The sequence below is a fragment of the Silene latifolia genome, chromosome 2 (genome assembly GCF_048544455.1).
Source record: "Silene latifolia isolate original U9 population chromosome 2, ASM4854445v1, whole genome shotgun sequence".
Classification (NCBI taxonomy): Eukaryota; Viridiplantae; Streptophyta; class Magnoliopsida; order Caryophyllales; family Caryophyllaceae; genus Silene; species Silene latifolia.
This window is the reverse complement of record NC_133527.1, coordinates 61,000,165-61,072,253: the sequence shown is the minus strand read 5'-3', so window position 1 is coordinate 61,072,253 and position 72,089 is coordinate 61,000,165. Positions and strand designations below refer to the sequence as shown.

Sequence of the window (72,089 nt, the reverse complement as noted above, 5' to 3'; positions counted from 1 at the left end):
CCAAAAGCACACGAAAACCCCTCGATCGAGGAGAATGATCACTCGATCGAACGCCAATCACTCGATCGAGCCAGGACAACCTCTCGATCGAGCACTGCTTGCTGAACTTCCTCGATCGACTCCTTAAACTGGTCGATCGACCAGTCTTGAGTGTATAAAGCATTCGATCGAGCAGTAAAACCACTCGATCGAGCTACATAGGCACGTCAGGACTTGAATTTCTTCCTTTACTCAGCTCATGCGTCCTCCAAGTGTAAGATTTCTAAGCTCCGGTTCCTTATTTCCCATGAATGCGTACAATTGGGACAATTAAGGCTCGATTTAGCTCCTCCTCGGTCAATTCCTGCAAATTACAATAAACGGACCAAAGTAGAATATTCGGGGGTATTTGTAGCCAGATGCTACATAAAAAGCACAGAAATGCGTGTAAAAATGAGGTGAAAACCTTATGTTAAAGACACGCATCAAATCTCCCCAAACCAAACCTTTGCTTGTCCCCAAGCAAATATGAATGCAACTAAGGGTGAACAATGGAACGGGACCAACGCATCAGCTACAAATCATCCACTAGAACCAATTTAATGCAACAAAATGACAAAGTGGCAACTGAAAAGTGCAAACGAGTTAAATTAATGTTCAAGCTTACTGAACCGTCGACCTTGCAAGACTCAAAGATGTCGGACTCTCACGGGTCGCTCGTCACTCAAAATCAGGTACAAGGTGAGTATATATGTGAAAGATAGGGAAGAATCAGATACTCACCTAACTCGACCTATAAGAACATGCATGCAGTTAACATGAATAAAGTCTCTACAACCGTACATATGCATTCCAACCATACTAATGACCAAGACACGTGCCGAGGACTTACATTTGGGTTAGTGGGGTAATGGGTGAGAAGGGGCTAAAATGAATTTGGATATGTGGGGTTAATAGCCAGGCTAGCAACAACGGATCCAAATATAGACTGCATCCCAGCTTCGTACTCATAACAGCAAGATGAAACGGTGCAAAATTATGCACTAATCTCACAAAACACCAAAAGTCGTCAACTCCCCATAAAATATAAATAAGGCGTGGGAGTGTGAAACGTTGTGCAATTCTCATTCTTTTTCATTCTTCTTTTTTTTTTCTTTTTGAATTTTTCTGTCTCTTTTTCGCTTTTTTTTTTTTTTTTTTTTTTTTTTTTTTTTTAAGCAACACATTTTTTCTTTCTTTCCCTTCAATTCTTCCACCATCTTCTGAAATCAGATGAAATAACCATATTGCAATAAACATTCCAAGAACTACTCGTTACTAGCTCAGCTAGGGTAGGAAGTATTATAGAAAGTAGTTGATAGGACAAAAAGGGCAATTTGGCTATGTGAGGCTCATGGGTAGAATGAAATAAGGGGGACTGCCTCTCCTAACGCGTGTCACCATCCACAGACCGAATGCATACAGGTATTAAGAAGACTAGACTCATGCTTATGCAAATTGATGTTACATGTCTTAAAGAGAGTACTACTCACATTCTAAATGAAACCGGTCATGAATGTCACCAGTTTAATAAGCTCTAATCTCAGAATGTATTGTAGCTTGCCGACATAAAGAATCAAGTCTATTCGTTCAGATAAGAGAGAAACAAAAACTCGTAGATTATGCACATAATCATGCCAGCTAAATGTCAAGAATATGCCAGGCTCAAGTAAAGATTCAAAGTAGCGTCAATGTTCAAACGTTCCGACTCAATTTAAACATGAAAATTTTGAAATTTTTTGAATTTTATGATTTTTATATGATTTTTTTTTCTTTTTTTTCCTTTTTTTTTGGAATTAATTAAAACAACAATGCGTGCGGAAATAAATAAACGTGCAAGCAAAAATGCAAGAAACATGCAGACACAGATATGGATGCATACCTCCCCAAACCAAACCGTACAATGCCCTCATTGTACCAAAAATAGGGAAAGAAATGCAAACTGAAAAGAAAAGGAGAAGTGGAGTCGGAAAACTTACAAAACGTCATATAGCGGGACCTCCCCAAACCGACCATGAACATGGGAGGTCAAAGAAAGTCAAACAGTGGCTTTGTAGACGTAAAACAGCAGCTGGAGGGCATAACTACTCGATCGAGCGCCTGGAACAGCTCGATCGAATGTTTTGCAGCATGAGTGGACTCGATCGAGTGAAAGACCATTCGATCGAGTAGACGTGGTATGGGTTTTGGTCGATCGAGGATTGTTATCTCTCGATCGAGTGGAGTCTCCCTCAAAAAGCGCTCGATCGAGCACACTATCTTTCGATCGAGTACTTTTACCTGCAAACACGCACTAGAAGCAAAGAAAATGCGGATGGAGTTCAAAATATAGCGTACAAAGTTCAACGTAAGCCTAAGGAAATTGAAATAGTTCAACAAAGGTATAATAAAACAGTCCGGGCTGCCTCCCGGAGAGCGCTGGTTTAAGAGGTCCCGCATGACCTTTCTGGTATCAAGTAACTGGCGCGTCGAGCTCGTCGAAGCGCAGGACTTCAACGCGGTTGTCCGCTTCACTCGCATCATAGTAATGCTTCACATATTGGCCATTCACCTTGAATCTGTGGCCCTCGGAATCTTCAAGCTCCACGGATCCAAATTTGGTAACACCTGTCACCGTGTATGGACCACTCCACCTGGACTTCAGCTTGCCAGGAAATAGTCTCAACCGGGCATTAAACAGCAACACCTTCTGCCCCACATGAAACTCCCGAGGTAGGATTCTCTTGTCATGCCATCTCTTCGTCTTTTCCTTGTAAATGCGCGAGCTGTCATAGGCATTGAGCCTAAACTCTTCCAATTCATCTAGCTGCAAAAGACGATTCTGACCACACAGTTTAGGATCATAATTAAGCTCACGAATTGCCCACCAGGCCTTGCATTCCAGCTCAACAGGTAAGTGACACGATTTCCCATAAACTAACCTATAAGGTGATGCACCAATCGGTGTCTTAAAGGCAGTTCTATAAGCCCATAATGTGTCATCTAGCTTAAGACTCCAGTCTTTCCGTGATTTAGAAACTACCTTAGACAAGATCTCTTTCAGCTCACGATTAGAGACCTCTACCTGACCACTAGTTTGGGGATGATACCCCAAACCACGCCGGTGTTGGACACCAACTCTAGACAGTATGGAAGTGAGTTTCTTTTCCTTAAAATGCATCCCCCCATCACTAATGACGACCCTAGGGACACCAAAACGGGGGAATATTATCTTTTTGAACATTTTTATCACGGTCTTACCATCACAATGGGGTGAAGCAATTGCTTCAACCCATTTTGACACATAGTCTACTGACTACTAAGATGTACTGTTACCTTTCTTCGGACGGGAACGGTCCTTGGAAATCAATGCCCCGGACATCGAAAACCTCAACCTCTAGGATGCCGTTTTGTGGCATCTCATGTCTCTTCGAAATATTCCCGGATCGTTGGCATGCATCACAAGCTGAAACAAAAGACTTGGCGTCCAAATAAATAAAGGGCCAGTAAAAACCAGATGAAGTACCTTAGCCCCGGTGCGCGATGGACCGTGGTGACCACCATATGAAGAGGAGTGACAGCCTTCCAGGACTATTTTAGTCTCCCACTGTGGAATACACCGTCGTAGAGACCGCCTCGCACATTCCTTAAACAAGTAAGGATCATCCGGAAATATCGCTTAGCGTTATACGTAAAACGCTTCTTTTCTTTGATGAGAAAGGTCAGGCGGCAGCTTGCCACTGACAACGAAGTTAGCTATATCTGCATACCAAGGTTCTTGGTCAACAATAGACGATATAAAAGCAATTAAAGTATCGTCAGGAAAAGAATCATCAATAGGTAGAGAATCTTCCCCTTCTTGTCGCATCAGTCGCGACAAGTGATCACCTGACGTTCTCAGCTCCTTTCTTATCCTTAATCTGCAGGTCAAACTCCTGAAGAAGGAGTATCCATCTCAGTAGCCGCGGTTTAGCCTCCTTCTTAGCAAGGAGATGCCTCAAAGCTGCATGGTCAGTAAAAACAGTGACTTCTGACCCAACTAAATAAGTACGAAACTTCTCTAAGGCATAAACTACAGCTAACAGCTCCTTCTCAGTGGTAGTGTACTTCACTTGAGCCTCATCCAGAGTTCGGCTCGCATAGTAAATAGCATTCAAGGCTTTGTCTTTCCTCTGGCCTAGCACCGCTCCTAGTGCATAGTCACTCGCGTCACACATGATCTCAAACGGCAAGTCCCAGTTGGGAGGTTGTATGATCGGCGCGGAGACTAAGGCCCGCTTTAACTGTTAAAAGCGAGAAAGACAAGCGTCGATAAACACAAAAGGGGCATCTTTAAGCAAACATTTGTGTAAGTGGTTTAGCAATTTTGGAGAAATCCTTGATAAACCGGCGATAAAAGTCGGCGTGACCAAGGAAGCTCCTCACCCCCTTAACATTAACGGGAGGTGGTAATTCTTTGAATCACTTCCACCTTTGCTTTGTCAACTTCTATTCCCCTATCGAAACTAAGTGCCCTAAGACAACTCCCTCGTTGACCATAAAGTGGCACTTCTCCCGATTCAAAGACAAGATTAACCTCAATACAAATACTGCAACACTTTCTCAAGGTTAGACAGACGAGTTAGAAAAATCACTTCCATAAACACTAAAGTCATCCATAAAAACTTCCATGATAGACTCAATATACTCTGAAAATATCCCCATCATACACCTTTGGAAGGTGGCAGGGGCATTGCACAAACCAAAAGGCATTCTGCGATACGCAAAAACGCCCTTAGGACAGGTAAATGTAGTCTTGGCTCGATCGTGCAGGTGGATAGGGATCCGAAAGAACCCCTGAATACCCATCTAAATAGCAGAAAAATTTATGAGAAGCTAACCTTTCTACCATTTGATCAATAAAAGGAAGGGGAAAGTGATCTTTCTTGGTGGCGGCATTCAGCTATCTGTAGTCTATGCACATCCGCCAACCAGTTACTACTCGGGTAGGTATTAATTCATTCTTCTCATTCTTAACTACAGTTGTCCCTCCTTTCTTCGGGACTACCTGTACTGGGCTTACCCATCTAGAATTACCTACAGAATAAATAATACCTGCATCCAGCAGCTTAATTACCTCAGCCATCACAACATCCTGCATCTTTCGGTTCGGCCGACGCCGACCCTCGTCGCAAGGTTTGTGATCCTCCTCCAGCTCTATCCTGTGCATACAAATATCGGGACTAATCCCCGTGATATCATCCAGTGAATAGCCCATTGCTTTCCTGTTTTTCTTAAGTACAGCTAACAGAGAGGTCAGCTGATCATCACTAAGCTTGGCACTAACAATGACTGGATACTGCTCTGTATCGTCTAAAAGGGCATATTTGAGATGAGAAGGGAGAGGCTTACGTTCCGGTACCTTTACCTCAATGGAGCAAAGTGTGCTAATCATTTGTTCCACCTGCTCTCCCTCATGCTCATCTAAATCATCAACAAGCAAATCCAACGCAGCGTCATCGTCCTCTGGGCTATCTGCACACTCATCAAAAAGCATGAGAGCTTCCAGTGGGTCCTTCATAAAAGAACCCGACCAGAAGTCATAAATAGACTCATCAATGATATCGACTGAATAACATGTGTCCTCTATCATTGGGTGGGATAAAGTACTAGGCAAACTAAATGTGATAGCGTCATCCCCTACTGCAAGAGTCAGACGCCCTTGTCTGACATCAATAACGGCCCCAGCTGTACAAAGGAACGGTCTTCCTAAAATAATTTGGGTCCGGGTATCCTCAGCTATATCCAAAACAATGAAATCTATTGGGATGTAAAGCTTGCCTATTTTCACAAGCACATCCTCCAAGACACCTAAAGGTCTCCTAACAGATCTATCAGCCATCTGTAGGGTAATGTTAGTCACCTTGAAGTGACTCATCTTCAATTTCTTGCAGACAAGAAGGGGCATGACACTGACACTGGCACCTAAATCGCAAAGGGCCTTATCAATAACCATATTACCTATGACACAGGTAATAGAAAAGCTGCCCGAATCTTTCATTTTTGGAGGGGCCTTATTTAACAGCAAGTTACTAGACTCTTCCATAAATGAAATCGTCTCAAATTCACTCAAATTTCTCTTACGCGTCACAATATCCTTCATAAACTTAGCGTAAGTGGGTACCTGAGTAACAAGTTCAGAAAAAGGGACAGTTACCTGGAGGTTCTTCACGATGTCCACAAACTTACCGTACTGTTGCTCGATCCTTGCGTCCTTCAGACGACTTGGGAAGGGTACTCTGGTAGCGATGAGCGGTCCTGCAACCTTTTCTTTACCCTTATCAATGCGTGACGTCTCCACAGCAGGGGAAGATGACACGGTGGCGGTATTGGATAATAAATTAGGATTCCTGCCACTTACAGCACTGGGTCGAATACTTTTACTGGTCGATCGACTAGTTTCTTCTTCAATTTCATTCGTTCGACCTGTCTTGACACTCGATCGAGTGTCTTCTTCAGCATAGTTACTCGATCGACCAACGTGAAGTTCTGTACTTCTCGATCGACTGTCATTGTCACTCGATCGAGTGACTGGATGATTAGAACCGCTCGATCGAGTAGATGAGTTGCTCGATCGAGTGGTTCCGCACACGCGCACAAGTATTTCCGCAAAAACTCGTCTAGATCATCATCCGAGTCACCATTAGCCGCCAAAACCTCGTCTTCTTCATGAGGAGGGTCATTTTGAAAGTTCATCGCGCTGACTGGATCGCAAATTGGAAGAAACTTGGCTTGATCCGTCGCGTGTGTCAACTGCGCGACTTGCTCTTTCAATTCCGATATAACCGTATCAGACTTCTGTGACATACTCATCATAATGGATTTCAACTCGGCAATTTCTGCTCGTGCAGAGGGAGAGACCGGTTGTGGTACGGGCGTAGAAGGGGTAGAAACGCTCTTTATCTCGTCGTATAGCTGGGAGAAAGGAACTCACTGCTTGAACTTCTTATATGCAAGGGCACGCTCTACACCTGCCGTGCATTCGTAAAGGTCATGCCCTTCCTCGCCGCATCTACCACATGGCTCTGTATGCTCTGTAATCGTAGGCATCTTGGCAAATAGGCTACTAACCTGCAAAACTAATCAAAGCTTCGCAAAAATGAGATCAGCCTCAAGGAATGAATTCCTTGAGACGAGAGACAAACTTAATTAAAGCAACAAATATGCGCCACCTCCCCGGCAACGGCGCCAAAATTTGACACGTCTGTCGCGACTGTCAAAAATAACCAACCGGTTCTAACTAATATAGCTAGGGAAGTCGGGTCGAGTCCACAGAGAGGTAGGAATTTGTTATTTGAATTTAAGTTCGTCTAAGTAACCAATTTGGGGGTTATAAAATGTGATTTCTAAACTAAGAGAGTAAGGAAAGAGAAATGAAAAGAAGGAGTTTAACAGATAAAAGAGAATAGCTAAGACAAACGGTTCACCATAATTATCCGGTCGAGTAATCTAGGTCCCTGTGTCAATGCAAAGACGATCTAAGGGCAAGCGAACGTCACCTTTCGGTCCTTAATTCACCCTAAAGTGTAAACAGTTTAACTTTCGCCCTCATTGCAATACTCTATTGTTCGCTACTAGTCTCGCCTCTTCCAACCTTTCGGTCCAGGTTAAGGTCCACGAGGATAAGGGTCTAATTGCGTCGACTCAATTAGGCAATTACAATTATATGTAGCACTTAAACAACAAACGGATCTGGTATTAACCTAGTGAATCGATTACTCTCCCTTCAAATCATGGATCCCCTATAGTCTTAGCATGGGAAATTAGCTACTCATAATCTTCGGATTAACAATTACAATAACCAAATAATTAAAACTAAGCATGATGAATAAACTATTAAGAGACTGATTGAACAATTATAAAGCAAGGAGAAAAAGGAATTAAAGCAGTAAATACGATTAAGAGATAAATTAGATTGATAATACCGAATCCGAGTGACAAATGTAGAGAATAGAAATCCAAAGAACCGTAACAGGAGTAGCAGTCAAAAATGTACGTAGTGAAGAGATAGGAGTAACGTGATGTTCCCCTCAGTCTTATACTGAGAAATTGTCTTAAACCTAATCTATGGACTGATTACAAAAGCCCATAAGAGATTAGGCGGAAATAAACCAAAAGCACACGAAAACCCCTCGATCGAGGAGAAAGATCACTCGATCGAACGCCAATCACTCGATCGAGCCAGGACAACCTCTCGATCGAGCACTGCTTGCTGAACTTCCTCGATCGACTCCTTAAACTGGTCGATCGACCAGTCTTGAGTGTATAAAGCATTCGATCGAGCAGTAAAACCACTCGATCGAGCTACATAGGCACGTCAGGACTTGAATTTCTTCCTTTACTCAGCTCATGCGTCCTCCAAGTGTAAGATTTCTAAGCTCCGGTTCCTTATTTCCCATGAATGCGTACAATTGGGACAATTAAGGCTCGATTTAGCTCCTCCTCGGTCAATTCCTGCAAATTACAATAAACGGACCAAAGTAGAATATTCGGGGGTATTTGTAGCCAGATGCTACATAAAAAGCACAGAAATGCGTGTAAAAATGAGGTGAAAACCTTATATTAAAGACACGCATCAGATTTCTTTTGTGCTTGTGACAGTAGTAATATATGGCCATAATGTTTTTTATAGGTGGTTGCTTGTTGTCTTACGGTCGTGTGCGGAATCACTGCGGTTTGCTAAAGGTAGGTTCTCTTACTCAGTACTGTTGGTTGTCTAGTATGTCGGTTGTAGTGCTTGATTGTATTTGGTGTTCTGATTGGTTGAGTCGATTGGTTATGTTTGGTTGTTGTTGTTTGTCTGTGGTTCGTAAGGCGTGTCCTCGGCTTAGTGGAGTCACTTGCGGAAGTGGCTTCACGCCCTTGATTCGCCCTCTGTGGAACCCGCCACAGGACGGGATGTGCACATTAAGGAACATGGGTTATCGCTCGGAATAGATGAGCGGGGATTTGGTGGGTACGGCTGCGGTCCCCCACTGGCGGTGTGGATTGCTGGTTGTGATTGGTAATCTGGCAGGACTGGACCTTCGGGCAGCTAGAGGTGTGTGGGTGACTGGAGAAGGGGGTGTGTGCATGTTTGTTGTGTCTGGTTTTGTGTGTTCCTTCAGTTACTGACCTTGTGTGGTGTTGTTTTGTTTTCTTCTTGTCACTACAAGAAAAAGGCCTATTTGCAACGGACCAATCCGTTGCGAAATAACCCTAATCCGTTGCTTATGTACAGTTTGCAACGGATAGCCGTTGCAAACTGGTGCGTTGCTTATATGGCGTTGCAAATGAAAAAATATGCAACGGATCGGCGTTGCTAATTTTTATGCAACGGACGTATATTTTTTGCAACGAATGATCCGTTGCTTAAATGAGGTCCACGTGGCACCTGTTTGGTCAATTATGAGACGGATTTCCGTTGCATAAAAAATGTTTTCCGTTGCATAGTAGAGGGAAAAGTCAACAAATTGACTTTTTAAATTAATGGATAGCCGTCACAAAACCTGTAATTTCCGTTGCAAACACAAATGCATTGACTTTTTCAATTAATGGATAGCAGTCACAAAACCTGTAATTTCCGTTGCAAACATAAATGGGAGATTCAAGCAATCCTGCATCCATTTTCCTCCATTTCGTTACGATATCAAACAATTAAACAATAAACTTTAAAGAAGCCAACAATATAGAAACTTGGAATTGTTCATTTAGCAAATTTAAAAGAGTACATACATTGAAAACATCCTCAAAAAAAATCCATACGTAATTTGCTAAGCAATTTCGTTGTCTAGCTATTATGGAGTAATCTAGCTAATTAGTTGGGATTGATGTCGAGTTGACACTTCCACCATCATCATTGAAGTCTTCTCGATTTTGGAACTGGTTGCTATCACAATTTGGGTCAAAGTCAGACCCAAACTTTGCTTGTAGAAACGCCTCCATTCTTTGTACTTTGTCTTCGAGCACTTTGTTGCGGAGCTCAGTTTCAACATTCTTGCTCACAAGTCGAGGTAGTATTCCGGGCGAATAATCCTGGTCGATATTGTTGGACTCTCTACTTCCAAAGAGTCGAGCGTTCAAAGTAATGCTCGCGTGCGGCTCCAGTACCCAAAACTAACCCCTTCTTATTAAAGCCGCATTTTTCAAGGTAGATTTTATCTTTATTGATATCCGTTTCACCTTGAGATTGAAGGTCACTAATTTCTGCCTCAATAGATACCTGAAACATAACGGATAACTGAATCAGTTAAGACAATCCGGGGCTCTATATCCTAGTCAAGTCACCGGATTCATATGCTTCAACTAACAGGATTCATAAAATGGTAGCTCTAAATGCTCTATGTCCTATGCTACTACTATTTCTACCTTCTTTTGTCTACTACTATACACACACAAATATAAAAACAAAACTCAAATATCAAAAGCTGTCAACAGCAGACTGCTCAACGAAGTTGTGACATTTTAGAATACTTGTCTAGAAATGTATCATTAACCTGGTATCTAACAATTTGTATGCATAAATCCGCAACTAAGGCAAGGCAAGGTATTTACAATATAGACCATGTCATAGATTTATGTATTCTGTAAAAGAAAGAATAGCCTCCTCTGCCACAGAAGCCTTGGTACTACAACAACTAACCAGTAACCACTACCTAGCTGGCCCTAATATTAATTAACTGGTCCTTGTAACTCTTCAAGACTAAACCATTTTCAACAAATTTAGAATGTCTAATCACTTATACTTTCAGACTTGCAACAACTAACCAGTAACCACTACCTAGCTGGCCCTAATATGTATAACTAAAAGAAATGAGCAAAAGAATATGAGCATTGATATATTTGTATAAAGTAAATATATTGAATTCAATGAAATGGAGCAAGTACTTTATTTTTAATCGCGGCTTAGTAAGAAAGAACTTATCGCTCCATGAATAAGCTTGCTTGTTCTAATTAAACAAGAAACCATTTATTAAACAAGAAACCAATTAATGGTGATTTGGGGAAGGAGGAACAAAAAAATTAAGAAATGGAGCTTTGAAAATGAAGAAATAAAAAAAGATGGTGGAATTAAGAACAATTAAAATGGAGGAAGGAGATCTGGGAACTGGGAAGTATGATAGACCTAGTAAGAAAAAGAAAAAAAAAAAAGGACCCACAACATTATCACCTGAAACAATATACGCCCAACAATCCACCATACTTGCTTCAGAAACAAAAGAGCTTACTGCATTCACCTCTGCTCATTATAAGAGGTCTCTCACTCTCCCCAACCAGGCATGAAAAAAAGCAGACACGGAAACACATATACTCGGCTTTACACCAAAACCACAAGCCTCACACATCCCTCCATTATATTTCAATACTCGGGTTGGAATCAAAGACAACCAGCAAGACGAAGTTTCAAAAACATTTAAAAAAATCAAAACTTACAACGTAATCTTCAGCTTTCTTTGAAACGTATCCTCCCGTCTTCTTCGTTTTTGTTGCTTTCAATAACTCAATTGCAGGTGGGTAATCTCCTCCATTAGCCTAAACATGGTAACAAATTTAGTTTAACACACAAACACTGAAGGAAATCCCATAATTGAACTTATAATGATAAATTTGTTACTTACTAATTTCTCCATCACTAGTAGAGAATTCATTCGGCCCATGGTTTGCGTTCCTAAAGCTTTTCCACCTTCTGCATTTGATTTGCGATTGGCCTCTGCTTGAGCTGATTTTTTTTTTCCTTCTTGATTGTCTATCAAATAGCAATTCAAAGCATGGAGTGCATCACCCATCCATTTCGGCTGCTTCTTTACGGCCCGACAAACCATGGTCCTTAGCCGTGTTTTGAAGAGTTTGGTAAAAGCAGCTCTAACTTGGTCTTCCTCATCTTTAGGATAATCCACTTTGCTCTGTTTATTCAAAAATAGAGAACTTACCATCATCGAAAAGTAATGTAAAAAATGCACCATAGCAATATCACAATCAAAAGTTTTATACTGAACTACTAACCATAACCTTTAGTGTCATCAGTTAAGTAGATGTACCTTAAACCACTTCCAATACTGTTCTCGCCGGGCAGGTTTAGTTTCACTCCAATTTGGGCCATGTTCATGATAATTACCTTTCACTGTCTTGGTCACTAACTTCGATACCTCCGGATGTTCAAACCTGTAGGTTATTACAATCACACTAAATGTTTATATTTAATAAGCAAATCAGTTGTACATGTAATTCAAATGCATATTCCAAAAGGCAGTGCGTTTCATTCTACAATAATACATATTTACATGAAATTTCCCCCATTTCACTCACCACTTATACTCGATGGATATTCTCAACTTTTGAGGGGGTGATTCACGGAGCTCATCATCGTCTTCGCCAGATCTTCGTCGGTTGCTTCGTCTTGAATCTGTCATTATTGATCAACTAAAAACCATACAAATGTTTAAAGAAATCATTAAATATCATTAAAAAAACCAGGAAGGCTAGTGGAACACTCATGCAAAGCTTAAAACTAATATAAAGAAGAAAAGAATGAAATTAGTATAAAGTTCAAAAGCATGATCAGCATTTAGGTGCTGTTAATACCATTACTTTTGTTGATGATAATCGTCGTTTCATTACTTCCAGTGACGATAAGAGTCTTCGAATTTGGGAGTTCGGGATCCCTATTGTTATAAGTATATTAGTGAGCCTCATATGCATTTGATTTCGTCTAATCTGGTTGGTCGCTCGTAAATGCGAGACCATATTTTGATTGGTCGCTTTCGTAAATGCGGACCTAACACACTAAACTGGTTGGTTGCTCGAGTATATGGATAACCAGATTTTGATATATAGTACTAGGGATAGATTTCAACTTAATAATAAGAAGAGGTTTCTTTGGGCATATTACGTGGTTGGGATGGTTTAATCAAATTCGGGTAGATGGATTATTATCTTAGTGTTTGCTCTTGTAACTTTTACATATAATCCTACACCATTTTACTCATACCAACTAATAGTAGCAGTTAAAAAAAATACTAGCACATCCTTATACAAATAGGTTGATATGAATGACATTAACACACATTTCTATTTGTTTGATTCATGTTGGTGTCACTTAACTACGATAATTTGCCTCACAATAAGCCTTCAAAGACTGTCACAATTTAATGCAATGTTGTTTTTGAAATTGACCTGTCTGTGTTCCAACTTGAATAACTCAAAACATGCGGATATTTTAGGGTAATTCTTTTTGGAGATGAAATCTAACATCATTGGCTTTCATTTGATGTATGTTGGGTATTTTTAGCCTTCCTGAACTAAGAGTTATGGATTTTCAAAGTTACAGCAGTTGTGCAGGAAGGATGCTGTCATTTCAGAAATGACCTGTCAGTGTTTAAAATTCAATAGCTGAAGATTTGCTCAATAATTTTGATTTATTATTCTTGGAGAGGGAAGCTGAAATCCTTAGCTTTGTTTTAAGCTATCACTAGCAATTTATTTCAACCTAGAGCAAGAGATATGAATTTCTGAAGGAACAGCTTAAAACCTGAATTGCATTTCAGAACCAGTTCTGATTCACCAAGGGGAAATGATCCAAGTTATTAAGGAAACTGTTCAGATTATTTATCCAGCTTACCTTCCATAATCCTTAAGGTACTAAGCTACAAGAAATACCAGGGAAGATTATGCAAGCAAGTTCAGAAGGTCCTCTAACAATTGCAGAAGTTCAAATCAGACTGAAATCAAGCAACATTGTCTTTGCCTAGTTGATTCAGTTTCTTGCTTTGAGTAATTAGGTCCTAACCTCTAAAATAAAGACGTTGAGGAGGTCCTGAAGGTCCTTAATAAAGCAAATACAAGACTCAAGGAGAGCCACACACTTTGATAAACTATGATTTATTGCATACCCCTGGGTTTGACACTGCAGAAACTAAACAAAATGAGATATGCTAGAGGACATATATGAAAAAACAAAAACTATAGAAACTACAGAATTCTTTAAACGATACTAAACATCATCATCATCATCATCGTCGTCGTCCATATCATTATTAATGTCAGCATTTTCATCTCTATCACTATCGGGGAAAAGCTCCTCATCTTCTTCTTCCTCTGCCCACTCCTTTTCTTTATCCTTCTCATCCCCCTATCCTCCTCCTCCTCCTCGTTGTCCTCTTCGCCCTCCACCACCACCACCACCACCTCCTCCTCCTCCACCACCACCACCTCCTCCTCCTCCTCCTCCTCCTCCTCCTCCTCCTCCTCTTCTTCTTCATCCTCTATTATTGATAATGCTGGCAGTTGAGTGACTACATTTTCTTGAAAGATTCGCTCATCCACGGGAGCGTCGATATGTGATCTAGCTTTAGTTTTAAATACAGCTGACCATTGAACTTGGTCTTTTTTTGTGTTTGGATAAGAAATATAGCAAACTTGCTCCACTTGATATGCCAACACGAATGGTTCATATTTCGTATATTTTCTCTTACGATTGACATCTACAAGCTTATATTGTTCATGAATCACCATACCTCTAGCATAATTATCTAACCAATCACATTTAAACAATATAGCCACATAACTGCCGTGATCACCGGTATAAGTCAACTCAATAACTTCATCAAGGGTTCCATAATAGTCGGCTCCTTCAGGGGAACTAACACATACCCCATTGTTTAACGTTGCTTTAGATACATCTTTCCCATCTTTAAAAGCTCTAAAGTTATAACCATTGATGGAATAGCGTTTCCAAGTTCTTACTTCTCTTGACGGGCCCATTGCTAGAGATATTATTAGATCATCGGTCATGGTATCATCATTCACCTAACAAGATTTTAAAATTTTATGTTTACTAAATTATTAAGGCTATTGTAAAATAACCCATGGTTGGAGGATTCACTTACTTGATTTCGTAACCATTGTGCAAATTTCGATTGAATTTATTCCCCAAATCGGATGAAAGATGAGGATGTTGTTTACTTAGAAATTCCTTAAACACCCTGATCATCACATAATGAATTTATAATTTTAATCACTATACAAATAGTAAGTTTAGTTTTAACATGAAAATTAAAAGTTTGAAATCAATTATTTTACTTACGTTTCATAAGGATTCATTTTCTCACAATTACTTAAAATGTACATGTGAGCAGATTGGTATTCTTTGTCATCAAGATATCTCAGATGGCACTTCCCCGAGGGTTTTCCCATATGATCTTGAAAAAGTTCAGGTAAATTTGATTCGTGCTCAACTTCGTCACAAACATCGAGTTGTTTGGCTTTTGTGTCTATATGCTTCTCATAGTAGAGTGAACAGAAATTTGAGATTTCTTCAAGTAAATAAGCGTTGCATATGGAGCCTTCGACCCGTGCTTTGTTACCAATTTTTCGTTTCAAATGATTAAGAAACCTACGTGTTAAGTAATCGTATATAAGATTTCAAATTATTGGTGCATTTATCTAATATAAATAAATAAAAATCAAGGTGTCAATGATTACCTTTCAAAAGGGTACATCCATCTATATTGTACTGGTCCCCCAACTTTGGCTTCGTAAGGCAAGTGAACCGGTAAATGTTCCATGGAATTGAAAAAAGACGGTGGAAATATTTTCTCTAATTTACACATGATCTCAGCAATATTATTTTCTAGACGTGTCATGTCATCAATTTGAAGAGTTGATGCACACACGTCTCGAAAAAATTGGCTAATCTCAGTTATCGCACACCATTCATTCTTCGGAAGCAAATGCTTTAGAGCAACAGGTAGTAGACGCTCCATAAATACATGACAATCATGACTTTTCATGCCATGTAGTCTTAAGTCCTTTAGGTCTACACACCTACTCAAATCAGAAGCATATCCATCCGGAAACTTCAAACTGCATATCCAGTTACAGAGTACCCGCTTCTCTTCCTTTTTAAGAACAATCATATCTCCTTTCCGTCGGGCCTTACAAATTAATTTAAAGTCTTTTTGTGCATTCGGTTTAAAACTTGTTTTATTTTTCTCATCCATAATCGTGTGAATCATTTGTTCAAAGAAATTCTTTTCAATATGCATCACATCTAAATTATGTCGAATTAACAAAGTCTTCCAATATGGAAGATCCCAAAATATACTTCTCTTCCACCACCCTTCCCTTTTCTTTTTCAACTTCAACAACTCTTCATCAGTTGCATCAACAATAGAAGGTAGATCTTGAACATGCTCCCAAACTTCTTCACCGGTTAGTCTCTAGTAGAAGCAAAATCGGCCTCCACGGGTCTATCCTTTCGGAAATGTTTGTTATCTTTCCGAAAAACATGGTCAGGCAATAAGAATTGTCTATGACAATCAAACCAACTCCACTTTTTACTATGTTTAAGCCAAAAAGACTTACATTCATTAACCAAACAATATGGACATGCATGCCGACCCATTTGTAGTCCACCCGGATAACATGCCATATCGGGAAATCGTTGATTGTCCACAAAAGTGCAGCTCTCATATCAAAATTTTGCTTCCTCGACACATCGTACGTTAGCAGCCCATTTTTCCACAAATCCTTCAACTCTTGAACTAATGGTTGCAAATATATGTCTAAGTTTTTCTTGGGATTCTTGGGACCGGATATAATCAAAGACAAAAAGATGAATTGTCTCTTCATACACAACCAAGGAGGCAAGTTATATGGGGTCAACATCACCGGCCAACATGAGTATTGCTTTCCAAATCTATTAAACGGTGAGAACCCGTCGATTGCACTGCCCCCAATCGCACATTTCGAGGGTCATTCGCAAAATCGGGTGTTGTTTATCAAAGTGCTTCCAAGCCTCTCCGTCACTTGGATGAGACATTATCCCATTGGCACGAGGGTTCTCGTAGTGCCATCTTATTTGTGCCGCAATATCTTTATTTGCATAAAGTCTTTGGAGCCTAGGTCCTATCGGGAAATAAAATAATGGGTTTTCGGGTACTCGTTTTCCATTTAAATTAGATTTAGATTTGTATCTATCGGCCCCACACTTCTTGCATTGCTCAAGTTGATGATCATCATTCCAAAAAGCATACAACCAAAGTGGGACATGCATGAATCTTCCGATGGGGTAGCTGGAGAGCTTTAAGCACTTTTTTGGTCTCATAGAAATTCCGAGTCATACAATTATTGTTAGGAATCATATCCCGCATATATGACGCGAAACCATCTACACACTTATGCGGCATATTAAACTCACATTTCAAAGTTAATAACCGCGCCGCAGATTGCAACAAAGACATCTTATCGCCTTCATACACGGGTTGTTCGCTTTTTTAACATCTCAAAAAAAAGTCACATTAGGGTTAGGAGATTCGTCGACTTCTTCAAAGATTAAGGGCCTCCTCCATTATTTGTTCAATGTTATCACGTAACGCATTATTAACCATCTCTTGATAGGGGTTGTTAGGCTCAGTGATTGGTTCTTCTAGTGGATACTCTTCTCCATGACACACCCAATAATAGTAATTATCGCAAAATCCCTTTAACGAAAGATGTTTCTTCACCTCCAATTCACTTAATAGTACGAAATTGGTGCATTTTTTACAAGGACAGCGAATTTTTTTGTTGGTTATATATTCATTTTGTTGCTTAGCGTAATTAATAAATTCGATTACGCCATTTACATATTCACCCCTAATTTTTTTATTAGCATCCACTCTCTCGTACATCCACTCACGCTCTACTCTCTTCATTTGAAATCTACAAATGGTTACACAAAATAAATTTATAAATGTATATATATACAGTGAATATATTGAAAATAACAAGAGAAAAAAAAAATTATTACATACGAACCGTTGAAAATATCAAAAAGAATTGGAATTAAATTATTTAATCTTATTATTAATACTTTTTTAAAAAAACAATTATTACATACAAATATTCTCAGCCTCTACCTGCAACACGTATACTCCGTAAATTATTTGTAATTTTAGTTTATATTTTGCTAGACTCATTCCTTTAGTAATTGAGGATTAGTTTATCTGAATCCGAGTGTAACTTTAACATTAACAATAATTCATTTTGGATGTTTATTTTAGTTGATTTAGTAGATAGTTGTATTATTTTAGATATAAACCAGTTCAATCAAAATAAATAAAAACAACAAAACTAATGTATTCAACCTAAATAATCTATATATAAGTATAATAGAAGAACCACTATACATCATAATAACCCGTTTTAAGATATGATATTCCATTGCACTATATGATTGAAATGATTTTGCTAACTGCCTTAAAAAATAATATTTAATTCAATTCGTTTTGATATTCTAATTTCTATGTCGCCTGTATAGTGTTAGTTTCTTCTGAGTTCTGACAACAAGAAGCTCAACGCTGATTTATTTAGGCAATTCAAATTTTGCTGCTCTTTTTTTATCTTTACATTTGTAATTTTCCCCAATTATGTTATTCTAGCCCACGTTTCCAAGTTACAAAGTTTACAAACAATCAGCCACTTAAGAATGTGAAAAGTTGACTCCTATATGTAATTCGTGACGGGTGTCTTTGAGTTATTTTTGCCCAATTATCAGAAATTCGGACGGCTTTAACTGGAAAAGCAATGGTTGATCATTTTAAATAGTCTATGTCGCCTGTATACTGTATTAATTTGGCAAAACTTATTTATTGGTGCCATGGTCATATTTATTTGATAGTTAAAGGGTAGTTTATATTGTGAGATACACAGTACTGTAAATTTTAATGCCTGATTTGTTTTTTTCTGTTAATTATTACCTCCAAATGTCTAACACGAAATCATAAGAAACAACGTCACTAATCACCTTCGGATACATGTCAACCCACACTCAAAGTCGAGAAGCCTAGGGCTGCGTAATGAGCCTTAACATTGGCATCTTCATTATCACACCTTACAAAACTAAAAGAAATAGAATTAAAGCTATTACCTAGGTTAACAATTTTCGATGTCACCTTACCAAGATAACTATCATAGTACTATTGAGTATAATTGTCGAGTATGTTATTATTTTGGATAAAGTATTTTTATTAGCTACCTTAGTTGGCAATGACAATATCACTCCGTACAAATTACTCCCTCCGTTTTAATCATTTGTTTACCATCTTTATTCTTTATGAAAGGTATTTTAATTAAAGGTAAACAAATGATTAAGATGAAGGGAGTGATAAGCTTTTGCCGATAATCAACTTTATCAAGTTCATTGTTTGGAGTCAGTGTGTTTATTTGATAGAAATGGCGCTCCTTTCCCCCTAATCATTGAATAATTTCCATTAAATTCTTCCTGTCAATGCAGGTTCAAAATCTATGCCTTCAATAGATATCAATTAGTGTTAGGCTGACTCATGTTTGGAGAGGCATGTGATGGTTGCCTTTGATGGTACTTGGAAGTTGGAAACATGCCGAGGAAATGATGACTGCAAGTCTTCCATTTATATCAAAGTTTGCAACAACTGTGCATGTTAATTGGGATTATGAGGTTAGTGGAGAGAGCATATATGATTCGGACCTCGGTCGAAGAAGAAACCGTCTACACTTCGAGGGTGCATAAGTGCCATGGAAGCCACTACACCGGTTTTGAGAATGGGCTTTGATAATACTTGAACCTGATGGAACTTATTGAAGCTACATTAATTGAGGTTATGAAGTCAATGGTTCGCTTGCCAAAAAAAGAGTCAATGGTTCGCCTATAGGCTGCCTACTATCCAAAGATGGAAATCAGAAAATACAAGCACGGCTAAAATTTCACATTCACATTAATAAAGCATTCTTAATTTTTTATCATTCGGGTTTAATTTTCGATATTCATGCCCAACATTCAAGATGGTAAAACAACGATTCACAGATAATTACATGCTATGAATTATTCAAATAATATACATACTAAACAAATTAACAAAAATATATTAGGGACAAATAATTATCAACACATATTTCAAATAATGAATTACTCAAATTATTACTATGAATTATTTACAGAAATCCCATAATATATACAACAAATTAACAAAAATAAACATACTTTTGACAGCACGATGTTGGTGTTGAAAGACGGCGACGGCTGAAGGAGCAGCGACGACAGGAAGGAGCAGCAGCGACGACAGGACAATAACGCAAATTAAAGACACGATAAGGCAAATTAAAGACACGATGGTGATGGTGGAGTGACAGTAGCACGGTGGCGATGGTGGTGGTTATCGGTGGAGAAAATTGGTGGAGGAAGAGTAAGGGTTTTGGTGATCGGTGGAATAATTGTGAATTGAAAGGGATTTTTTTTTGTAATAGGTAAGTATGTGAATGGCGGTTGGGGTTTTTTTATTTAATTAAGCTTTTTTTTTTTTTTTTCGGAAAAGGAAACCCGCGCATGACGCATATGCAACGGATAGGCATTACAAAATCCGTTGCATAAATTAACCAGCTATAAATTTATTAGGCGGGTAAATAGATATGACGCATATCCGTTGCAAATTTTCATTAGGCCGTTACATAATTTAATATCCGTTGCAAATTTTCATTTAGCCGTTGCATAATTTAATATCCGTTGCAAATATAATAATATCTGTTGCACGTAATACTTAGCAACGGCTTATACAGTTCGTTGCAATTAGTCCGTTGCAAATCAGCATTTTTCTTGTAGTGTGTGTTGTGTCTGCCGTGATCCATTATGGTGAGTAGTCGGTCTTAGTAGGTTGATATCTGGATCATAGTGGGGTGCTTGGAGGGACGAGGCTACGGCGAGTCATGGCAGAGATAATATCATGTAGTTGGTAGTTGTCACAAGTTGTATATTTCCTTTTTGTTAATCACTTGTAAATAAACATAATTGTTCTTTTATCGACATTTGATTATTACTCTTTCTCGGGCAACCGAGATGGTAACGCCCTTATCTGCTCGGGAAGGTGTTGTTAAGGCTCCTTGGTAGATGGGGGTGTTACAAAGTGGTATTTGAGCGATGATTTTGGAACCTGTAACTAATGAGCCTTATGAACGTAGTGAGTCCAATAAAATGAACCTGGTGTATGTATGTTGGGAGCCCCGGCAGTTGCTTGATTTTTGGTTAGAAGGCGCCCTCATTTCAAAATCCTGGCCCCAATATGCTTAAGCTAGCCACTTCGTATGGGAAATTGAGTCGGGAATTGTCTGTGTATAGTTGTGTGTAATTTATAGAATAGAGATAGTGTGTTTGAGTCTGTGGTAATGTCTGGTGCGTGCAAGTAGTAGCGATAGATCGTGTAAGTGTTGTGAATCGTTGGAAGTGTGTGTGTGTGTGTGTGTCTACGGTGGGAGTAGGGGATGTGTTGATAGTTGCATACGAGTATCTGATAATGTGACGGTGAGAATGGGTTGAGAACCTTCACATGTGCCTTAGTTAGTATTAATTGACATGTAATGCTGTGGAATTTAATGAATGAATGTTGTTGCGTACTCTTATGAATAGGCATAGTATGTGAGTTATCTTGTGGTCGTCGGAATGTTGTGATATGTTGTGATGTGTTAAAACTTTGAGCAAACATGAGTAGTAATTGGTAGCTATATTGCCAAATGGAATGCTTAATACAGTGCAATCACATGTTGAACGATTGAGTTTGAATATGCGCAGATGAAAGTAGAGTAATGTGTTGCTATATATATATATATATATATATATATATATATATATATATATATATATATATATATATATATATATATATATAGTGAGCATCCCATGAGTCTAGCATCTTAGATGAGTCTAGCATCTTAGATGAGTCTAGCATATCAATAAGAACCGTTGGATCTTATTGATCCAACCGTCCTGATTATGACACGTGTGTTAATTTAAAAAAAAAAAAAAAAAAAAAAAAAAAAAAAAAAAAAACTAGGCGCGCTGATATATTAAGAACGACACATTCATTATTCATCATAAATTCACTTCCTTTTCTCTCTCTAAAACGCTTGTATCTCCCTGTAAAAACCGCTTCACGTTCTTTTTCTTTGGCAGTTAATTCACTAAACAATAAATTTTTTCCGTAAGTTTTATTACATCAAGCAAAATCGCACTAATCAAGTGAAGATCATTATTATATTTACTCAGAACAATCGTTTGAAGATGACGAAGAGGTATAAAATCGCTCTATTTCATTATATTGTTTTTAAACTTATTTCGCCACATTTGCATGTTGTTCTTTGTTGCTATTGTTGTTGTTATTGTTGTTGTTTTTAGTGTTGATTATACTCTTTTTTCTTCAAATAATCATCGACTTAGGGTTCCTATTTTGCTCAAAGCAGGAAATTGATTTTTCCGCGAAAAATTAGGTTATTATTGTTGTTGTTGTTATTCTTGTTGTTGTTAGTCTTGATTATAGTGATTTGAAGCGTTTATTAATTGATCGAAGAAAGAAATTGAGTTTTCAGTAAAAAATTAGGTTATTACTGTTGTTGTTGTTATTGTTGTTGTTGTTAGTCTCGATTATAGTGATTTGAAGCATTTATTAATTGATCGAAGAAAGAAATTGAGTTTTCAGTAAAAAAAATTAGGTTATTACAGTTCTTGTTGTTAATGTTGTTGTTGTAATTGATTTAGGCTAACTGTTTTGCTCGAAGAGAGTAACTGATTTTCTGCGTTCTAGTTTTTCGCTTCAAAATTAGGGTTAATGATTTGTAATAAATGAGCAATTAATGTGTATTACCGTTCTGCTTTCGATTGATTTATTTATTCGTCGTGTTGAGTTATTTGTGATTTGCAGGGAATGTTCATTTTCCTGAAGTTAATAATATTTCTGAACAAATCTACAGTAACAATATTACTGTAAAACTGTCATAGTAAAAGTGTATCCCCTATCGTTTTAAAGAGCAAAGAATTGCTTTCGAATGTTGTTATTCTTGTAGTTTTATATTAAAACAATTGTTTGACAATACTGTAACACTGTCTCATTCTGTGAGGATACTATCATTCTTATTCCATTCCACATTCTTTCTAAGACTCGTCCACCATTATTCCTCTTCAGTTTAATAGTTGTAATTGTTTTAGTTTTAATGTTATTCTGTTTTGGTTTTTTGATAAACAATCTCAGGAAAGCAGAGGTAGCACCTGAAAAATTTGACGTCAGTAAGAAGGCCAAAGTGGAAGCATCGGAAAAGACAACGAGCAAAAAGCGCCGACACATAAGCCTTCCAAACCGTCGCCAGAGAAAAACGTTGAAGCATCTCATCGATCAAGTATGTCCCTATAACTCTTCGTCGTCTTTGAGTGATTTGCATGAAATGTCCCTTTTTCTGAAATTAATAATATTTCTCAACAGATCTACATTAACAATGTTACTGTAACACTATCAGAGTAAAAGTGTATCCCCTATCCTTTTCAAGAGCAAAGAATTGCTTCATCAGAATAAAGCGGTGTTCTTGTAGTTTTATATCAAAACAATTGTTTGACAATATCTTTGTAACACTGTCTCATTCTATGAGGATACTATCATTCTTGTTCCATTCCACATTCTTTGTCAGACTCGTCCACCATCATTCTGCTTCAGTTTAATAGCTGTAATTGTTTTAGTTTTAATGTTATTCTGTTTTGGTTTTTTGATAAACAATGTCGAAAGCAGGACGTAGTAACCGAGAAATCTTTGTCGATAAGAAGGCTAAAGTGGAAGCTTCGGAAAAGACAACGAGCAAAAAGCGCCGACACGAAGCCTTCCAAAATGCCAAAGAACGAAAAACGTTGAAACATCTCATGCGGATCAAGTATGTCCCTATGACTCTTCGTTGTGTTGAGTTGTTAGTGATTTGCATGAAATGTCCCTTTTCCTGAAGTTTATAATATTTCTCAACATATATACATTAACAATGTTACTGTAACACTGATACAGTAACAGCGTATACTACCCCCTATCCTTTTAAAGAGCAGCATCATTACCTATCAGTGTAGTAGCTGTAATTGATTTACTTTTAATCTTATTCTAATTTTGATTTTTTGGAAAAACAATGTCAGGAAAGCGGAGGTGCCCGAGAAATCGGCTGCGACGAAGAAGGCAAAAGTAGCAGCATCAGAGAAGACACCTAGCAAAAAGGTGCCGACACGTGAAGCCATCAAAACCAACAAAGGAAGGAAGTCGAAGCATCTCATGCATCTGAGTATGTGTCTACAAATCTTTGCTCGACCGCAAGTCACTACTATTAGGGTTTATGATATATTGTCTCATTGTTACAGTAAAACAAAATCAATTGATCTTTAAAATATTATTCGACCGCCATTATTCGTATTCCATTTGTCATTTCTTCAATGACTTGACTACCATCATTCCTTTTCAATTAAATTGTTGTCTGTTATATTGTTATTGTAAACTTCTGATTTTAATTTTTGAAAATAACAATGTTAGGAAAGAAGAGGTACCTGAGAAATCAGCTCCCACTAAGAAGGCTAAAGTGGCCGCATCAGAAAAGCCACAGAGCAAAAAGGTGCCGACAGAGAACTTGCCAAAGCCGACTAAGAAGATGCAGACCGAAAAGCTTTCAAATCCTACGGTGAAAAGGCGACGAAGGTGCCTACAGAGAGTCTACGCTGTGCAACACCGCTCCTTCAAAAAAGGTGCCGGTGAAGGAAAGTAAGGTGCCTACGAAAAGGTGCTTAAGCCACCAGAAGAAGTACCAAAGGAGCAGTGCGAATGTTCCGATCCAAAGCAAAGTAAAAAAAAAGAAATCAATGTGCCGAGGAAGAAGGCAGCGTGAGAAAAGCCGTCGCATGATGTACCGGTGTTGTCGAAGGAGCAATCGGTGCCCATTGAGAAGCAAGCAAGTGCACCTCCTCAAAAGGCAAAGAATCGTGCCAACGTCAAAGGCGCGACTAAGCAATCAAAATCGGTTGCAAAGGAGACAAAAGAAGAGGTGTCCAAAAAAGTTATCAGTAACAAAGGGTCGGACCGAAAAAAAAGAACGGCCAAATCTGCAGAGTTGGTGACGAGAAGAGGTGGCAAAGAAGGTGGCCAAACAAAAGATGGCGGAGAAGGTTGTACCAAAAAAGAAAGTTTTGTGGCAAAAGAACCAATAGCGAGAAAAGCTAGTAAGCAAGAAAGAGAGCGTGAAGGTCGTAAAAAATAAACCGACAAACGCGAGTGCCACAAAAAAGGTGGCGAGAAACAAAGAAACCAGACGAGTAACAAAAAAGAGACCTAGAGATAAGCCCATGTCATCTGAAGATGAAAGTGATAGAGATTATGAGGTTTCGGATGACTCGAGCGTCAGCTCCAAAATGTCGAAGAGGGCTAAAACAGAGAAGAGACCAGCCAAGACGGTGGTGAAGGCTGAAAAAGAAGAGGTCTTAAAAAAGTATGTGTCTTTCTAGTGGCCAAAACTTGTATGTTTAAAGTTTCAGTTTCAGTTTCATTGTTACAGTAACACCTATACTGTAACATTTTTATGCTGTTTAAGTGCTACTGTAACATTGTCGATTATACTTGTTTGTTAATTGATCTTAGAAGGAAATTAATTTTCCATTAAAAAATTAGGTTGTTGCTGTTCTTGTTGTTATTGTTGTTGTTTGTGTCGATTATACTGATTCGTAATAAATTTAGCCTAACTGTTTTGCTCGAAGTGAGTAATTGATTTTCTGCGTTCTAGTTTTTCGATTCAAAATTAGGGTTAATAATTTGTAATAAATGAGCAATTAATGTGTGTTACCGTTCTCCTTTCTCGATTTATTTGTTCGTCGTGTTGAGTTGTTTAAAGTTTCGAGTGTTACAAGTAATACCTTTCCGTATCCTTGTTTTGTTGCTTTCTTACCGCTGGTTTGTTGGCATAAAATAGTGTCACACTGCTTTTGTTTAAGCGGTGGTGCTAATTTACACTTCCTTAATACAGGCCGGGTAAATACCCAACTAAGTGCGGGGCCCGGTCGTTGGTCGATGTTATGAGCAAGTTTACCGTAAAGAAAAAGAAAGCCATTAAAGAAATTGGTTTTGGAGGACTATTGAAGATGAATATATCAGTAGTCCCTTCCGGGTTAATGAGACTTGCTTGTTGAGGCTTTTGATTGCGGCAGTTTGAAGGTTCATGTAATCGAAACAGAGGAGTTTGTCTTTGTCACAAAGTATGATGTTCATGACCTATTTTTACCGCCGGTGAAGGGTAATAATGTGGTGCTGACCGCGATCGGTCGCGGATCCCATCCGAGGACACCGAGTTAAAAAACAAATGGAGAAGGAAGTTCAACATCTCTACAGCACAGAACATCAAGCTAGATTTGGTGACTAGTTGGTTTAAGAATAACAAGGGTGCCTGCGGTGATGAGTTCAAGCAGATGTTCGTTCTTTATGCGCTCTCCACTTTTTTAGCGCCGACTCCAAATTATTCTCGTTGATTTGATGTTGAAGGCTGTGGACGATGTTGAAAAAATAAAAGGTTTTAATTGGTCAAAGTATGTCTATGAGAAGGTAGTTGAGGGTGTCAAGGGGTTGAAGACAGGAACGGTTAAGTGTCTTTGTGGGTGTATTGTGGTGCTATTGTTGGCCTACATTCACCGGTTTGAGTTCCATGGCGAGGTACAACCAACTGACTTACCTCTGATACAGCATTGGACAGATGAAAGTCTTTCAAAAAGAGTCAAAGACGAAGGAAAGATTGGCTGTCTAGGAGCTAATGAGATGTCAGAAACTGTCTATCCTATTTGCCTTGGCAAGGGATCCCCAGCTGAAGGTAATGTGGCACTGTCAGTGTAATATCGTCACTGTAATATGGTCACTGTAATATCGTTATCGTAATGCTTTTTTGTAATAACATTATTGTTACCTTACTATATTGTTAATTATTAATATTAATTACTAATTACTAATATGTTTCGTAAATAGGATGGGCGAGAATCGATGAAGGTGAGGATGACGAGGCAGTTTTTCTTAAGAGTAGTGAGGGAAGGGAGTACATCTTGATGGAGAAGCTTCCTGGCATTGAAACAGATGCCGAGTTGAAGGAAAAAGCTGTTGATGTGAGTTGTTTTTATAAATTTAATTGTCTGCAATTGTTACAACTCCCAAACCGGTATCTAATTCATTTCTTTCTGTCCGGTTTATTGACTTAGGAGACCGACCGATGTTCTTTGATGTATAGAAGGGATTCCAACCTTGTTCACGAGAGATTTGCTCGATCGAAGGTTTTCGAATCAAAGCGTAAAAAAGTAAATCACCACTAATGCCTGAATACCTTAAATATGCCGAAGATGTTGTGCGAAAGGTTGAATCGTTGAAGAGGAGGGCGAATGACTTCCCGGTATATACAAGGTCCAAAGTCAGTAGGAAGTTGGAACCACTTCCAACAGAGAAAAGTCCTAGGACAGTTAAGTCAGAATCCCTGGTAAAGGAAGTATTAAGCAGTTTAAGTGAGCAACATCTTGAAGAAGATGATGAAGAGGATGAGGAGGTTCATGACGAGGACAGGCAAGATGAGATGGAGGACGGAGTGGAAAGTGATGATGAGGACGGGACTGATGATGCAGAGGATGATGATGATGGCAATGATGATGACGGGACTGATGATGCAGAGGATGATGATGAGGACGGGGATGACGATGGCGGCGATGTTGAGAGTCGTCTTAAAAACAAGAGGCTTCAAGAGGGTGGCACGGACATAGATAACGATGAAGAAAGTGCCAATGAGGAGGAAGACTATGAAGAGGATGAAAAGGAAAAGGAGGATGAAGAGGAAGAAGACCAAGAGGACAAAGAGGAGGATGTAAAGGATGCTGAAAGCCAATCTGGTGAAGGTAATAGATCGAGTAATGTTGTTATTCTTTGTTATTACTTTTAGTTATATTTTTACAATAACACTGTTACTGTAATATTTTATATATATTAATAGTTAGTAATATAATATTCAATTACTTACTTGTGATGCAGATGAAGAGGATGATGCAGAGGAAAAGGATGATGCAGATGAAGACGATGATGCAGATGAAGAGGATGAATCTGGCAAAGGTCAAGAGGATGACGGAGATGAAGAGGAGGAGGATGATAAAGAAGAAGAAAATGAAGACGACAAAGAGGGGAGTGGCGAGGATGATAAAGATGCATCTGATGAAGGTAATATAGTAACAATACTACAATAATCTAATCACTTGCACTAACACTATTACATGATCGCTGTTATAGAGTTTTCATTTTACAAATAATTACTAATAATCAATTACTTTCCTTTTAGATGAAAACGATGATGCTGATGAATATGATGCGTCAGGGCAGGGTGACAAAATAACTAGCGAGCCAGAAGATGGATCTGGTGAAGGTAATAGTGTAATGCTGTTATAGGCTTTCTGTTACTGGGTGCTTTTTTAACAAACAATTTAGTAATATATTTTCATTCATTATCTGCTACACAGATGACAAGGAAGAGTCCGAAGGTGATGCATCGAGCCAGCACCAAGATAACCCAACTAGTGAGGCGGTGAAGAGGCATCTCCTGAAGGTAATTGATGAATCTATTTAAACTCGTTGTGTCGAGGATGTAATCAGTAACAATGTTACCGTGACGTAATTTTAAAGAAATTTACAAAGTGTATCTATTGTGCCTTTTTTGGTTCAAAGAAAAATTGTTAATATATATTGAATCCAATTACCCGTAATACGAGATGACGAGGAAGAGGCGGAAGTTGATGAATCGGCAAGCTCGAAGACAACCCACCAATGAGGCGGTGAAGAAGGATCTCCCGAAGGTAATAGAGAAATCTATTTGCACTCGTTGTATTAGCTGATGTAATACTGTTAGCACTGTTATTGTAACACTATTATAGTAACGTTGTTACTGTGTCGTAGTTTTATCAGAAGTTTACAGTGATATATATATTCAATTATCTGCTACACAGATGACAAGGAAGAGGCAGAAGATGATGCATCGGGCCAAGCTGAAGAGAACCCAACGAGTGAGGCGGTGACGAAGGATCTTCAAGGTAATTGAAGTAGCAAATTTGAAAGAACACCGTTAGTATAACTATGAGGCATTGTTGGTCCGAAAAACAATAGTAATTTATATTCAATTCAATTACTTGTGCCACAGATAACAAGGAAGAGGCCGATGATGATGCATCAGGCCAGGTTGATGACCAACCAACCAGTGAGGGAAATGAAAAGGAAGATGACGATAAAGATGAAGAAGAGGATGATGGGAATGAAAAACCAGATGAAGAGAACGATGATGATAAAGATGAAGACAATCTTTGGCGATATAAACGAAGATAACAAAGAAGGAGGATGAAGCAACGGTAATGAAGACGCCGATGGGAATGATGAAAAAGGCGAGGAAGGAGAAAAACCCGGTGAGGTGATGATGAGACAAGTTGCGATTTAAGAACCAATAACTACTCAAAGTGCGATCAGGTAGCGAGAAGATGACGACGATGATGAAGTTGATATTGTTGATGATTGCGGTGATGAGATCCCGTATGACAATTACGACGAAGATATCGGCGACCACTATTTGTTACATGTCGAAACAATCAAGACTGGATGCGCGTGATGGATCCTCGCTACGGCCGCACAATTGAATGTGGACTACCAGCTCCGGATCTAACACTTGTGTCCAAGAGTATGATAAAACACAAGGAGATAATGGCGCCTATTCTTGAAGTTAGGAAAGAAACAATTGACTATTGTTTTATCGACGATGACGAGAACCTCTCAGATACGTGAGTACTTTATTTACTCTTGCACTGTGATAAACAAAACGTTTTACTTTGCAAGTGAATACTGTTTCAACTGAATAGTTGTTACTGTTAAACTGTTACTCTATTAAAAGGTGTTCTGACTATTACATCTCATTGTCCAACAAGGAAAGGCTTGTCTCGTATGGGAAGTATCACTTCATTCCAAGGGAAGATTTAATTTCATTGGCTCCTGGTGAGCGTATTTATATAATGGTGACTGAATGTTGGTCAATGTTGCTCAATGACCTCATCTCCAGAAAGGTAGCAAGTGATACACCATTGAGAATCTTCATGGGCTTGGGTCAATCTGTATGTTACTGTAATAAATAAATTTTTATTCTTATTGATTTTGTGTTTCTATAATGTTTATTGACTTTGTATTTATATTTATTTTTGTAGGACGCATTAGCAACTATGTTTGTTGGAAAACCCGTTCAAAACAGATATTTAGAAAGTGAAGTTTTGCTGTCCTTCACACAGTGGATCAAATACAACCCGAGTCCACTGAATTTCGACTGTGATATGGTAAACCACATTACTGTTAATATTTTTTTTTTAATTCTTATATAAGTAGAGTGTATAGAAGTTACATTTTTTAGCAATGATATATATCTCGCTTAATTGCAGATATTCATTCCACTCATTCTGGAGGACCACTTTTTCTGTGCTTGCATAAATTTCATGTCGAAAACCGTTGACTACCTAGACAACAAACCCTTGTATGCCAGATCCCGAAAAGCAAAAATGGCAAGAAATGCGGTAAGTTTCTTTACTTACAGTAACAATGTTATACCTTTAAATTTCCATTAAAAAATTGGAAATCATTGTTACAGTAACATAGATACAGTAACAATATTACTTTTTGTGCAGGCAAATATCATGGGGAAAATGTTGTCAGAAATGCAAATTGCAAAAGGCTCCAAAGTGGAAAGTTTCCCACTTCAGAATGTGAAATTTAAATGGCAGAGCATTTCAAAAAATGTGGATTGTGGGGTTTTCATGATGATGCACATGGCTTTCTACACGGGAAGGTTTTTGACTCGAGTGGGGATGAACGGAAAAGAATGTTGTACCGTCTTTGAAATATGTGCAATACTTGTTCTTAGCGATTTGAATCAAGTACGAAAAGAGGTGCAAGGGAGGATATCAAAATTCAGGAATGAAAGGGAACAATCAAGGAAAAGTCTTTTGCAAAAAAAGAAGGCTGGAAGAGAAGAAGGAAAAAAGGAAGAGGAAAAAAAGGAAGAGGAAAAAACAAAGAAGCCACAGGAAAAACAAAAGGAGGAAGAGCCCAAACAGCCGAGGGTGAAGTCGGTTGCTTACAAGCGTTCTCCTAGAGCAATTGGTGAAGATGAGGAGATAATATTTAAATTTCATAAAGATGATGCTATGGGATGTTCTCTAGGTCACGGTGAAATTGACGGTGATATATTCCTAGTCTCTGAATTTATGAGAGCAAATCGAAACTCGTTGTCCAAAGACAACTAATCCGAGAAGGCACGTTCTTGATTATGCGTTTATGGATGATATCGACTTCCACAAAAGGTAAAATACTTGTTGTTACTGTGAAAGTGTTTCTTGTTACATCGTTTCGTAAAAGTTTTTTTTAATCACTTTGTTTATGTTACATCGTTTCTGCGAAAACTCTTGAGTAATCGACTCTTATGGTTCCGAATAAAGTGAGATCCTGGCTGCGTTTGGAGACAACAAGAGGTTGACAAGAGCTGATATACTCTCACTACGTCCTAGGAGTCACACCAATTGGATGGTGTTTGAATGCTGGTCTCTACTTTTGAATTATGTCGAGAACAAAGCAAAAAAGAGGCACAAGGGCAAAGCAGGCCAACCATACTTTACTTAGGACTAGGTCACATGGTAAGTTGCATCGGTGTTAAATGTCCGCTTCGTTCAATAACATATGATTCTTTTACAAGGGAAATCTAACCCTTACATTTTTTTTTTTTTTTTTAAAACTACAAAGATGCTCTCATTTGTGATGCGGGAGGATAGTGAACAGTCGATATAAAGAACGAGTTGTTTGAAATTTGGGATAATTTCATCAACGCGAGCAAGGCAAATTACAGACTTGATGCCGAACTTATTTTTATACCTTGTTTGGCTGGCTATCACTACTACGTGTGTGTATTAATTTCCTCAACAAAGAGATTAGTGTTATCGACAAATCAATCGTATGCTAATCGGGAGTCTTCATTCACTTACGACATCGCAATGGCGTGAGTAAGTCCCCCGAGTTGTCGAATTGTATGTTTACGATTTCGATTTGATTTTGATGTTATAAAGTAATATGTATCTTTGTAACATTATTATGTTGTTTCAGTGTTACTGTTACACCTATATTGTAACATTGTTGATTACTCAGATTTCTTAATTGATAGTAAAAGGAAATTAATGTTCTGTTTCTGACAGGCCGGTTGCATGAGTGACTACCTGGACACAAAGGGCGGCGTGAGGGTAACCGAAATGCTCCGCTATCCTGTGGTAAATGTGAAGTTTAAATGGCAGAAACGGGCTTCCGTATTTGAAGAGTCAGCCTGTATCACTATGACAGCCGTCTCCAATTTTTTGGGATATGCAAACAAGTCTTCTTTGCTCAACAACAGATTTTATCGGCGGGCATGTGCTTCCCAAATTGCTGCATGTTTGCTCATGGCTGACATCAACAAAATACGGGCTGAATTGTTGACGCCGTTGAAATCTTCAAAAATCAAAGAAAACAATCTGGCCAGATATAGCTGCAAGGAGGGAAGCCGCTAGAATGCTCAAAGGGAAGGCAACGGAAGATGAATTGTCAGACAAAGAACCACCGATTGAGAATGAACCGAAGCCACTCAACACCGAAATGCCTGTACTTCGTTTTAAAGTAAAAATCAAGTGATGTACTCTAAACCAATGTTACTTTAACAACGTAATAGTGGCTGTCATAGACAGTGGAACATATTTTTGAATATTTTGGAATATATTACAAATAAGTTTGTTTCGTAATAAAGAACTTATTATATGCGTAATTCATTAACTATGTTATCAGAATGTGTGTGTGATTTCAAGAGTGAAAAGAGAAAACATAATTTGACGTTTTGAATTCTTCACTCTTGCAGCTGTTATAACTGCACTTCATAGGGAATACGAAACATGGGTTGGATAAATTTCATGTCTTATTTTGTCGTTTGGAATTCAAAAATTAACTGTTTTTTTTAAAGCATTTAATTTTGAAAACAGTTTTTAAAATGTTAGTGTTTTTTTTTTAAACAAAAAAAGTCGAGACAAAATGAAAATAATGTTACTGTAACACTGTGATAGTAATAAATGAAAATTAGAATAAAAGATTTTGACGCTTTGAATTCTCCACTCTGTGCAGCATTTATAACTGGACTTAATTATGGGGAACATGCACGTGGTTAACATCAATCATCATTTAAAAACAGTTTTCAAAGCAGTTAATAAAAGTGGTTTTTAAAGCAGTTAATTTTTTTTAAAAAAAATAACTGTTTTGTTTTTCACAATTATCTATAAATAATCTCATTTTTAAAAAACACAATTATGTTACTGTAACAGACGGTTTTGACGCTTTGAATTCTACAATCTGCAGCAGTTATCTTTCTAAAACAGTTTTGCACTTTGTTCAAAGTGACATTTTTCAAGGCAATTATTTATTTATTTATTTATTTTAAACTGTTCTGTTTTTTTCAATTATCTATAAATAATCTCATTTTCATTCAACATTTACACTTCATTTTCTAAACAAAAAAATAAGCCAAGACAAATTCAAAGGTTTTTCATGTCTAATTTTTTTTAATCTTTTGTAATATTAAATATCTATAAAGATTATCGATGGTTTAATATTACAACTGTTGCTAAAATATCATTTATTATATGACTACCTTGCTCTAATTGAGGGAAAACAGTTTCTGTTTGTTTATAAATAGATTTTGTTTTCTTTAATTTAGGGAAAACAGTTTATTTTTCTGTTTTAATGGGGTTTTTTTTTTTGTTGCAGCAAGAGAAAAATGGAACGAATTCAAAGGAAACTAGAAGACACCAAGTTTGAACTTGAAGAAATGACAAGGCATAGAGATTCATTACTTGAGCATGTTATATCATCTGATAGTAAGGTAATAGAAATGGTAGAACGAGTACAAGTGCTTGAAAATGACTTGAACAATGCTGAAGCTCATATCAAGTTTCTGATGGCGGAAAACAAGTGTATTGGGAAATAGCTAGAAGAAAATAAGCTGAAGAAATACACTGAAACTGATTTAGACCGTCAATTTCTCCTTGGTGTTACAGCTCTTAGGGAGTCATATGCTAAACTCAACCCTTCGATTAACAGGAAGTGGCCTCTTGTTGTCAAAGCTATTGAAGAGATGGAAGGTTACAGGAATAATCTGAAAAGAGAGTTGCTAGAGGGCGAAAGCAGCGTTCATTCTCCTCCTGTGAATAAACGACTAAGAAGGGAGTAAAAGATTTAATATTTCCTTTATTATTATTTTATGCTTATCGTGATGACTTATATTTAAGTTAACTATTGTTACTGTTTCTAAGTATTTCGTTTGTAATCAGTGTTTGTAACACTTGTTTTTAATGAATGACATCTTAATTCGGTTAATTGTCCAATTTACTATTAGAATTGTGGTATATTAAATTGGACAACGATTATGTAACTATGTTTAAAATTGTCAAAAAACGCTCCTAAAACGGGACGGAAAAGAGTTTCGGGTTGGATTACGCGGCACCGCTTCGCGGAGCCGAGTAATCCAACCCTAAACCCTTTTCCTTAATAAATCGTGGTGCTAAAAAACCAAAACTAAACCCTAGGCAAGGACGGGTGATACCCTGTCGTGGACGGGATTTAAATTTGGGGAAAAACGCTCCTAAAACAGGACGGAAAAGGGTTTAGGGTTGGATTAGGCGGCACCGCTTCGCGGAGCCGCCTAATCCAACCCTAAACCCTTTTCCTTAAACAAAGGTTGTTCGTAGTACAACAGTGTTATAGTAAAACCAAAACTAAACCCTAGGGAAGGACGGGTGATACCCTGTCGTGGGCGGGATTTAAATTTGGGGAAAAACGCTCCTAAAACGGGACGGAAAAGGGTTTAGGGTTGGATTAGGCGGCACCGTTTCGCGGAGCCGCCTAATCCAACCCTAAACCCTTTTCCTTAAACAAAGGTTGTTCGTAGTACAACAAGGTGTTACAAAGATAAAACCAAAACTAAACCCTAGGGAAGGACGGGTGATACCCTGTCGTGGGCGGGATTTAAATTTGGGGAAAAATGCTCCTAAAACGGGACGGAAAAGGGTTTAGGATTAGATTAGGCGGCACCGCTTCGCGGAGCCGCCTAATCCAACCCTAAACCCTTTTCCTTTAAAAATCGTGGTGGGAAAAAACCAAAACTAAACCCTAGGGAAGGACGGCTGATACCCTGTCGTGGACGGGATTTAAATTTCGGGAAAACCGCTCCTAAAACGGGACGGAAAAGGGTTTAGGGTTGGATTAGGCGCACGCTTCGCGGAGCCGCCTAATCCAACCCTAAACCCTTTTCCTTAAACAAAGGTTGTTCGTAGTACAACAAGTGTTAAGATAAAACCAAAACTAAACCCTAGGGAAGGACGGGTGATACCCTGTCGTGGGCGGGATTTAAATTTGGGGAAAAACGCTCCTAAAACGGGACGGAAAAGGGTTTAGGGTTGGATTAGGCGGCACCGTTTCGCAGAGCCGCCTAATCCAACCCTAAACCCTTTTCCTTAAACAAAGGTTGTTCGTAGTACAACAGTGTTACAGTAAAACCAAAACTAAACCCTAGGGAAGGACGGGTGATACCCTGTCGTGGGCGGGATTTAAATTTGGGGAAAAATGCTCCTAAAACGGGACGGAAAAGGGTTTAGGATTAGATTAGGCGGCACCGCTTCGCGGAGCCGCCTAATCCAACCCTAAACCCTTTTCCTTAAAAAATCGTGGTGCGAAAAAACCAAAACTAAACCCTAGGGAAGGACGGCTGATACCCTGTCGTGGACGGGATTTAAATTTCGGGAAAACCGCTCCTAAAACGGGACGGAAAAGGGTTTAGGGTTGGATTAGGCGGCACCGCTTCGCGGAGCCGCCTAATCCAACCCTAAACCCTTTTCCTTAAACAAAGGTTGCTCGTAGTACAACAGTGTTACAGTAAAACCAAAACTAAACCCTAGGGAAGGACGGGTGATACCCTGTCGTGGACGGGATTTAAATTTGGGGAAAAACGCTCCTAAAACGGGACGGAAAAGGATTTAGGGTTGGATTAGGCGGCACCGCATCGCGGAGCCACCTAATCCAACCCTAAACCCTTTTCCTTTAAAAATCGTGGTGGGAAAAAACCAAAACTAAACCCTAGGGAAGGACGGGTGATACCCTGTCGTGGACGGGATTTAATTTTGGGGAAAACGCTCCTAAAACGGGACGGAAAAGGGTTTAGGCTTGGATTAGGCGGCACCGCTTCGCGGAGCCGCCTAATCCAACCCTAAACCCTTTTCCTTAATAAATCGTGGTGCAAAAAAACCAAAACTAAACCCTAGGGAAGGACGGGTGATACCCTGTCGTGGACGGGATTTAAATTTGGGGAAAAACGCTCCTAAAACGGGACGGAAAAGGGTTTAAGGTTGGCTTAGGCGGAACCGCTTCGCAGAGCCGCCTAATCCAACCCTAAATCCTTTTCCTTAAACAAAACAAATCGTATAACAAATTGTATAACACTGTTACTGTAAAACTTAGGAAATATGCTCCTAAAACGGGACGGACAATGGTCCTAAAACAATATTTATTCTTTGTATAAAATGTTGTAAGTCTTTGTATAAAATGTTAACTATGATGTAGGAAAATCGAATGACTTTTTTCTGTGACATGTTATTGCCACAAAGAACACACAATTCTACTCTTTATTTTTTCTTTGTGACATATTATTGTCACAGCAACACAAAATCCTACTAATTATTGCTAAGGTCACAATGTTACTGTAACATCATAACAGTATCAAACTTTTTTCTTTTTAGCTGCTTTCTTAGCGGCTACATCAGCTATGCGAAGAGAGCATGTTCTCCTGTCGTGGGTAACTCTTTCTTTGCAGTATGCACATAGCCTCTTTGGCTTGGCTTCTTTTTCAATGGCCTGTTGTTTAGCTGACTTCAATCTTTTTCCGCTGCCCTTGTTGCGTGCTTGTTCCGGAGGGTGGATAGTGACTTGAGACGACGAGTGCAGCCCAACAAAGATCTCCATCTCTTGGTCTTTTGTAAGCGGTTCAATATATAACTTCTGCCGGAACTCAACTAGGAGGGATGCTAACTCTTTCGTGTGTTCAGTAGGTAAAGTTTTGAGAACACCAACTATCTGACGGAACTCTGACCATACGTTGCAAAAATGATGTTATCGACGTAGCCATATATGAATCCTCAATGACATTCCCATTCGAATCAAGCTCGGAAGTAAAACAAAGAAAGTTATCGTTTATCATGGTGACAATGTTATCAGTAAAACAATTATCGTAACAAGTCAAAATCACATCCTTTGTAATAATGTTTTCGAATCAAAACCCGTTCGCTGCGTGTGTGTTATTTAGCCAACGATCTACAATGTACTTGCTTGGTATTCGCCCAATTCCTTTGCCCTTGTACACCCACAGAATATGCCTGCAGAGTAATCCAATTCTTTCGAACAGTTTACACTCGCATACTCGCATCGTGCTTCTAAGGTCCAACCTCACCTTGAAAATTCTGTCTGTCTCAAAGCATCGATTACATGAATTATGCGCACATGCTCCTCCTTCTCAAAGTCATCAACACCACATGAATCGGCAGCCATTACTTCTTCTTGAAACACCTTGAACACAACATGTGTGTATATAATAGCGCCATGCTTTTCTATAGGTAATTCTGTCTTAAGCTCGGGGAATGAGTGATCATTTGTTATAATCATCGCACCTTCGTGTATAGCGCTGCTGGTCCATAGCAGTTTGGAACCTGGTGTTAATGCAACAAGGATTCGGCAACAAATTATTTATGTAACAATGAAACAATGGTACTTTAACATACACTGTTCCGGCATCGTAAGGAATGAAAAAGAGTTGTTTACCTCATCCAAAATTCGACCAATGTACCAAAGTGATTCTCATAGCGCTTGAAAAACGAATTTGTACTTTCTGATGGTTGTGTTGTTCTTAATATGCAGCCCAAGGCAAGGTCACGATGGTAGGCAGGAATCCAATGGTGTCTGTCGTCGAACATTGTAGTCAACCAATCATTATCTTCCAGCTCGAAATCTGAAATGACCTTCTGCCACTTCTCTTCGAACTCCGACGGCTCCATATCAGGGTCCCAAACAACAGCGTTGAAGCGAGCAAGGAAGTCCGTGTCTCTGCAGAGTGCTGAACCAACTTTGTCTGTGATCTTTTGTGTAATATGCCACATACAATAACGATGCCTAGCTGTCTTGAAAACAGAAGGGAAAGCCTGTTGTATGCCAGTCATAATGAAACAAACAAGTCGAACGTGATATTGACCAAGTGATAGGGAAAGGGCAATCGAGTAAATTTAAGTAAGTCTCATTATTCTGATAACATTGTCACACTATTACCTTCTTTATGCCAGGGCATTGATCCGTGATCATGAATTGCGGCTCTTTTTGTCCCATGGCGTCAAGAAATCTTTGAAAGGTCCATTGGAAGGAGATGTCATCCTCGTGTAACAGGAGACAACCGGCAAACAACACCGACTTTCTGTGGTGATTAACACCTGTGAATGGTGTAAAAACCATATCATACTTGTTGGTTCCGTAAGTAGGGTCGAAGCTCACAGCATCCCCAAAGAATGAGTAGTTTCTAATACATGTAGCATCAGCCCAAAAGAACTTTGTTAGACGGTTTTGCGGATCAACATCATAGGCGAAGTAAAACTGGGGTTGGGTCGCTTTGAGTTTCTCGAGTCGATCGATGAAAAGGTCAGCATCTCGTAACCCAATGTAGCACTTGATATCTCTTTGAAAGTTCTTAAAATCTATCAATGTAGCACCGATATTTTCATACCCATTGACAAGTTCCTTAACCTGTCTAAAGGTTAATCCAGCGCCAATATTCAACTTGGAGTTGTCCAAGATAAGCGTCTTCTGGAACATATCAAGGGATCGTGAAATCTTATCGAGATCTCTCTATGCATGAGACGAGAGGTGAGACGATGATTGTGGACTTTAAAACTCGTCAATCGCCATTTTGGGCCATCAAGGCCATGTAGAAGGGCAAATCTGACGTACGCTCGGCATCCAATTCTTGTGATTTTAACTCGCCGTGTAACTGAACTAGCTGTGGACGAACCATCACCCATATTCTCATCATCCTTGGTTCTGGGACGCTGTTTCGGTTTAGATTCCCTGAACCCTTGACGGTTGCAGACTACGAATTTTTGGTGTGCAACACCACCTCGTAGTGTTTTCATCGTGCTTCCGAGGGGTAAATCCACATGCCCGAGCATAAACCTCGTAGAACTTGATTCCAGCCTCAAGGGAGGCGAAAACTGCACCAATGGTAGGTCTAAACTTGTGCTCAACCACACGCATCCAGCGCTCACCTCCATTAGGCGTGTGAGATAGAACAAGCTGATTATTTGGTTGAGGATTGGGTTGCTCTTGGACAATTGGCGTAGAATGGGGTTGAGTGACAGTACTTGAGTCTGTAATACAAAAAGGAAAATACGAGTATTAGTGACCTGAAATACAACGGTGGTATTACAAAGAGTAACATTGTTACAGTAATACTAGTATTATGACAATATAGTGACATAAGGATGGACGGGAGAACAGGAAATATGCGAAGTGGCTGGACTACAATTTAGAACAAGAAACTAAAGTACATTGAAGTAACAGCAGAACAAGAGGACATCCAGAAGTGGTATAGCATATGTTATAGGTGCAATGGAAATGAATATATGTGATTGTGTTACAGTAACATTGATATTGTAACAAGCTGAGCCTGTAAGCATTGACAGCAGAACAGGAATATACAGACAGGGGAACAGGAATATACAAGACAGGAAAAGAGGTCAAATATAATGAAATTTGACCTAAATTGAACGAGAAAATCAACAAATACAAGGATATTTGACCTAATATTTAAGACAAAAGCAACTACAAGTATAATCAAAGGAAAGGAGACCGTAAATTGAAGTAGAAGTGAACGGATTTCATTAAAATTGAAGCAAACAGAAAATCGATTAACCTAAAAAACTGAAAAGCAACAGAATAAAGACAAATTAATCAAAATTGACGGAATGTGACGATAAAGCAACTGCGATTGTAAGCAGAAGCAGAGGAAAACGCAAATATGAAAATTCGATAGGAAAAACAACAAATACAAGGAGATTGCACCTAATATTTAAGAGAAAAGCAAATACGAGAATAATCAAAGGAAAGGAGACCGTCAAATTGAAGTAGAAGTGAACGGATGTCATTAAAATTGAAGCAAACATAAAATCGATTAATCTAAAAAACTGAAAAGCAACGGAATAATGAAATTACAATAGCGAATGATCAGCGACATAGAATCCAGATGAAATCGCGAAAAGGAAAACTGAAAACGAAAGGATTACGGAAATCACCTGTTTGCATGTTAATGTCGGTAGAATCTGCATCCATTGTAGCAACGAGAACCTGGAAAACACACGAATTTGATTGATTTGTGAATGAATTGATAAAAGCGAGTAAAAAACAGGAACCTAGGGTTTGTTTGTTTGATTCAGAGGATTATTTTCGACTTAGAGAGAGAGATAGAGAAAGCGAGGAAAAGAGACGGAGGAGAGAGAAAGTGAAACTGAATTATGAGAGACAGGTTTGAATTCTAAGCTTTTATACGTTTGTTATAATTTCTGAGATTTAATCTCAGTCGTTGATTAGGAGTAGATCTAATGGATGAGATTAAAATGCTAGACTCACCTAAGATACTTAGACTCACTTGATGCAATTTATATATATATATATATATATATATATATATATATATATATATATATATATATATATATATATATATATATATATATATATATATATATATAGAGAGAGAGAGAGAGAGAGAGAGAGTCAAGTTCTTATGAGTCCACCTAAATATTTGAGTCCATAAGTCCTCTCTACATCCCCTAGATCTTCCACTAAGATGGTTGAGATTGAAAGCAAAAAAGCATACTTAACACTAATGAGTTTCTTATACACTAATTAATCTCACTTTTTGTCTCTAGGTTTAATTATACATTCACTAATTCATTATCATACACTTAACAAAAAAAAAAAGTCTTCTTATGCTTCAAAGTTTATACAAATTTTACGAGTGTAATTCTAACGGGAAAAAGTGTAACTTTAACAAAAAAAAGCGGTTTTGACGTAATTTTTTTTGTTTTTTTTTTTGTAATTTTGAGACGAGTTTACGACATTTTAGTATTTTGAAAGTGTAACTTTAACAGAAAAAAGTGTAATTTTAAACTACGAAGCGGTTTTGACGTATATTATTTTGAAACTTATAAGTTTATACAAATTTTTCTTTTAGAGAAAAAGTTTATACAAATTTTATGACACTTTTACTCTTTTAAAAGTGTAATTTTAACAAAAAAAAAGTGTAAGTTTAACAAAAAGAAAGCGGTTTTGACGTTTTTCAAATTTTACGACAAATTTTGAGAATTTTTTTAAAATTTTAACACAACTCATTGTAAACTGAGTGATTTATTAAATGTAACTTTAATATTTTAGAAGTGTAACTTTAGTCCATTAAAGTGTAATTTTAGTCCATTAAATTATAATTTTAGTCCATTAAATTGTAATTTTAGTCCAGAAGTGTAACTTTATTCCATTAAAGTGTAATTTTAGTCCATTAAATTATAATTTTAGTCCATTGAGAGTGTATCTCTATTCTCTAGTCCATATTAAAAGTGTAACTTTAATGCATTGAGAGTGTAACTTTAGTCCTTTGAGAGTGTAATTTTAGTCCATTGAGAGTATAACTTTAGTCATTTAAGAGGGTAACCTTAATAGAGATAAGTATAACTTTAATGGAGATAAGTGTAATTTTAATAGATAAAAGTGTAATTTTAATGGAGAAAAGTGTAACTTTAATAATAGAGAAAAATGTAATATTAACAGAAAAAATGTAACTTTAATAATAAAAAGTGTAATTTTAAGAGATAAAAGTAATTTTAATAATAGAGAAAAATATAACTTTAACAGAAAAAAATGTAAATTTAATAGAAAAATGTGTAACTTTAATAAAAAAAAGTGTAATTTTAATGGATAAAAGTGTAACTTTAATAATGAGAAAAATATAACTTTAACAGAAAAAGTGTAACTTTAATAATAAAAAGTGTAATTTTAAGAGATAAAAGTGTAATTTTAATAATAGAGAAAAATGTAACCTTTAACAGAAAAAAATGTAATTTTAATAGAAAAAAGTATAATTTTAATAAAAAAAAGTGTAATTTTAATGGATAAAAGTGTAACTTTAATAACGCTGAATATAAGTGTAACTTTACTATAGATCTAGGTTTAATTTTCAAAGTGTAATAGATCTAGGTATAATTTTCAAAACTAGATCTAACTTTTTCATAATTTCACCGACAATAAAAACAACACACAAAATACGAAGACAAAAAATAGTACAAGAAACCGAAACCGAAAAAATAAATGTGATTACAAGAAATAGCAACACCACCACCAACAATTATAAGAAACCGAAAGAAATAAATGTGACTACAAGAAAAAAAATGTGACTACAAATAATAAACCGAAAAAAAATAAATATAAGCAATACCACTACCAACAACTACAAGATACCAAAAAATAAATGTGACTAAAATAATATAAGATCTATTTAGTAGATCTGAGACTAAAATAAAAAGGAGAGATATGAAGGAGGAAAAAAACACAAACAGAAAAAAAAAAAAAAAAAAAAAACGTACCCAAAAACACCCAGGTCTGGGAAGAAGAAGAAGAAGGAAAAAAAATGTCGACCGGTGGTGCAAATGGTGGCCGACGGTGGTGGCTGGTGGTGGTGGCCGGTGAGGAAGAGAGGGGTCTTTTAGTTTTGGGGATTTTTTGGGTTTTGGTTTTTGGGATTTTTTGGGTTTTTGAGAGATTTGGGTTTTAGAGAGAGAGAGAAAGATTGAAATTGTGTGAGATGAGAGAGAAGATGTTGGGTGGAAAAGTATATATGTTAATATTAGTGATTAATTAGGATGTTGAGATTAATTAGGATGAGAGGGGGGGGTGTTAATTTAGCCTATTAATCCCTTTTTTTTTTTTTTGATCTTAGCCATCCATCTCCCTCATCCAATGGCCCTAAAGAGGACTTATGGACTCTCACTTAGGAGGTGGACTTACTTGATCTTAACACTCTCTCTCTCTCTCTCTCTCTCTCTCTCTCTCTCTATATATATATATATATATATATATATATATATATATATATATATATATAAGGGTTCTCATGAGTCCATCATATCGTATAAGTCCCTAAGTCTTTATAAGAGCCTTTGGATATAGTGGATGAAGGGATGAGATTCATTCAAAATGAAGGGCTAGAAACTAATCTGACTAAACAAGATGCTTATTTCTCTAATTTCCTCCCCAACTCAATTACTCCCCCCTCACTAATCATTCCTATCCTCTCATTATCACAACCATTTCCCCTCCCTCTATCTCACTTCTCTCATTTAATAAACCAAAAACCAAACCAAAAAAAAACCAACTAACAACGACACCAACGACCGACCTCTCGATCACCACCGTCACCAACTAACAACTACACCCACCACTCATGCCACCGCCAGCACGAAAACCACCAGCCACCGCTCACCCCACCGTCACACCTCCTCTTTCACCCCACCAAACCAACACATCTCCTTCTTCTCCTCGGCGACACCTCCTTCTTCTCCTCCTTCCAGATCTGCCGCTCCAACCAACGTGGCAACCACAACGACAACAATCACCCAACCTTCTCTACCTCGGTGACACCTCCTTCTTCTCCTCCTTTATTTTTTTTTTCTTTTTTCTTCCTAGATCTGAGTTGTGGTCCGTTTTTGTGGTTTTTTTCTTTGAAATTTTAGGGTGTTAATGGTGGTGAAGGTGACAGGACTTATGCCTTTCCCGTCTTCGTCCTCGTCCGAATTTGCCAAAAAGGCCGGATCTGTGCGTGGTTGTTGTGGCTCCCTTTTTTTTCAGATTTATTTTATTGGTTTTTGTTCTTAGTTTTTGTTAGTTTTTGCGGTTTCGATTTCTATTTTTGCTTTACTTTTTTTTTTGCGGTTTCGATTTCGATTTCTATCAGCGTCCACCAAGGCCGGTTCTTGTTGCTTTACTTTTTTTTTTTACAGATTTACTTTACTTTTTGTTGATTTTGTTGAGAAATTATGGTTTTTTTTTTATTTTTCAGATTTATTTTATTGGTTAATTTTTTTAATCTCGTATTGTTTAAATATGTCTTGTTATACTATTTACGACTAAAGTTATACCCTTAAAACATTAAAGTTATACTATTTACGACTAAAGTTATACCCTTAAAACATTAAAGTTATACTATTTACGACTAAAGTTATACCCTTAAAACTTTAAAGTTATACAATTTATACTATTTTGTTGTGTGTTGTTATTTACTTATTTTTTATTGTCCATTTTTTTTATTTTTCAAATTTACTTTGGTTTATTTTTGATTTTTTGTATGGACTTTTTTTTTTGTATGGGTTTTTTATTTACTTTGGACGTTTTTGTTTTTTTGTATGGGTTTTTGATTTACTTTTTTTTATTTGCTTTATTTTTTTATATTTCTTGGTTGTTGATGGTGAAGTCGTCGTTATTTTGATTTACTATAATACATTTTTTTTTCCTTTGTGGTTTTTTGTTGTTGTTTAATTGAATACCAATGTTGTTTTTTGGTTGGTTACTTTTTTTATTTTCTCAGATCTCGTCTTTTTTCAAATCTCGTCTTTTTGGTTTTTTCTTTTATTAAAGTTTGATGTTTTTTTGATTTTTTTTTTCAGATCTACTTTTTTCAGTCCACTACATTTTTTTGTTAAATTATTTATTATTGTATTGTATTTTCTAATTTTTGATCTTTGTTCTTTTTAATTTCTAATTTGTTATTTTTCAAGTTTCATATTTTGGGCTGAAGTTATACAATAATCAAAATAAAGTTATACTATTAACTACTAAAGTTATACATTGTATAAATTGAAGTTACACAAATTTTGGACTAAAGTTCTACATCTTGTCTATTAAAGTTATACACTGCGTGCATTAAAGTTATACATCTTGTCTATTAAAGTTATACACTGCGTGCATTAAAGTTATACATCTTGTCTATTAAAGTTATACACTGCGTGCATTAAAGTTATACATTTTTTTAAAGTTATACACACGATATACATCTTGTTTATTTTTTCAGATTTGTTGATTTTTCTTTTTTAGATCTAGATGGTTTTTATTTTTTATATCTATTTGGTTTTTATTTTTTCAATTTTGTTGGATTTATTTTTGGATTAAAGTTATACAATTTTGGACTAAAGTTATACAATTTTGGACTAAAGTTATACGCTTAAAATATTAAATCTCTTATTCTTCTCATTTCTCTTCATTTTTGGACTAAAGTTGCACAATTTTGGACTAAATAATGACACTTTATGGACTAGAGTTATTTGGACTTAAAGTTATACAAATATGGCCTAAAGTTATACAAATTTGGACTAAAGTTATACAAATATGAACTAAAGTTATTCATAATAACAGTGAAGTTGAACAAAATGTCATTGAAGTTCTTCTCATTTCTCTTCATTTTTGGACTAAAGTTGCACAATTTTGGACTAAATAATGTCACTTTATGGACTAGAGTTATTTGGACTTAAAGTTATACAGATATGGACTAAAGTTATACAAATTTGGACTAAAGTTATACAAATATGCACTAAAGTTATTCATAATAACAGTGAAGTTGTACAAAATGTCTTTGAAGTTGTACATGAAAGATCATAGATCCATATTAGACTCTCTAATAAAGTTAATTTATCTCATAAATTGTTATTTAGGTGATCTATGTAACATGCATGCTAATATTAAAGCATAAAAAGAGAGTATAAGGAAAAACTATTTCCTTACATTGAATTTATGGTAAAAGGGCACAAACTAGTTCACCTTACTAGCTTGTTCTTGAGCTTAAACCAAATGGAAGATCCTCCTTGCAAATCTTCAATAAGAAGATCTCCTTCTTGTTGCACCCAAGAACTAACCCAATAATAATAACAAGTTTTGAACTAGAACTTGTTAATATTGTTCCCTTGATAAATATTAGTAATATCACTAACTAATCTTAGTAATATTATTAATGTATACTAGTGATGAATTATTATTGTAGAGAGATAGAGAAATAATGTTCACATGCAAAATATGTAAAGTGTGTGTGTGAGGTAGAGTGAAATGTGAACAATATATGGAGTGTATGGGAAGGGAAGTGGCGGGTGGAAGAGTGTAGAAGTGGACAATTTTTGTCTTATATTTTTATCTTACATCACATGCAAAATCTTGTATAAGATAAATTATGGTAGTATACAAAATAAGGTGAAATGATTATGTGAGTAATCATCCACTACTCTTATTTTACACGATCCACTTGACCATTTACGGGTCCATGTTGGTTCTTATATTTGTCGCACAAATCCGTGTAATTTTTATTTTAAACATCGTATCATGTTTAAATACTTCCATAATTAATTCGTCCAATTCAATCCGTAAATATACGTGTACCACTACACATATTATTTACGTACTAATATTAATCACATTAATCAATTAGTACAATTTTAGTAAATTAACAGTTAATTAGCTAAAACCCGTTTCCCAAAACTTATTATTTAATTCTCGCATAATTAAATAATAACTGCCGCTCCTCGAGTTCGCAACTCGAAATCTCTCTAAAAATAATCGACTAATCTCTTAGTCTACAAATCAAGGGACTAAACAAATTGTATCTCATACAATTAATTAGTTATCAATTGGGGTTCGTTCCTTTAGGTGTGACCGAAAGGGGTCAGTTGATCACCGCCGTCTCACGACAATAACGTCAAACTCTAGTCAGCCAACCGTTATCGATTTACGTTAATCAACTGACGAGGATCAAATAATTAAATATCTGATGATATTCTATTAATGAGTTTTATTATGTTAACGCACTATTGTGGAGGACACTAACTCCAACAATCTCCCACTTGTCCGACACAAGTTGTGCCCTACCAATTCTCTTGTCCGTTTTAATCTCCCACTCAATGCAAGGTGTCTTTCAGGTCGCACTTGCACTTGAACACATCGTGAGTGGTTTTCTCGATCGGGAGTGTGACTACCTGACCGGAAAAATCTCTCACAGATTACTTCCGAGCGTGGGCACGCATTTGTAGTCATTAACTCCTCGAGTGGCCTTGAGATATAGTTACCCAACGTGGGTGGACAATTCCTGTATGCCCTATCTATCCTATTGCACAATACAGCTCACCATGACCTAGTAAATGCCCTTTTGGCCTCCTTTCACGGCACGACCTAGGACAAAAACCAAAGTCACTCGGAAACTGCACCTGCTCAGATAATAGTCTCCAGTCAAAAGTATCGACTCATTAGAACACCTTAGAGATCCCCGCCACGACCAGGCGTCTATAATAGAACTTAGGGATTCTTTAAATGGTCACTGTCCGGCAAAGTGTCACACACTCTGCCTATGTAATCGACCAGTCATCACATATGACCTTATGGTGTTGAACAACCATCAATCGACTTACAATCTAGTCACTCCGAGACGTCACCTCATTAAGTGACTAGGGACAAAATACAATGTTCATCTTATTAACTTGAATAGTGTTCAACATTGTCTCCATAACGTATTCAGATAAACAAGGTATTAAAATTTAGTCACACTAAATAAAAGATTCATAAAAGAAATGAATGCGAAAACAATGAATGCGATTATCATATATATAATAAAAGATACACTATCCAATTATTACATATCCATAATCTAAAGAAAATCTGGTACTCGTCTCAATCCCATAGCGACGACATGACCATCATGCTTAGCCTTTGATAAAGGCTTGGTTAAAGGATCAGCAATATTATCATCTGTCCCAACCTTACAAATGTCAATTTCCTTCCTTTCCACATAATCTCTAATTACATGGTATTTCCTTTCACTGTGTCTAGATTTGTTACTAGACTTAGGCTCTTTGGCTTGAAAAATAGCTCCACTGTTATCACAATATAGAGTGGTAGGATCTTTGGCGGAATGGACTACTCCTAGCCCCTCCATGAATTGCCTAATCCAAACAACTTCCTTCGCAGCCTCAGACGCTGCAAGGTACTCAGCCTCAGTTGTAGAATCCGCAGTAACGCTTTGCTTGAAGCTCTTCCAGCAAACAGCTCCTCCATTTAGCATAAACACATAGTCGGATTGGGATTTCATGTCATCCCGATCGGTTGGAAACTTGCGTCTGTGTAACCTCTTACACGCAACTCAGTTTCTCCTCCAAACACTAAGAACGAATACTTAGTCCTTCTCAAGTACTTAAGGATGTTCTTTACGGCTATCCAGTGACTCTCACCAGGCTTGGCTTGATACCGACTTGTCATGCTCAAGGCATACGCAACGTCGGGACGAGTGCAAATCATAGCATACATGATAAACCCAACATCGGAAGCATAAGGGACGGTCTTCATGTGTTCAATTTCCTTAGGGGTAGAGGGAGACTGTGACTTGCTCAAAGTAATTTCTTGACCCATAGGTAGAAATCCTCTTTTGGAGTATTTCATATTGAACCGGTCAAGAACTTTGTCAATATAAGCTTCTTGACTCAATGTTAGTATCCTCTTGGACCTATCCCTATAGATCTGGATACCTAAGATTCGTTGTGCCTCTCCCAAGTCCTTCATTTGGAAGTGTTTCCCTAGCCACTCCTTAATGGAAGTGAGTGATGGAACATCATTCCCAATGAGCAATATGTCATCCACATATAGGACAAGGAATGCAACCTTACTCCCACTAAACTTCATGTATAAACACGGTTCTTCCACACTTCTAGTGAAACCATATTGTTTAATAACATGATCAAAGCGATGATTCCAACTCCTAGATGCTTGCTTAGGACCATGAATGGACTTCTTGAGCTTACACATCTTCTTAGGGTTAGATGTATCCATAAAACCTTCAGGTTGTATCATGTACACCTCTTCTTCTAGAATCCCATTCAAGAAGGCGGTTTTGACATCCATTTGCCAAATATCATAATCATGAAATGCGGCAACCGCTAAGATTATCCTAATGGACCTAAGCATAGCGACTGGAGCGAAGGTTTCGTCATAGTGTAAACCATGAACTTGGGTGAAATCTTTTGCCACCAATCTAGCTTTGTAAACATCCACATGTTTATCCACACCGAGCTTAATTTTATATATACATTTACACTGAAGGGGTCGCACTCCCTCAGGTAAATACACCAAGTCCCACACTTGGTTCTCGTACATGGAATCCATTTCGGACCGCATGGCTTCTAGCCAAAGCGAGGAGTCGGGACTAGACATGGCCGATTTGTAGGTAGTGGGTTTATTACTTTTAAGAAGTAACAAAACACCATCCTCTTCGATGTTACCAAGGTAGCGATCAGGTGGATTAGAAATCCTACTTGACTTTCTAGGAATAATTACCGTTTCAGAGGAATAGGGAATGCTATCCTCCACGTTCTCCTCTACCTCATTCTCGGTTTGTGGCTCTCGATCTTCTTCAAGTTCAAATTTTCTCCCACTCTGTCTCCTAGAAATAAATTCCTTTTCTAGGAAGACAGGATCATGAGCCACAAACACTTTGTTCTCATGTTTATTGTAGAAGTAATAGCCCCGTGTTTCCCTTGGATATCCTACAAAAAGACATTTGTCAGACCTGGGTGCAAGCTTATTGTCAGACTTGATCTTAACGTACGCTTCGCAACCCCAAATACGCATGAATGACAAATGAGGGACTTTCCCTGTCCATATCTCATATGGAGTCTTATCGGCCGCTTTAGTCGGGCTTCGATTTAGTGAAAATACTGCAGACAAGAGGGCAAAACCCCAAAATGAACTAGGAAGCTCAGTTAGACTCATCATTGACCGAACCATATCAAGTAAAGTTCGGTTTCTCCTTTCGGCCACACCATTTAATTGCGGTGTGCCAGGAGGAGTCCATTGTGATACTATACCACAATCTTTTAGGTGTGAATCAAATTCAATATTTAGATACTCACCACCACGGTCGGACCGTAGGGTCTTTATCTTTTTATCCAATTGGTTCTCTACTTCTTTTTGAAACTCTTTGAACTTGTCAAATGCTTCACTCTTGTTCTTCATTAACTAGACATACCCATATCTACTTAAGTCATCAGTAAAAATAATGAAGTAGTGAAAACCTCCTCTAGCGGTGATGGTTAATGGTCCACACACATCCGTGTGTATGAGAGCCAAAACCTCACTAGCTCGTGTCCCTTTTCCCGCAAAAGGTGCACGAGTCATCTTGCCTAAAAGGCAAGACTCGCATGTACCATAAGATTCGAAAACAAATGGTTTGAGCACTTTTGATGAAGCAAGTCTCTTAATGCGTCTTTCGTTTATGTGGCCTAAACGACAATGCCAAAGGTAGGATTCGTTTGGATCAACCTTTTGAGCTTTTTAGTTTCCATATGATAAACGTCATTAACATCATTTAAAACATAAATGCCTCCAATTGAAATGGCCTTGCCATAAACCACATCATTAAAAGAAAAAGTACAACACTTGTCCTTAATCATAAAACAAAAGCCTTCTGCGTCTAACGCGGAAATGGAGATGATGTTCTTAGTTAAAGTTGGTACAAAATAACACTTATTTAAATAAAACTCTAAACCACTAGCTAAAGTGAGCACATAGGTCCCTACGGCAACGGCGGCTACTCTAGCTCCATTGCCCATGCGGAGATCCACATCACCTTTTGCTAGTGCTTGCACGTCCCTTATACCCTGCAAATGGTTACAAAGGTGAGAGCCATATCCGGTATCAAGTACCCAAGTGGAAGTACAAGCATAATTAACGTCTATCACATAGAGAGAGGAAATCATACCAATAGGCGTCACACGCCCTTCCTTGAGATCCTCCAAGTATTTGGGACAACTCCTCCTATAATGCCCCTTCCCATTACAATGGAAACATTCGGCCTCGGAGAGCTTGACACTTTTTGCCTTGGGATTGCCATTCTCAACGGCCTTCCCCTTTCCCTTGTCATGTTTCTTTGACGATTTCTTGAATTGGGACTTTTCTTTCCCTTTTCCTTTCTTGACTCCAAGAGACATGTTCTTTAACTTCATGGTTAAAACATCTCCCTTTTCACTCCCACTAGCCTCCATATCCCTCTCCGCTTGGGAGAGGAGTGCATGAATTTCATTGTAACTCTTGTCCATGTCATTCATGTTGTAGTTTACCCTAAAGTGGGAAAACTTGGTGGGGGAGTGAGTGAAGGATACGATCCACCACAAGAGTCTTAGGAATCTTACACCCTAGACGCTCTAGGATGTCAACATATTCGACAATTTTGAGTACATGGGGACCAACCTTTTGGCCCCTCTCAAGCTTAGCTTCAAAGAAGCGTGCCGCCGCATCGTATTGACGGACTTTTGGTGTTTGTGAAAACATAGTAATCATACGAGTGAAAATCTCGTAAGCATTTAAAGAAATTCATGATAGCTTGAGCTTTGGGGATATTGACCATATCAACACATTCTTGATATCATTCAACATCCTCAGATAGTCATCATAGGCGGTCCGCACCGCCGATGAAGCTCTTGCACCGGGCTCGATTGGAGGAGCATTGGTCAAGTAAGTGAGCACATTGTCGAACAACGCGGCACTTTTGATGTTGGATTCCCATTCAAGAAAGTTACTACCGTCATCTTTTAAAATACATTTGTCCATTACGGACCTTAGCCATGAATCTTTGCCTAGTGAAGTAGTCGATGGAGTTGATGAAGTTACCATTGCGAATTAAAATGCTACAACAAAAAAGAAAAATTAACATTCATTGTTTTAAAAAATTACTTGTAAAAACATGTTTAGCAAGTTTTAGCATTTATATAATGATCTCCCACTAAATTATATAAATGATTCCAAGACCCAAATATTAAACAAAAATGAGCATCGCTTGGGCGAAACATCCCATAATTACGTAAATTCGGTAAGTCACGTTGACTAATTCTACCTCTAGAACTCTTGGTCGACGAATTTCCTCAAATTCATCTACTAGCCCCGGAACACAAGACCGTCTTATATCCCGTTGAGTCCAACCAATTTTAGCGTGTGATAACCGTTTACCACCCTACTTACCCAAGGTAAAAAGAGAACACCCCACTTGGGCGAGCGTGACTCTAATGAACAAGAGATTCATAGGTGTTACTAATTGGTAAGGCTAATCTTAATTTTAGTTATGTGAGAGATCTTGTCAATTTAGTCATAAATTACTTATAAGTGAATTAATTCGGTGAATGTAAATGACGTGAATTGACAACCGCGAAAATAAAATGCATGTGAATGGCGATTTTGGCATGCGCGAAAATAAAACAAGCAAACATGTAAGCATATGAATAAATCCTAGTATGGCCACCTAGTTAATAAAAACTAGTCTATTACATTTCGGAAACCAACTCCTTGGTCCCTTGCCTCTTCATTCCATAAGTGGCTCTTTCTTGTGGGATTTGGAACACCTACCAAAAATAGACTCCGTCTCGTTGTAATCCGTCTTTTGGAAACGCCGGTAAAATAACTATTACAAATGAATTACATAGCTATTCCTATTATACATTAATTAATAAAATAAATAAAACTATTAATTAATTACAAACCGACGATACGAGATCGTATTTAATTACAAACAAATCGATATTCCCATTCATTTCGGGTAATAACGATTAAAATTAACTAGGCCATACTAGGTACAATAAGATAAATACTTTAAATAAATGACAATCATTAATTCAACTTAAATAAATATGCTTAAAATGCTGTAAAAATGATGCCAAAATCGCTCTATCTATCATTCATTGGTATCCACCTCGGTTTTTGTGGATTTAATCGATTTTTAACATGTAAAAATCAATAATTGTCCAAACTTATGTGAACCTCAAAATTAGTTCTCACTAATTTTATGATAAACTATTAGTTTGATTTGGTGATAATTTGCTAATTTAATCGATAAAATCATAATTTTTAAGTAAAAATCCAAAATAATTGAAAAATTACCCAAAAAATTGAAACATAAATTTTTAGTATTCTGGAACACTCCCAAGAACACCAAAATATCAGAAAAATTTCCCAAAAATTCCGGATAAAGTTTGTGAAGAAAAACATCGATATTTATCGGTTTTTAACCACTAAAACCAATAAACATCAAAACAAAGTGAAAACACACATGCAAAATCACTTTTGACATTTAAATAATATTCTTAAATGTACATAAATTGATCATGGGCAGAATCAAAAATTTCAAAATTATGATTAATTAATTTGACTTTTATCGACTTTTAACTCAAAAATCAATAAACATGCAAAACAATTCGAACCAACCTTCAACCTTTTTCATACAATCAGTAGAAAACATGTATGAACTACCATAAAAAAGCCATGCACCGAATCAACATTTAACTAATTTTAGTTAATTTTTCACTAAAATGCGATATTTTGACTCGGTTTTCTACCAAAAAACATTAAAAATAGCAAAATAACTTCAAAAATCACCAAAAAAAAATTCCACAAACCTTTTGAGATCAGTAGGTATGCATGTCCCAAAAATTTCGTGCTAAAACCTCTTCTAACACAATTTTTGAGTTTTATAAATTATCACATAATTCATTAATATGCTTAAAATCAACATGCAAATTACAAGCTTAAGCTCTGATACCACTTGAAAGATCATAGATCCATATTAGACTCTCTAATAAAGTTAATTTATCTCATAAATTGTTATTTAGGTGATCTATGTAACATGCATGCTAATATGAAAGCATAAAAAGAGAGTATAAGGAAAAACTATTTCCTTACATTGAATTTGTGGTAAAAGGGCACAAACTAGTTCACCTTACTAACTTGTTCTTTAGCTTAAACCAAATGGAAGATCCTCCTTGCAAATCTTCAATAAGAAGATCTCCTTCTTGTTGCACCCAAGAACTAACCCAATAATAATAACAAGTTTTGAACTAGAACTTGTTAATATTGTACCCTTGATAAATATTAGTAATATCACTAACTAATCTTAGTAATATTATTAATGTATACTAGTGATGAATTATTATTGTAGAGAGATAGAGAAATAATGTTCACATGCAAAATATGTAGAGTATGTGTGTGAGGTAGAGTGAAATGTGAACAATATATGGAGTGTATGGGAAGGGAAGTGGCGGGTGGAAGAGTGTGGAAGTGGACAATTTTTGTCTTATATTTTTATCTTACATCACATGCAAAATCTTGTATAAGATAAATTATGGTAGTATACAAAATAAGGTGAAATGATTATGTGAGTAATCATCCACTACTCTTATTTTACACGGTTCACTTGACCATTTACGGGTCCATGTTGGTTCTTATATTTGTCGCACAAATCCGTGTAATTTTTATTTTAAACATCGTATCATGTTTAAATACTTCCATGATTAATTCGTCCAATTCACTCCGTAAATATACGTGTACCACTACACATATTATTTACGTACTAATATTAATCACATTAATCAATTAGTACAATTTTAGTAAATTAACAGTTAATTAACTAAAACCCGTTTCCCAAAACTTAATATTTAATTATCGCATAATTAAATAATAACTGCCGCTCCTCGAGTTCGCAACTCGAAATCTCTCTAATAATAATCGGCTAACCTCTTAGTCTATAAATCAAGGGACTAAACAAATTGTATCTCATACAATTAATTAGTTATCAATTGGGGTTCGTTCCTTTAGGTGTGACCGAAATGGGTCAGTTGATCACCGCCGTCCCACGACAATAACGTCAAACTCTAGTCAGCCAACCGTTATCGATTTACGTTAATCAACTAACGAGGATCAAATAATTAAATGTCTGATGATATTCTATTAATGAGATTTATTATGTTAACGCACTATTGTGGAGGACACTAACTCCAACAGTACACATTTTGTATAATTTTTGTCTATAATAGTATAACTTTAGTCATTTTTTGTATAACTTTAGTCCAAAATTGTGTAACTTTAGTCCATAATAGTATAACTTTAGTCCTTTTTTGTATAACTTTAATCCTTTTTTGTATAACTTTAGTCTATAATAGTATAATTTTAGTCATTTTTTGTATAACTTTAGTCCAAAATTGTGTAACTTTAGTTCATAATAGTATAACTTTAGTCCTTTTTTGTATATTTTTTATCCAAAATCGTGTAACTTTAGTCTATAATAGTATAACTTTAGTCATTTTTTGTATAACTTTAGTCCAAAATTGTGTAACTTTAGTCCATAATAGTATAACTTTAGTCATTTTTTGTATAACTTTAATCCAAAATCGTGTAACTTTAGTCCATAATATTATAACTTTAATGATTTTTTGTATAACTTTAGTACAAAATTGTATAAGTTTAGTATAAATATAAATTCAGATTTGAAACCAACACAATAAGAAGATGAGATTGAAGTTGCACATAATGTGCATTGAAGTTGTACATAATGTGAATTGAAGTTATACACCTTGAAGTTTAAATATTAAAACTGAAAACTTCATAAAATAAGACGAAATTTAACAAGACGAGATTTTAAATAATTTTATAAAACAAGAGGTTGAAGTTATAAACATTGAAATTTGAAAAAAAAAAAAAATATATACATTTAAATTTAAATACTAAAACTAAAAAAATTATATAACAAGACGAATTTTAAAGAAACGACATTTGAAAAAATAAAAAACAAGACGATATCTGAAATGTCAAAATATGCATTAGAATAACTTTAATATGTCTAAGATTAATACTAACAAATAGAAAAAAAAAAAAAAACTCCAAACAACTAATATACAAAAAAAAATTAAAAAAAAAACGTTAACTGAAAGTGAAACGAGATCGGGTGGTGAGACGGTGGCGGTGGGTGGGTGGTGTTGGGTGAGGTAGTGGTGTATAAGGAAAAAAGATTTTAATTTAATTGTTTTTTTGGGTTTTTTTATTTATTTGGATTTTTTGGGTTTTATTATTTTTTGGGTTTTTGGGGTTTTGTATTTATTTGGATTTTTTGAGTTTTTTTATTTTTTGGGGTTTTAGAGAGGAGGTGGGTGAAATGTGTGTGATGACAGAGAAATGAGTGAGTGAAAACAAATATATAGCAAATTAGTGTTTAATTAGGTGGATTAGTTAAGTGTGTTTATTAGGCTTTTAACCACCTTTTGGTGAGTTCATCTCATCCCTCCATCTCCCTCCATCAAATGGCTCATAATAGAACTTATGGACTCAATACATATACATGGACTTACATGATCTCTTCTCTCTCTCTCTCTCTCTCTCTCTCTCTCTCTCTCTATATATATATATATATATATATATATATATATATATATATATATATATATATATATATATATATATATATATATATATATATATATATGTAGATACCCGTATCCGTCGATATTGGAATTTATAGAGAACCCGACAAACACCCGATGATGATAGGACACATGTATTCTTTAGTTGTCATTGTCATTATTTGGAGCTCGTTTTACGATGTAGAATGGGCGTCGTCGATGAAGTATTTTATTAATTTAAATGATATTTAAATTAATGTTTTTTAGTGAGTTCATTTTATTAATTTAAATGATATTTAAATTAAAGCTTTTTTAAAGTGATTTCAATTTAATTTATTTTATTTTGAATTTTATTTTCCCAAGTTTATTTTATTGAAAATAAAATAAATATTTGATTTGAAAAATCATTTTATGAGTCATTTATTTTAATGGGTTAATTGATTTGAAAAATCGATTTTAAAAGCGAAGAAAACTCGTTTTAAAACATGTTTTTGAGCTCGATTTTAGCTCGGTTTTTGAGCCCGTTTTTTTTACGAATTGGCACGAATCTCGAGTACACTAACCAACCTAAGCCAATACCCATCCACCCTAGTTCGAACCCCCTATCCATGGCCCAAATTCTCGTCCCAAATCCCTCACAAACAGCCCGCACTAAACCGAGCAGCCCCCTGTTTTGGCAGCTCAATCCCGAGCCCAAAACCCGCTCCAAACACTACCAAGACCCGTACCCATTAACCCTAACCCATACCCTAGTATCCTACCCATATTATCCTAGCTTAATCACCAAGAAAACCCCTCTCAAACCCTCACAAAAGCTGCTGGACAGCAGCCATGCGTGATGAAGCCCGACTGCCTCTCCCTCTCTTTTAACCTACTTTAACTCCTTATAAATACCACCCCTTCACCATACATTCATGCCTCGAAGTTCTCCATACATCCTACCATCACCCACAAGCTTTAAACCTCAGAAACAAACCCTAATTGCCTCCCAAAAACCCTAAACAAAACCGACACACAAACTGAAACTGTTTGTGTGTCCTCCTCGAAAAGCAACTCGTTCCTCCATCAAACCTCCATCAAAACTCGATTTTCTTGTTCCTAATTAACCACATAACATCCATCTACACATTAGACAAAGATTTACGAGCCAAATTGCCCTTGAGAGTACACGAAATCCCTCGAAAAACAGAGTGTTATACACTCTGTTTTCGCGGTTTATTCTTGTCTGTCCAGTTCTGTTTGTGCTCGTTTTTCGTGCCCAATAACCCAAAACGAGCAGGGGTTGCTTTAAGATCCCTGTTCTCCTCTCTTTCTAGTTTTCAAAACATCTTTTAAATCGAATTTTCGTCGTGAAACGAGGGAGATATCATCGTTTGAAAATCGCTGTCCAGAAAGTTTCAAAAACGCGTGTTTGCTTTGCTCTTCGTCGACGACGGCCTCTCGAGATAAAATCTACCATCGATTACGACCCAAGACGGTGTCAACGATACATGTAGGTTGAGGGTGCATCAAATCCTCTTCTTTTCCCTTTTATTTCGTTTGTTTTATGCTTTTTTTTTTATTGTCTTGTTTTTGTTTGTTTTTCGTTTTGTTTATCGATTGTTCTAATTAATTATGAAACTAGTTAGTCCGAGTATGAGTTAAAGTACCACCATGAACACCCGCGTTGACTTGAGATGGGAAAATAAACCGCTACTTCAGTCGGTCGTACACCCCCGTCTCATTTACATATCCTCGTGTTCAAGGTAGGGCATAAATAAAACGAGTTTCTAACTTCGCTCTTCGCTTTTGACCCCTTTGTTATTTCGGCCAATTCGACATACCCTAGGACCCGTTGTATGTTAGTTTAACCTCTGATTGTTAACCTATGACGTATTTAGATGACATTAAATTAATTTAATAATCTAATTAGACACTTTAGGGTACATCGACATATCCTTAAAAATCAACTAACAATTCAGTAAATAATTGAACGCATCTTTCTCTTTCACCTAATTTCTCGCTAGTATAAGAGTGCGTGATTAGCACCTTCTTATTAACACTCGATGAGTTAACTTAATTTGCAAACTTGACCTAATTCAACCCCTTTGGGCCGTGTGGAACACTCGATCTTAAGCGAAGCTTTCTGACCTTTTTTTATCATCGTTTTCTAATGTATCTCCTGTATCGCTTTGCAAATCCATCTAACTAATGAACCCGACCTAGGAACTAGGGTAGCCGTGTCTGTGGCCGTGGCTTTAGGCCGTGGGGTTGGACATGCCTCTCTTTGTCTCGTTTGTTTTATATCTTTTGTTCTTTGTCGTTTGATAGCTTGTAATTTATCGTTTGCTCATCGGGTTGTAATCTTTCGAGTTAGTTTTCTTTTTTTACGAGTCAAAACCTCTTCAAAAAACTTTAGTCTTGTTTGGTTAGACGGTTGTTCCCCAATGCTTGTAGGAGCGTAGTAAACCGCATGTTGTTTAAAGCAACATGGCCCGGTTTATGCTAATGCATGCTTTGGCGCGTAGCCCTATGTCTAATTCGATAAGATTAAGTGAAAGCACGCATTACGAGGAGTGACCCAAGGCCGTGTGTCATGTAGGCCGTGAGTCACCCCTCTTGTGCACGGTTTTCTAGGCCAAATGGCCGTGTGTTGCGTCGTGTGTATAGCTATGTATTTAGATCGAGTTGTATCTTTAATTTGTTGTTGTGTCGGCATGAAATGCCTGGTTTGTAATAGGTAGATCCCAACGGCTCCCCCATTCCCCCTTAAGCCTTGCTTGCTTTGTTTTGTATGTTGTTAGATCAATCAACCCACATGCTAAATTACAACTTTGACAAAGTTAGTTTAGTTGCATCTAAAACGACATAGAAATTGTTGTCACATGATAGGGTTAAAACAACGTTTGCATATCATACATCGTAGTAGCTATGACCTTGTTTGAACTCCGACACTTGACTTAGTAGAGGCCGTTATTGACGGGCGGGGTTGAGTGTCCTTATGGGCTTCCCAACACGTACCCTCACCCCTTACTCAAGATCTATGGTTTGTGGATCCGTCTAAATACCATTGGATTACGAGAGTCATTCAAATCGAGTGATATAGGGTACAAGTCTTTATCTTTAATCACTCGTAGTCGATTGGCTTTATGCTTTTCGATGAAAGGTGTAAAGTTGACTTGAACGGTTCCAAGTTCCCAAAAAACTTGGTGGCGACTCTAATTTGTCTTAATTCGATTCGAAGGAACCTCGAGTCGATTATGCCTAGTGTGGATCCCGCGGACGCAGATTCCCGAGGGCCTTGTCCACGATTTGGCGACTCCATTTGGGAAAAGAGGACTAGTTACACTTTGTTTCTAGGGTCTTTTCCTCCGAGGTGAAACTTGAAAAGAAAGTGTTGGAAAGTAAAACATTACTCATAGTGCTACGATTCATGCATAAACCCTTAAGGACTTGCCGGGCCGTCCCCGGCGTTTCTTCGTGATGCGTGGGGGGCGACGTCCCACTATGCTAGGAAGCTGCACATTGCTCGCTTCCACTTCACCTCGCGTGGTTCTTGATGGTGGGGACGATCTTCTAGGTACTCTACCTTAAGACACCTTGCTCTATAAGACCGCAAAGGGATGGAGGGCATATACCTTCTTGTAGAAGACTTGCCGAGACTTAGAGATGTCTAGGAGCATACATCCTTACAACATGAGAATGACAATGTGCAATTTGTTTTCCCGAGTCTTTTTCGAAATTTCCCATGTCCTTTTCAAAACCGAACTTTTGAACAACTTACTTTCAAAATAGCATGGTTTTAAAAACGCGGAATGCTGCCCAAATAGGACTAGAATTTTCGACCCAAAATGAGCTTTTATAGCCGGCATGTTGCCCATTTCAAATCTCATTTTCGAATCAATCTTTCGTTTTTTTCAAAACCAATCCAAAATGCCTCTCGAACCTCAACCAAGCATGAAATGCGTCGAGTCGTGTCCGGGTCATGGCCGTGTTAGGCCGGGTGTTTTCGTCCTAAGAGTCTAGAACACGACCTTGTTGGGTCACCCAAGCTCACCTCTTGGGCTTTGAGTCATGTTGGTCGACCATTTGGTCTATGATAGTCCACAGAAGCGTCCAAGCTAGGCCATTATGGACGTTTCATATGAACCCATGGGCTATGTTAGCCCAATCACGGGTTTAGTCACACCAAGTCCAGTTTAGAATCGAGTTATGACAGTTTGTGTCATGTCGTTTTGTCGAGTCTAAAATGAACCGATGTCTAAATCAAACCGTGAGTCGAACCCTTGTTTAATCAATCTCAAGTCTAGTCTTTGTTTGAGTCAAGTTGGGGTCGAGTCCTTAAGTGTGCAGAGGCTCTTACTTTAAATATTGACTCAGTACGGGGTTTTCTTGTAGAAAGGCCGCCAAAAACCCGACGTCAAGCAATGAAAGATGCTGTTAACAAGCTTACTGAGGCCGTGAACCTCATGATGACCCGAATGGATGCAATCGAATCTAAGCTGGGTGAAGATTCCCCTCCACCACTGACTGATCTGGAAAAATGGTTCAAGTTCATCGAAGACCGTTTGAAGCTCTCCCAGGGGAAGAACATTCACTATGAGAATGCTAGGGCTTATGCCCCAGTTCAGGATAAGTTGCCCACGAACATGGTACTCACTGACATCCCAAAGTTTAAGGGCACAGAAGATCCAGTCCACCATGTTAAGGCCTATAAGGGGTACTTAGCATCGAAGGGAGTACCGCCGACATGCTCGAAATTTTCGCTCAATCTCTGGATGAACACCCGAAGGCGTGGTTCTATAGTCTGGACCTTAAGAACTTCCCCACTTTCGAAGATATTACGATGGAGTTCTGTAAGCACTATGCTGACAACGTTGAGATTAAAACCAACGTAAGGACTTTGGAAGTAATGACACAGAAGGAAAAAGAGGGCTTTTTGAATTCCTCGCAAGATGGCGCTACTGAAAGCGTGAAACTAGCTAAGAAGCCCGACGAAGTCGAAATGGTAGATAAGTTCGTGAAGAATTTACGACCTGTTTACCGTAATGCTCTGAAATACCAGAATTTTGGTTCTTTCAAAGAATTGATAAGAATCGGGATAAAGGTAGAGGACGATGTCCGAATGGTTGAAGCCGAGAAGCCAAAAGGATACCAAGGGGCCTCATCGTCTAAGGCCAAGGCCCCAGCAACGACCCATATTGATGAAGCCATCAATCTCTTAGAAGGGCAATCGAAGAAGTCGCAGCGCCAAACACCAAGGGCATTTACCGATATCGGATGCACTTATACATACGCTCTCCAAAGGCTCATAGCCCAAGGAAAGTCAAGCCTATTGGTCCAACTCCGGACCCTCCGATCAACAAGGTAAATGGTATAAACCAAATGCCTACGTGCCTTTCATCAAGGGAAAGGCCATGATATCTTGAAAGGTGCTATCGACTGAAGCACGAAATTCAAGACATGATTGAGAACGGAACGCTCCCGATCCCAACTGTTAAACCCAATAACATCACCAATCCATTTGGCGATCACGCCAACTTTGTTTCTGTCGAAGACAATGTCGATTATTCCCATCTTATCCGCCCATGTCACTTGAAAGGGGTGTTTATCGGGAAGATATTTGTGGATTACTTTGAATTCTTGCCAAACCTGAAGAATGAAATTCAAATCGGGAGTCTTGCTTTAGAATGTACTCCTCTCGTTAACGAAGTTAATAAAAGACAATTCGATTCACCAACTTTCATCACTGGCGTAGATCCTCAGAGGACTACCTCGGGATTGAGGCCGACCATCAAAGGGATCAAGGACTAGAACCGAGCATCTAAGCTGACAGCTGAACAAGGGAAAGCTCAAGACCAGATTTGAAAAATTATGAGTCGGTATCTGTTTTCTTATCTTAGTCGAGTCTAGTCTAGAACTTTCTTTTTTTGAATTTGAGTCGTTTGTTCCGCGATGACCTAGGATGTGTCCTAGGAATCGTTCCTTCGAGTCTGTTAAGCTTTTGCCATTCCAATAAAAGGTTGCAGTTTCGTTTCCCAATATGTCTTGTTTTCAATCCTCAATCATTCCGGAAACATGATAAAATGCACAACACACTCAAAGGCATCCCTGGGGTAGAAATATGTCCCGTTTCAAAATGTAAGGTATAATAGGATTCCGTGTTTGATTCCTTTACCTATTCCATGTCTGGCGTTAGAAAACCTCCATCTGAACCAATGTTTATGACAAGCTTTTAGATGATTCTATGACAAACCCGGACTAGCTCCTTGTTTCCCCTATCGATGATGGAAGGCAAGCCTTTTCCCCAACAAAATCATCCCATCTCGAAGAGAGAAGATATCAACCCGTTCTAACAAGGAATTGTTAGTTCTGACCCAAATTAGTTGGCGAAGCCCAGTTTTCAAGGTGTATCCATTTATGACTAAGAGAATGAATAGAAGATCATTTTCAAAGAGAGAAAAAAAGATGAAAAAGAATGAAAAAATGAGAAAAATTGGAAAAATGAAAAAAAATGAAAAAAAAGAAAAATGAAAAAAGATGAAAGAAAAAGAAAAAAGAAAAAAAAGATGTTGAAGTTATTGCGGAATGCTTTTTGGTTGAATGTCGAAGTCACGGAAGCCAGAATTCAAGTCAAGTACCCATAGTTGAAGTTCAATGGGCGAAGCCCAAAAGCTTAAGTAGTAACCTCTTTACCCCTAAGTCCTTCCTGAGACAGTTACAAGGGGATAGTCGGGAATTTTGAGAATCATTCCGCTTGTGTTGTTACACCCAACCTTTAGGGTCCAGACATGGAAATTTGAACCCACATCATTTTTCAACCCATTTGCACTCGTGGTTCATCAAACCCGAGACACCCATTCCAACCACATCAGCAGCCATAGCCTTTGGCCTTAGCACCACAAAACGAACCTTCAGAATGATGGTTCACCTTACGAACCTATTTTTACCAAGCTCCACATCCCAAAGAATCACAACCTTTTGTACCAACCCTAGACACGGGATTTAATGGTACCTTACAGGCTAGAATGGGATACGACATGATACCTTAGGTGAAACCTTCGAGTGTGTACACACAATCAATATGCCATGTTTATGCACCATTGATCGAACTACGTCGGATTTGATTTCGCTCCACGCGAATACGTAGGCAGTCCTTCAGAATAAGGGATTCAATCCACTCATCAACCAAGTTGTCATCTTGTCGGTTTCTTACGGGTCTTAACCAAGTCCAAATGAAGTCACCTTTGTTTGAGTCGATCTTAGCACTCGATGTAGGCTAGGATAAGGATATAGGTTCAGATGAATAGTATCAAGTCTCAGAATGAGCTTTATCGAACGGTTTAGGCAAAGATGCCGAGTCATATAGATGTAGGTTTGTGTTGGGAATAGAAAATATGAAAAACCCGCTGAAAAGAAAGAAGGCGTGGAAGAAAATTAGTAAAAGCCCGCTGAAAAGAAAGAAGGCGGTGGCAAGAAATGATGAAAAACTCGCTGAAAAGAAAGGAGGCGAGGAGAAGAGTGGCAGAATGTTCCCAACAAGAGTGATGTGTGATGTCTAAGTGCTTTCATAAGATCAGTCTGTGTTTAGTGTCGGGCGAAGCCAACGTTGTTGCTCTGTGATTTTAATCCACCTTGTCAATGCCAAGTGATCTTGATTCCCATGTGCCCTCGGGAGCACGCCCAGGACATACGATATCTACATCCCAAGTCGACGACCTTGTGATTCCCATTTGCCATCTTTTGGCGCCAGGACGGCCAATTTACCTTTCTACCTCCAACAAGTCAATAATTGAATTAAAACCCGTGCACACTTACGGTTTTATTTTCCTTTTTTGTTTTACGGTAGCGGGCTACGCCTCGTGGTATACAAGTCATACAGAGTGTCTGAGTCGTATTTCCTGCTCACCCGTCAAGGTTCGATTTCAAAATGCCAAAAATTTCAAAATTTCAAATTTTCAAAAACTTTTTGCGCATTATGGATAGATGATCCAAGTCAAGGTTCAAATCTCAAAGTTCAAAATCAAATTTTGGGTCGACGACCCAACATCCAAGTGATTCATTTCAAATTCAAAATTTGGGTCGATAGCCCAATTATTCAAAATTTTCAACATGTTCAAATTTCGGGTCGATGACCCAGTCTTTCAAACTCAAATTTCGGGTCGATGACCAACATTCCAAGTGATGTCAAATTCAAAATCGGGTCGATGACCCAATTATTCAAAATTTTCAAATTCAATTTTCGGGTCGATGACCCAATTGTTCAAAATTTTCAAATTCAATTTTCGGGTCGATGGCCCAATTATTCAAAATTTTCAAATTCAAAATTCGGGTCGATGACCCAGTATTTCAAATAATCCAATTTCAAGATCGATGATCCAAATGTGCTTATGTGATGATTATTGCTAGTACATTTTCTATGTTTCAAATATAGCAGGATATGCTTCAACTGGGGGCTCTAAAGGCTTCGACTTTAGAGCCATTGCAAACTGGGGGCTCTGAAGCCGTTGGCTTCAGAGACCATTATCAAGATGTAAAGGATGACATCCACCAAGAATTCAATTCAATACAAGAGTATGAAATGGAAAAATTTCAGAGTCGAAAGCAAATGATGAAAGCGGCGGCAACCTCCTTGGAAAGTCCCGTCCCATTCGGACAAGCGCCAGCAGATGATAAATTTTGGGCAAATGTCAGCAGATGATGAATTTTGGACAAGTGCCAGCAGATGATAAACTTTGGGCATGTGTCAGCAGTGGCCGAACTACGACGCGGGTTTGATTCCGTCAGAAACGGATACGTAGGCGCCTAAGGATAAGGCTCAATCCACCATATATGCAATTTAGGGGTCGATGACCAACGATGATAATTCGACGCAACAGAAGGAAGAGTTAATCCCCGACGAAGTTTCAGGTATGGTCTCTTCTTATGGTCAAGCGAGCTTATATACGCAAGTCTAATGGACTATAAACGACCGAAGAATCCTCGTGTCGAGAGGGACTGGGGTATACTTTGACTTTCGCCTTGTCCAAGCCTCGGTCAAAGTGGGGGCTCAGAGATACCCGTATCCGTCGATATTGGAATTTATAGAGAACCCGACAAACACCCGATGATGATAGGACACATGTATTCTTTAGTTGTCATTGTCATTATTTGGAGCTCGTTTTACGATGTAGAATGGGCGTCGTCGATGAAGTATTTTATTAATTTAAATGATATTTAAATTAATGTTTTTTAGTGAGTTCATTTTATTAATTTAAATGATATTTAAATTAAAGCTTTTTTAAAGTGATTTCAATTTAATTTATTTTATTTTGAATTTTATTTTCCCAAGTTTATTTTATTGAAAATAAAATAAATATTTGATTTGAAAAATCATTTTATGAGTCATTTATTTTAATGGGTTAATTGATTTGAAAAATCGATTTTAAAAGCGAAGAAAACTCGTTTTTAAACATGTGTTTTGAGCTCGATTTTAGCTCGGTTTTTGAGCCCGTTTTCTTTACGAATTGGCACGAATCTCGAGTACACTAACCAACCTAAGCCAATACCCATCCACCCTAGTTCGAACCCCCTATCCATGGCCCAAATTCTCGTCCCAAATCCCTCACAAACAGCCCGCACTAAACCGAGCAGCCCCCTGTTTTGGCAGCTCAATCCCGAGCCCAAAACCCGCTCCAAACACTACCAAGACCCGTACCCATTAACCCTAACCCATACCCTAGTATCCTACCCATATTATCCTAGCTTAATCACCAAGAAAACCCCTCTCAAACCCTCACAAAAGCTGCTGGACAGCAGCCATGCGTGATGAAGCCCGACTGCCTCTCCCTCTCTTTTAACCTACTTTAACTCCTTATAAATACCACCCCTTCACCATACATTCATGCCTCGAAGTTCTCCATACATCCTACCATCACCCACAAGCTTTAAACCTCAGAAACAAACCCTAATTGCCTCCCAAAACCCTAAACAAAACCGACACACAAACTGAACTGTTTGTGTGTCCTCCTCGAAAAAGCAACTCGTTCCTCCATCAAACCTCCATCAAAACTCGATTTTCTTGTTCCTAATTAACCACATAACATCCATCTACACATTAGACAAAGATTTACGAGCCAAATTGCCCTTGAGAGTACACGAAATCCCTCGAAAAACAGAGTGTTATACACACTGTTTTGCGGTTTATTCTTGTCTGTCAGTTCTGTTTGTGCTCGTTTTTCGTGCCCAATAACCCAAAACGAGCAGGGGTTGCTTTAAGATCCCTGTTCTCCTCTCTTTCTAGTTTTCAAAACATCTTTTAAATCGAATTTTCGTCGTGAAACGAGGGAGATATAATCGTTTGAAAATCGCTGTCCAGAAAGTTTCAAAAACGCGTGTTTGCTTTGCTCTTCGTCGACGACGGCCTCTCGAGATAAAATCTACCATCGATTACGACCCAAGACGGTGTCAACGATACATGTAGGTTGAGGGTGCATCAAATCCTCTTCTTTTCCCTTTTATTTCGTTTGTTTTATGCTTTTTTTTTTATTGTCTTGTTTTTGTTTGTTTTTCGTTTTGTTTATCGATTGTTCTAATTAATTATGAAACTAGTTAGTCCGAGTATGAGTTAAAGTACCACCATGAACACCCGCGTTGACTTGAGATGGGAAAATAAACCGCTACTTCAGTCGGTCGTACACCCCCGTCTCATTTACATATCCTCGTGTTCAAGGTAGGGCATAAATAAAACGAGTTTCTAACTTCGCTCTTCGCTTTTGACCCCTTTGTTATTTCGGCCAATTCGACATACCCTAGGACCCGTTGTATGTTAGTTTAACCTCTGATTGTTAACCTATGACGTATTTAGATGACATTAAATTAATTTAATAATCTAATTAGACACTTTAGGGTACATCGACATATCCTTAAAAATCAACTAACAATTCCGTAAATAATTGAACGCATCTTTCTCTTTCACCTAATTTCTCGCTAGTATAAGAGTGCGTGATTAGCACCTTCTTATTAACACTCGATGAGTTAACTTAATTTTTAAACTTGACCTAATTCAACCCCTTTGGGCCGTGTGGAACACTCGATCTTAAGCGAAGCTTTCTGACCTTTTTTTTATCATCGTTTTCTAATGTATCTCCTGTATCGCTTTGCAAATCCATCTAACTAATGAACCCGACCTAGGAACTAGGGTAGCCGTGTCTGTGGCCGTGGCTTTAGGCCGTGGGGTTGGACATGCCTCTCTTTGTCTCGTTTGTTTTATATCTTTTGTTCTTTGTCGTTTGATAGCTTGTAATTTATCGTTTGCTCGTCGGGTTGTAATCTTTCGAGTTAGTTTTCTTTTTTTACGAGTCAAAACCTCTTCAAAAAACCTTAGTCTTGTTTGGTTAGACGGTTGTTCCCCAATGCTTGTAGGAGCGTAGTAAACCGCATGTTGTTTAAAGCAACATGGCCCGGTTTATGCTAATGCATGCTTTGGCGCGTAGCCCTATGTCTAATTCGATAAGATTAAGTGAAAGCACGCATTACGAGGAGTGACCCAAGGCCGTGTGTCATGTAGGCCGTGAGTCACCCCTCTTGTGCATGGTTTTCTAGGCCAAATGGCCGTGTGTTGCGTCGTGTGTATAGCTATGTATCTAGATCGAGTTGTATCTTTAATTTGTTGTTGTGTCGGCATGAAATGCCTGGTTTGTAATAGGTAGATCCCAACGGCTCCCCTATCCCCCCTTAAGCCTTGCTTGCTTTGTTTTGTATGTTGTTAGATCAATCAACCCACATGCTAAATTACAACTTTGACAAAGTTAGTTTAGTTGCATCTAAAACGACATAGAAATTATTGTCACATGATAGGGTTAAAACAACGTTTGCATATCATACATCGTAGTAGCTATGACCTTGTTTGAACTCCGACACTTGACTTAGTAGAGGCCGTTATTGACGGGCGGGGTTGAGTGTCCTTATGGGCTTCCCAACACGTACCCTCACCCCTTACTCAAGATCTATGGTTTGTGGATCCGTCTAAATACCATTGGATTACGAGAGTCATTCAAATCGAGTGATATAGGGTACAAGTCTTTATCTTTAATCACTCGTAGTCGATTGGCTTTATGCTTTTCGATGAAAGGTGTAAAGTTGACTTGAACGGTTCCAAGTTCCCAAAAAACTTGGTGGCGACTCTAATTTGTCTTAATTCGATTCGAAGGAACGTCGAGTCGATTATGCCTAGTGTGGATCCCGCGGACGCAGTTCCCGAGGGCCTTGTCCACAATATATATATATATATATATATATATATATATATATATATATATATATATATATATATATATATATATATATATATATATATATATATATATATATATATATATATATATATATAATCAGTTCTCGTGCGAACCATCTTACGGTACGAACAGTGCGAACCAATATTAAAACACTCATTTAATTACCTCCCAATTCTTACAACAGTAAGAATTACACCCCCGACACATTTATTCACTCACTACCACCTGAGTTTCGTCTCTTTCCACCTCCACCGCCACCGCCATCGCCATCGCCATTGCCACCGACCATCGGACCTTTCAGACGACCGTCGCATGTCGTGCTCTGACCAAGAGTATCATTTCATCTCCAACTTTCGTCTACTTACTCTTCGTCTCTTCCGCAATTCATCAACTTCCATAGTTACGGCTCCATTATAATTAAAGGTAAGCTTCAATTCACACTTTTATTTCTTATTTAGTTACCAATTTGTATTCGAAACACTCCGGTTTACTAAACAATTCCAGTTCTGAAAGTTAGGGTTTCGTAAATTTTGATTAGAACTCGTTTTCCTGATTTTGATTTGATGATAGCTTAGTTTGTGCGTCCCGTGGTAGCTTTATTTGTCCTTTTCATGCTAGATACATTTATCTATGCTTATACATACTCAAATTTCGTTGCATTTGTGAATGCTCTAATTTTGTTACATACACAAATTTTGTTGCATTTATCTATGCTTGTACTCGCAGATTTTGATTTCCTGCTAGCTTAGTTTCTGTCTTACAAGTTGCTGCTAGAGTTTCCTCTAAATTGGTTTTTCCTGGTTCAACAGAAATGAAGAAAAAGGCGATAGGTGATCCTAGTCCAAGTCCAAGCAAGACGAAGGGCTCTCCTGCTAGGAAAAGAAAAAGAGATCATGCTTCCATTATGGTTCTACCTGAAGGTCAGTTTCTTAGCATTTCCATTTTCTGCTAGTCAGTCTTTACCATAACATGAAATCATCGTTGTGACATGTTCCTTTATATATGAACAGCTTCGAAGCAATTACAGCCGAGCAGTTCGAAAGCCCGTGTAAGTACAAGTAAGTCTACTCTAGTTCCAATATCATCCAAACAATCTCCTGCTCGGACTGCTATTGCCATTGGGGAGGGAGACATAAATGACGTTCCTGATGTATTTTTGAGGACCAGAATGTCACCAAAATTGCTTTTAAAATTTATCAAGCAACATATGAGTGATAAACAAAAGTCAGATATCCAGTCAATGGGTTTTGGTGGCCTATTACTGCTTAACACTAACATGGTACCCGGGTATTTATCTTATTGGTTGGTTTCCAACTTCAACACGTGTTCAACATCTCTTATGGATGAAAAACTTGTGATTACCGAAGAAGATATTCACCTAGCTACTGGTATTCCCATGGGTCCTACTGAAGTAGAAATAGCCAGCTTAAATTACCCGAATGAGGAGTTTTTGGAACTAAAAGGTGCTTGGTTGAAGCAGTTTAGTGATAAACACACAAAAGTAACGACATCAGAACTATTTGATTTGATGATTACCCAAAAAGAAGGTGGAGTTGACTTTAAAAGGAACTTCATAGTTTTTATAGTCTCAACATTTTTAATGGGTGTTAAAGGTATTCATGCAAGCCTTCGAATTTTGAAGTGTCTTAAGGATCTTTCTTGTGTTCAATCTTTGAACTGGTGTGGGTTTACACTCAAGCACCTAATTAACAGTGTAGATTCTTGGAACCGCACCAATTGTGACACATCTAATTTTAGAGGTCCAGTCATGGTTCTGGTTTTTATCTATCTGGATAGAGTTAAATTCACGAGTCTTCCTGACATTGTCTTCATGGTCCAAAAATGCTATTTTAAAACGGATGAAAGATGAGCAACCGGCAGGGTTTGGGAGGGGAGTTGTTCAACCTCGTATAGTAAAGCCTAATGTTGATGGAGAGAGTAATCCCAACCTATCACACACCACAGTTGGGCCTTCTGTCCAAGAGCCCATGGACCCACCTGCTGGACCTTCTGATCTAGCACCTGAGACGATAGATAAGTTGAAGAAGGGAAGCTATATTGTTAAGAAGTTAGCGGAAGCTGCAAACGTGTTTGCTGTTGCTTATAATACATTCTTGGATGTCTTCTCTGAAGCTAAAATAGAGCGGCCCGATTGTGATCTTGTGCGTCAGATGGCGTCCATGGCAGAAGCATTGGGTAAAGGCTATCAATCGTCTCAGCCAAGCAAAGATGAAGTCAATCATGGAGCTAAAACGGCTTCTGTAAATGGAAAGGGGATTGAAAATGACAGTGCTGAATGCAAAATGGCTGGAGGGATTGAAGATCTAGCTTCTGATCCACTTAGTGAATTTGCTAAGCGCAAATTCTCATCCGAAGACGAGTTATGGGCAGCGCTTGTGAAACTTGAAATTGCTTTGGGTAAACGCCCCGTTAATGAAACCAAGGAGCTTGTAAGTGAGGTAACAAAGGAGACTCTAAGTGAGGTACCAAAAGAGACTGTAAGTGAGGTAAGAAAGGAGCCTTTAAGTGTACCTGTCACCTCAAAGATGTCTCCTGTCATTTTAGTGGACTCGGAGTCTCAGGAACTTGAGCCACTGAACTTTGAGAAGCAAGCATCTACATCCTGACGGTTTACACCACCTCCAAGGTTTACACCCCCTTCTTTTCCGTCACCTCCTATTATTACGCCATCTTCTTTTAAACTACTCAGTTCAGAGTCGCAACACGGTGACTCTCCACAATCACCTCCATGTGAAAGATCACCACAAGTGCCCCCTCTTGGATCACCTCTTTGTGTATCACCTGTCTCTTCCTTATCACCAGAGCGAGAGCCAGTTATTCCTTCGTTTCCTGCATCTCCACCAGCTGAAATTCTGCCACATAAGAGGAGTAGAGTGCCTGCTGAGGTGTTTAGATCACCTTTTCTACAGAGGAATGTTAGTGTCGTGGGGGACTTGAATCAGTCTGAGAAAGAAGTATTGGAGTATGTTTTTGGGGAGTCGTTTGATGACAGGTATGCAGCTTGTAACTAGTCAGGTTAGATACTTTATTTTGATCTTGTACATACACTTCTACTAAATTTTCTATTTACCCTTGCAGTGAAATTCTTTTCGAAAACGCCATCCATTCACTTACTCGGGCAGATTTGAAGACTATACTCTCCGGTGAGAGACTGTCTGAGACGGTTACATGTATGTGGTGTCACATGTTGAATCAGAGTGAAAAATCAAAATCACGTGAATCATTGTCAAGGTTTTATATGCCTCTCAGAATGTGTACCGTAAGTGTCATTTCAGTCTTTTACTTCTTATTCTTATTTCTTATGTTATTAAAATTATTCGTCTTGCATATAATTAGAGACTTCTCTAAATGTTTTCAGACTAGAAGAGATTTTGATGATTTTGCAGGAGCGGCTCTTGTGAGTCTTTATTAATGACTATGTTAATTATTGACATGTGATATTTGTTGTAGCTAAATGTTATGACTTTTTTTCTATCTTCAGATTTTTGTTCCATACAACTACACGCAGCAATTTGTGTTTTGTTTTAATTTCCCCAAACAAAAGTTAG

At 37.8% G+C, this 72,089-nt stretch overlaps 2 protein-coding genes and 1 long non-coding RNA gene across 3 annotated transcripts; 2 read left to right on the top strand and 1 right to left on the bottom strand.

The window, feature by feature from the left end:
• Window positions 1-27,147: 27,147 nt before the first annotated feature.
• LOC141640868 (uncharacterized) lies at window positions 27,148-29,186 on the top strand. Its single transcript, XM_074449547.1, has 7 exons — window positions 27,148-27,718; window positions 27,852-28,034; window positions 28,153-28,236; window positions 28,331-28,416; window positions 28,717-28,720; window positions 28,814-28,897; window positions 29,005-29,186. Exons 1-7 carry the CDS (start codon window positions 27,148-27,150, stop codon window positions 29,184-29,186), a joined length of 1,194 nt encoding a protein of 397 aa, XP_074305648.1.
• A 918-nt stretch (window positions 29,187-30,104) lies between these two features.
• LOC141629732 (uncharacterized) lies at window positions 30,105-30,575 on the top strand. Its single transcript, XR_012537338.1, has 3 exons — window positions 30,105-30,175; window positions 30,278-30,409; window positions 30,521-30,575. It is a non-coding gene; the product is annotated as an uncharacterized LOC141629732 (long non-coding RNA).
• A 6,093-nt stretch (window positions 30,576-36,668) lies between these two features.
• On the bottom strand, window positions 36,669-38,801 carry LOC141640867 (protein FAR-RED IMPAIRED RESPONSE 1-like). Its single transcript, XM_074449546.1, has 5 exons — window positions 38,265-38,801; window positions 37,789-38,140; window positions 37,396-37,651; window positions 37,257-37,321; window positions 36,669-37,033 (listed from the first exon to the last, which is right to left on the bottom strand). The coding sequence occupies exons 1-5, from the start codon at window positions 38,799-38,801 to the stop codon at window positions 36,669-36,671; spliced, it is 1,575 nt and encodes a 524-aa protein (XP_074305647.1).
• Between the last annotated feature and the right edge of the window lie 33,288 nt (window positions 38,802-72,089).

Excerpts from the sequence above, each read along its gene's own strand:
- LOC141640868 (XM_074449547.1), top strand. The coding sequence starts at position 27,148 with ATGCCTGAATACCTTAAATATGCCGAAGATGTTGTGCGAAAGGTTGAA. Across the intron at positions 28,035-28,152 it reads TAAAGATGCATCTGATGAAG|ATGAAAACGATGATGCTGAT; the intron begins GTAATATAGTAA and ends CTTTCCTTTTAG. Across the intron at positions 28,898-29,004 it reads GGTGACGAAGGATCTTCAAG|ATAACAAGGAAGAGGCCGAT; the intron begins GTAATTGAAGTA and ends CTTGTGCCACAG.
- LOC141640867 (XM_074449546.1), bottom strand. The coding sequence starts at position 38,801 with ATGTTCCAGAAGACGCTTATCTTGGACAACTCCAAGTTGAATATTGGC. Across the intron at positions 38,141-38,264 it reads AATGCCCTGGCATAAAGAAG|GCTTTCCCTTCTGTTTTCAA; the intron begins GTAATAGTGTGA and ends GGCATACAACAG. Across the intron at positions 37,652-37,788 it reads GCGCTATGAGAATCACTTTG|GTTCCAAACTGCTATGGACC; the intron begins GTACATTGGTCG and ends CATTAACACCAG.